The 59,921-nt window shown below is 52.4% G+C and overlaps 2 protein-coding genes across 2 annotated transcripts; one reads left to right on the top strand and one right to left on the bottom strand.

The window, feature by feature from the left end:
- Window positions 1-15,093: 15,093 nt before the first annotated feature.
- Window positions 15,094-17,488, bottom strand: POLE4 (DNA polymerase epsilon 4, accessory subunit). The gene is made up of 4 exons (XM_064174936.1): window positions 17,244-17,488; window positions 16,372-16,456; window positions 16,042-16,083; window positions 15,094-15,509 (listed from the first exon to the last, which is right to left on the bottom strand). The coding sequence occupies exons 1-4, from the start codon at window positions 17,457-17,459 to the stop codon at window positions 15,496-15,498; spliced, it is 357 nt and encodes a 118-aa protein (XP_064031006.1). The 5' UTR covers window positions 17,460-17,488; the 3' UTR covers window positions 15,094-15,495.
- Window positions 17,489-27,716: 10,228 nt separating this feature from the next.
- LOC135192031 (excitatory amino acid transporter 5-like) lies at window positions 27,717-44,105 on the top strand. Its single transcript, XM_064174833.1, has 11 exons — window positions 27,717-27,893; window positions 30,104-30,183; window positions 32,877-33,089; window positions 33,807-33,849; window positions 34,595-34,817; window positions 39,199-39,298; window positions 39,478-39,711; window positions 40,545-40,739; window positions 41,326-41,460; window positions 43,744-43,843; window positions 43,925-44,105. Exons 1-11 carry the CDS (start codon window positions 27,717-27,719, stop codon window positions 44,057-44,059), a joined length of 1,635 nt encoding a protein of 544 aa, XP_064030903.1. The 3' UTR covers window positions 44,060-44,105.
- The last annotated feature ends 15,816 nt before the right edge of the window (window positions 44,106-59,921 follow it).

Here is a 59,921-nt window from a genome sequence, read left to right as displayed (position 1 = left end):
CGCACTTCGATTGCAGAGGCTCATCCTCACGGTCAGATGGAACTTCTGATGGGCAGGTCTGTGCCCATTGCCCTTGTCTGAGCCACAGGGCTGCAAACACTCCTCTGCAGGACCTGTGCCTGGCAGCCACTCAGCAGCTGTCACCTGCACTGGCTACTGAGAGCCAGCATGCACGGAGCACAGAGCCAGCTCTTGCCTTTCCTCACCAGGACACAGAACAAGTCTTTTTCCAGCCCTGTTTCCCCAGTGTCCCTCTGCCAAGGTGCCAGCAGTGTGGCCTGGGTACTGAACCAAGCAGGCTTCTGGGTTCCTTCCTTTGTGCTGCCCACGCAGCAGCTGGAGCATGAAGGAGACAGGCAGGAAAGCTTGGTGTGTTCCTGCGGGCATCGGAGCCTCTGCCACAGCCTCCACACTGCCGAGGGTACAGCAGGGGAAGACATCCTGGAGAACAGTACCACAGTATCACCAAGGTTGGAAGGGGTTCGTCTGTCGTGGAGGGGTTCGTCTGGGTTCTGGGGGAGTGAAATATGAGGCCGAATTTTAAAAGGGTTTAAATAATTTAATATTATATACACAAGGAACTCCCCCTCCCCAAACTTATTTACAGCTACCCCACACAAGTTCTTTGTATGCAGTTTCGAGATTACATTTCAGAATGTCTATGTACAGCAAGTTGGGAATTTAGCAGAGGTTTGAAAGGATTTAGGAAGAGAGTCTGTGGCATGAAAGTGCCACTGGTAAGTTATTGAGAGTTTATGCTGACTTAGATCGAGTTTGCTCAGTTACTCACTGGCTGGGGTCAGTTTCGATGGTCCCAAATACCGTGGGTTTGAATAGATTAGCTCAGGGGCTATTGGGGCACGCTGTCTGGAGCTTCCACGGGCACAGTCAAGCTGGGAACGGCAGCTGGAGCGGCGGCTGGCCGGGAGTGCCTTGGTCAGTTCCCTGGGCTGGTGCCGTGGGCTGGAGTCATGCAGCGGCGGTGGTCCCCAAAAGTGGCTGGAAGCGGCTAGGAGCAGCAGGTGGGTGGTAGAGGGTGGCAGGAGAGGAGCGAGCTGCGAGATGCGAGAAGCGAGATAGCAGAGACACTGAATTGTCCCTTTTATGAGTTTTGATTCCGAGATTGATGGTCCTTGGCCACAATTCTGTCCAATAGGGGCTTGGCAACAGGCCCAAACATACCAAATAAGGTGAAGTCCGGGAGTCCTGTACCCCCAAATATGGAGAGGGCTCAGGTGGATTCCCCACCCTAGGTGTGTGAGCTTACACTACGTGTTTACTTCAACCTTCGAGGAGGCAACCTAGACTGGAAGGCACCAAGGCTATTGTGTCCCTTTGTCTTCCTTAACTTGTTTACCCCAAGTTTAGGCAGGGTAACACCCTTCGGGGGTGTCGTGGAAGGTAGCAGAGCCCTCTTGCAAAACCCTCATTTGTACATAGGGTTGTGGCTCACATAAAGGCCAGCCATCGAAAAGTCAAAACATTGCTTTCTATCTGCCTGCATGAGGACAGCTGCTGTCCCAGCAGCCGTACAGTCTCTGGGAAGATCTCTTCCCCCAGAGGGGCAAAAATGTAAACATAGGCTATTGTTTTGGAAAAAAGGCTCGGATTCTCAGGCATTGTGACCACCCAATGAACATCTGTTGGGGGCTGACCCCTGGGTGGTGCCACAGGTTGTTTTTGGTAAAAATTATCCAATGTATGAATTGATTACAACTTTGTACCAATCTGTAAAGTTCACCTAAGTCCGCCTGAGTTGGCTGAACACACCTCTTCTGGACACCATAAAAATACTGCATTTGCCTTAATCGGGCATCTCTCCCCTTTTGCACTTTGGCTTGTTACCCTGCTCGCTTGCACACACACGCATCGGCACTCGCTCGGCATTACCACCGCAGCGTCGAAGTTACAGCCGGCTCAGGACGGCACAGAACTTGGCAGCGCCCCGATCCTCGTCAGCCTCGAAGGCCAGCGTCCAGCTCGGCCCGGACCTGCTCAGGCTCGGACAACGCGCCTTAAATCCATAATACTGCAAGACTTCTCAGAACTGCATTCGGACAGTGAGTAACTAACAAAACTTAATCTAAAGACTGAATAATCTCTCAAGACTCCAATGAACTCTCTTAAAACGTAGACTCTCTTCATTTAGTCATTCTGCATTTTAATTCGCAACCGCGAACCAAGAACTTTCGTGGGGTAGTTATAAATAAGTTTGGGGAAGGAGATTTCTAGTGTTTTAGCAATAAATCATTTAAACTTTCATAAAGATCGGCCTCATATCATTCCCCAAAACTCCTCTCCGCAACACGGGGGACAACATGTCCAGGCATGAATAGGTTTGTAAACATAGTCACTTGAGGCCTGTGCAACCCTCCACCACAACCTCACAGATCATCAAGTCCAACCCTTTAGCACAGAGCTCAAGGCCAGACCATGGCACCAAGTGCCACGTCCAATCTTGCCTTGAACAGCTCCAGGGACGGCGACTCCACCACATCCCCGGGCAGCCCATTCCAGTGTCCAATGACTCTCTCAGTGAAGAACTTTCTCCTCACCTCAAGCCTAAATCTCCCCCGGCACAGCTTGAGGCTGTGTCCTCTTGTTCTGGTGCTGGCCACCTGAGAGAAGAGAGCAACCTCCTCCTGGCTACAACTACCCTTCAGGTAGTTGTAGACAGCAATAAGGTCTCCCCTGAGCCTCCTCCTCTCCAGGCTAAACAATCCCAGCTCCCTCAGCCTCTCCTCTTAGGGCTTGTGCTCGAGGCCTCTCACCAGCCTCGTTGCCCTTCTCTGGACACGCTCAAGCATCTCAATGTCCTTCTTAAATTGAGGGGCCCAGAACTGGACACAGTACTCAAGGTGTGGTCTAACCCGGATCCAGATGGGGTTTGGATTCTTTAGTGTCTGTGGTATCTTCATCAGCGGTCTGGATGAGGGATCCCCTGAGGGCACCCTCAGTCAACAGGCAGATGACACCGAGCTGGGAGGAAAAGTCTTCATCTGCTTAAGAGCAGGAAGGTTCTACAGAGGGACCAGGCCAGGCTGGATCCATGGGTGACACCAATGGGATGAGGTTCAACAAAGCCAAGGACTGAGTCCTGCCCTTGAGTCACAGCAACCCCAGAAAGGCTCCAGGCTGGGGCAGAGTAGCTGAAACTGTCCTGTAGAAAAGGACCTCGGGGTGCTTGGTGACAGCAGCTGAAGGTGAGCCAGGGCATGCCCAGGTGGGCAAGAAGGGCACCAGCAGCTTGGCTTGGATCAGCACTGGTGTGGGCAGCAGGAGCAGGGCAGAGATTGTGCCCCTGAACTGGACACTGGTGAGGGTTTTGGGCCCCTCTCTCCAAGAAAGACATTGAGGGCCTGGACCAGGTCCAGAGAAGGGCACCAAAGCTGGAGAATAGGGCTGGAGAGGATCAGCTGATGGAGCTGGGAGTGCAGTGTGGAGGAGGCTGAAGGAGACTGTGGTGGAGGGGCCGCAGCCCTAAAACTGAGGCTTCTCTATGCCTCTACATGCCTGGACATGTTTTTCTGCCAGGGACCTATGGCAGTAAACAGGTTGTGTAACACACACACGCCCAGCCCATGTACCTCTGGGGTCCGCCCAGGTGATCCCCTATTGGGAGGTCCAGGCAAACTGCTACTGCCTATTGGGGTAAGGTTTGGCCTACTGCCAGCCTGATTGGTCACTTTAGATGTCCAAATGAGCCACAAATCTCGGCTCAGAGTTTATAAAGAGGGGATCAAAGGAGCACTACATGGTCAGAGGTTCCGACTGATCAGAAGTTCAGAGCATTCAGAGCATTCAGAGTGTCCAGACTCAGAGAACCAAGCTCAGCTCTGATCCACATAGCAGCACATAGCTGCCCTGGCCTGCTTGCATGGCCTAGACATAGGATCAGGCCTTACTCACTTGCAAGCATTACTGAGGCTCAGACCTCTTGCATTGATCTCCAGGTGCAGTTAAGCTGTTTGCGAACCCTTTGAGAAGCAGAGGGCCTGCACGCCTGCACTTCATACATAGATGGGGAGCCGAGAGCCCCCTGCCTAAGCTCAAGAGCAGCCGTACATACTGGCTTGATGCCTTGCATTTATCTACGGAGATCAAGTCTCCCTGCAGCCCGGCAGACCCTGCTTGCCCAGCATGTGGTGCTTATCAGCTGTCTTGTTGTTGCGGAGGGCAGTAATAATTCGTGGCCGAGTCGAGAATTTATCAAAAATAGATATTTTTTATTTTTACAAAACCCGCCCCCACAACTATATATACAAAGATTAATTTCGTTTGATAAACAGGTTGAGTTGCATGAGAATTCTACAAGGATACCATTAATAATCTGACTATATATATTTGGAAGTCAGTTTTTGGAAAAGGACTCAGCTATTAATTAATAGCGGTTTCTTACTAAATTAAGCTAAGCCAAATAACTCACTCAGGCTGGCTCGTGCGGTCTGTCTTCCTCCTCCAGCGGCTGCAGGAGTCGTTAAGGGTCGTTAAGGGTCGTTAGGCAGACAAAGGTGTGTGCCTAACACCAAAACAAGTCCTTAGTCTCTCTGCAGTCCAGGCACAAGGGAGTGAACGAGCTCAGGCAGAGACATGCGTCCAGACACACGCAAAATCCAAAGCGGGAACCCCAAAGGCGGGAAGACCCCCAATATTTATAACCTTGCTAGACAAAGGGCAGAGTTACCACACCTTAGGCGCGAAAGCGCACGGCCAATCCCGGCCTGGCTCCTGCGCGGGAACTCACGGAGCAGTCCCCGCCCCCTTCACGGCTGCAGGGCAGGCGAGGGGGGGGGGGGGAAACCAGGCGACTTTTCCCCTTTCCCCCCGAAGTCCGGGCAGGAGAGGAATTTAGGGGTACAGGACTCCAGGACATCCCACCCCGGTGGTAATGAGCATCTTTGTCTAGAACTTGAGTGAGAGGTGATCTCCCTTCAATTTAGGAACCTATTAATATATATATATGGCTTAGCCTTTTCCAACATTAACAATAGGTAATACATTAATCGCCCCAACAATATTTAACAATACTTAACAAGGCTCAACAATAGCCCAAACAGTATTAATAAAGCTACACAGTCAATTTGAAGATTGCTCTGTTCCTGGTAGAGCAACCAAGTTCATGGCAGAGCCTTAGATGCTCTGAGTCCATGGCTGGAGGTCACAGTCCGTGGGTCTGGATGCCATCATCCACTGGCCACCCCGGTGATATGACTCCATCTCTCATGTAGCTGGCTCTCCCCTTCCCAGGTGCTGGTCAGGTGGTCAGGAACTGGTCCTCTGCCTCGGCCTTAACCTGTAAGGAGACAAAACCTGCCTCGGCCTATAAAGGCCAGGCTTGGCAATTAATAGTTGGGGACGATCCACCGTGCACTGATCCGGTGGCCTTTTCCATTTGCATCCAGGGCTTCCCAGGCATATAAGCCTCTGGGTTTACCCAGTGTCATTGGCACCACCCCTATAGGTTGGCCTTTTGTACTGGGGCAGGTGGTCAGTGACCACGTGGCTCACCTAGGCAGCAGGTCTTTATTCTGGGGGCTCCTGTAGCTCTCCCCGTGACTGCTGACCATTAAAAGCTGCCGAGCCACTATTACACTAATTCAGTGTTTTGCCTCCCGTATGGGAGACGAGAAAGGGTTAACCTTCCTGTCTGGGGACGAGCTGCAGTTCCCAGCGGGGGGGCTGCCGCTTCTGGGCGAGCCGCTCTGGGAGCCACCGCTGGGCGTGCCGCTGTCGCTGGCCCTGAGCTTCTCGCGGCTGCCTCTGGATTTTGCAGCCGATTTCTGAAGGCACCGCACTAGATCCTTCAGCTGCCAGTCTGCCAGCTGCCTTAAAACAGTTTTTGGTACCCCTAAAGTCAGGGCTTGTAGATACCAACTGTTCTTTCCTCTGGGTCTCCAGTCACTCTGTGGGTCTCTGCCCCTTCCCCTCGGGGAGAAGCCTGAAGGACCGGTCCCCCTTGGGGGGCAGTCCTGCACTGGCCGGACCTGCCTGCGCAGAGTCCTGGGATTTTCTGGGGGAGAAGCATGAGACTGTCTCTCCCCAGCCCCTTTTCCTTCAGGAGACCCAAACCCAAACTGCAGCCCGTGGGCATTCAAGTCAGTTAACAGTTCAGCCCAAGTCATTACGTGCTCTTTAGCACCATCGTTCTCTGCATTTTCTCCAAGCACACGTTCAATTTTCTCAACATTCTTCATTAGTTGGATTTGCAGAGTTGCTGGCAAACCCTTCATAATAGGGTGCAGTCTCTCCGGGTCCACAGGGGCATAAAATGGGCAATCATAATGTCCCTTATCATAGATAGCCTGGACACAGGCAAGTCTGCGGAGAGCAGTGATGAGCTCAGAGGAGCTGGTGACCCGTAGTTCCATCGTCTCCCCCCGGTAGGCTGGGCGGACACTGCTTGCCCAGTAGGCTATCCGAGCGGTGAGGCTGTGTGTCCCCTCGGGTTCACGTGTCAGGAACACATCGTCCCCCCAGTCTCCAGCAGCTTCCTGCGAGTCTAGAAGGACCCGGTCCCCGCCGGCTCGGGACACTCGATACACATAGTCAGCGACTGAGTCCCCAGGATCTCTCGCATATTTGACTTGTAAGTCACTGAGCTGTGCGTCTGTGAACTGTTTTTTGATCACGGTGGTCCCTGCAGCGCCTTTCCTGCCCTTCACGGACTCAGTCCTTATCACAGGCAGCACGTGCTTGTGCACCATGGCGCCCTCCTCACCGGAGCTCTCTTCGCCGCTGGCTACGGGGGAGTCCGGTCGGGACCTGCGCTTTCTGCGTGGCTTTGAGGCTTTCTGCCGTGCAGAGGCATGTGCAGAGGAATTCTCTGAGTCTCTGGCAGAGTCTTTTGTGCCTGGTTTCGGGGAACTCCTCTCCCCCGAAGAGCCCCTCGGGGCATTCTCTGCCTTTCTCCCCGATTCCCGCGAATCACTCCATTCAAATTCAGACACGGAGACCGAAGAGGTGGTGTCTGCAGGCGTTACAAGCCTTTCTTTCATCTGGGCAGTCAGTGCCGCGGTCAGGCTCTTTGTCTGCGCCAGCATGCTTTCCCAGATACTTTGGCTCTTAGCTTTTTCTGCTAATAAATCCTTTTCCAAGGCCTGAATTCTTTTTTCATAATTTTCAAATTCGGCCAGAGTCTGGGTCACGACTGACCCCAGAACAACAGAGAAATGCTCCATTGGAGACTCAGTAATCACAGGGTCTGAGCGCTCAGCTAATTTCTCCAGGATTTTCTCCGGATTTTTACAATTTTTCTGAGCCCAAATTAAATCAAGACCTGTGATTAGGCATCCCTTTTCTTGTAGAAATTCTATGATTGAACTACCCAGCATACACTGCGCCATAATGTTGCGGAGGGCAGTAATAATTCGTGGCCGAGTCGAGAATTTATCAAAAATAGATATTTTTTATTTTTACAAAACCCGCCCCCACAACTATATATACAAAGATTAATTTCGTTTGATAAACAGGTTGAGTTGCATGAGAATTCTACAAGGATACCATTAATAATCTGACTATATATATTTGGAAGTCAGTTTTTGGAAAAGGACTCAGCTATTAATTAATAGCGGTTTCTTACTAAATTAAGCTAAGCCAAATAACTCACTCAGGCTGGCTCGTGCAGTCTGTCTTCCTCCTCCAGCGGCTGCAGGAGTCGTTAAGGGTCGTTAGGCAGACAAAGGTGTGCCTAACACCAAAACAAGTCCTTAGTCTCTCTGCAGTCCAGGCACAAGGGAGTGAACGAACTCAGCAGAGACATGCGTCCAGACACACGCAAAATCCAAAGCGGGAACCCCAAAGGCGGGAAGACCCCCAATATTTATAACCTTGCTAGACAAAGGGCAGAGTTACCACACCTTAGGCACGAAAGCGCACGGCCAATCCCGGCCTGGCTCCTGCGTGGGAACTCACGGAGCAGTCCCCGCCCCCTTCACAGCTGCAGGGCAGGCGAGGGGGGGGGGGAAAACCAGACGGCTTTTCCCCTTTCCCCCCGAAGTCTGGGCAGGAGAGGAATTTAGGGGTACAGGACTCCAGGACACTTGTAAGCCTGGAAAATTCTAGGCCCAGCAGACCCCTTTCCAGATAGTCTGCTAACCTACAAACACAGCCTGCTAGCTGTGAGACCGTGTTAGAAGCTTCATGGACAGATCCTTCTTCTGCATCGGGAAATCCTGCCAGCTGATCATCCCTGGACACGGCATCCAGAAGAAGCTGCATCACCAAGGCAGAGACCACTTCACTCCAGGAGAGAAGGTTAGAGAAATCCTGTTTAACCCAGAGACTGGGAATCCTTATAAATTCCCCTGCAAGCCGGGACAGATTTCAGCTTCACCAAGACCCGAATACTGGGCACACGCTGTGACAATCCCGGGAGGGTGATTAATGATTGATACTTAAGAGCAACACATTTAAGCAAGCTTTAATTCCTTTGTAATATGTTACCTCTGTCTTCAGAACACACACAGTTTCAGCCCTTGCTGGGCAGACAGTATAGCTGTTAAGAGGCATTAAGCCTAAGGGAACCTTTCTCTCTGTCTATAGTTGTTGACAATTTGATATTTCCATTTAATAATCAATCCCTGTAAATATATCCCAAGCTGTTTTCATAATCTTGCACAACAAACCTGATTTCATAGTGGTTGGGGGTGGTACAAATTTGTAAATATTAATTTTAATAAATAATTTTATTAAAAAATTAATACTGCCTCAAATTAATTTCTCACCTCCCCCTAACAGAGGAGGAATAAGAGAAACCCCTCCACAACAGAGACCTCGATGCTCTCTACCTCACTGGCCTGAGAGGAGGTTACAGTGATGTAGGGGTTGGGCTCTGCTCCCTAGGATTAGGTGATGGAAGGAGAGGAGATGGCTTCAAGTTGCACCAGGAGAGGCTTAGACTGGACATGGGAACAATCTCTTCCCCAAAAGGGCTGTCAAGGCCTTGCTCAGGCTGCCCAGGGCAGTGGTGGATTGCCCATCCCCAGAGGGGCCTCAGATGTGGTGCTGAGGGCCACAGTTTGGTGGTGCCCTGGCAGTGCTGGGTGTAATGAAGGGACAATTAATTCTGAGGTGATATTTCTTCCAAAATTAATATTGTTTAATAATTCTGATATTCAGAACTCTCTCCATGCCCAGCCACTAACTTCTAATGATGATCAGTTCTTCACACGGTCATGGAAACACACAGAGGAGTAACCATGTCTGGGAATGAGTTGTGCAAATATACAGACATGACTGAACTGGAAGAGAGGATTCCTGTAGTCAGCACACCGCTTGTGGTCAGCACACCGCTTGCGGTCAGCACACCGCTTGCGGTCAGTACACCGCTTGTGGTCACCACACCGCTTGTGGTCACCACACCGCTTGTGGTCACCACACCGCTTGCCCACTTGATGGAGTCAAGGAGCTCCTTTCTGCTTAATGCAGAAGGCTATGGTGAGTTACAAGAGGTTTTAAGTATTTACTCACAAAACTATCTCCTGACTTGCAGGGCTGGCTACAGCTTCAGACAGTACCCAAATGCTTTCAGGGAATTCTGTTACTGTCTTGTCAGTTGCTGAGGCTTCTGATTCTTCCCAGGCTTCTGGGGAAAGGAGGCAGACCATCTCTGACCTGGTCCTCTGGATGATCTGTGTATCCAGGACTCCTCATCTTGGTAGGAGACTTTCAGGTGTAGGCAGGATGTCCTGCAGTGTGCTTAGCAAAGCATGGCAGGATGCACTAAGGCAGTAAGCAATGGCAGTAGGCACGAATACAATGACAGAGCAGACTGCATTACCTGCTCAACTCTTTTTATCAACACAGCCCAAGACTAATGGACCTTTGGACACAGAATAGCCAATCAGAACGGCAGTTAGCCAAGCCTGACCGTATCGGGTGAAGCCATAGGCTTGCTTTACACAAATTTGGGAAAAGCATAGGCCTTGCACAAGGCAGGTACAAGCTAAGTCTGTGTACCTTGTTCACCACAGGATGTAAGCAAATCTGGGCAGGCAGAGCCCTTAGACTCAGTGGCTCCAGGTTCTTTGTCCTCTCTCCCGCGCTTGCTTCTCCCCAAAACAGAAGGAGGGAGAGCTGAAAAACATGTCTGGGCAAACCAGGACATGGATACACTGTCCCGGGTTTGGGCTGATCCCTCCCCCGGGAAGAAAATTCACAACACAAATCCCCCTCCTTTTTTTGGAAGTCAGGGAAAGATGAAATTGTATTTTCTTATAGTATAACAATGTAAAGAGAAATAATAACTAGAGAAGGAAGGAAGGAAAAAAAAACCAATATAATAACCTTAAGGGAGATGGGGGAGGGGTCAAGCGGAGGCGAAGCAGCAGAAGCAGCAGTAGCCAAAACAGCAGCCGGGGAAGATAGGCGAAGCTGCAGCAGCAGAAGCCAGCAGGAGAAGGGGGAGAACAAACTGTGCTTCTAGACATTAAGTTCTTGATGCTCCAATGAAATTATATTAATTTATCTATTGTTGCCATTTATGTGGCCTATCCCTGGAATGTTCATCTCTCCCCTATGTCTGAGCTAGAGGATCAGCTCAAACGGCCACAATCCACCCCTTTAATATAATTTACCATTCTATGTAACTAGGGATAACTTCAGTATCGTAGATGGTCATTTTCCAGGCTTCAAGCATCTTTCATCAATTTTCGGTCATTCATCTTCCCATTTCCGTCTGTCTCAGGCGTTGGCTAGCTCAATTTTTTTTTTCAATGAGTGGAACAGAGCAGGACTCTTGGTACTCTCAGGGCTCATGCTCACGGATAGCGGGCTCTTCATGGCTTTTTTGGGCACCACAATCATCTGCAAAAGAACTCATAACAACATCTCTACATTCTTTCTGCCAATGCCAGATTCTTTTGTGGCACACGTTGTATTTCACCGTTTTTCTGCATAACCCAATATGTAGGACCAGGTCCTTCAGCAGAAACCACCCCTCGGACAGGTGTAGCCTCCCCCGAAGGGGAGAATACCCAAACAGACTTGCCCAACAAATTCTTTTCACGAATGACAGGAACCTGTCACTTTCTACCTTTTGTAAGACCTCTGAATGAGCTGGGCCAGCTCGGTTGGTGGAACCTCTACTATTCACTACCCAAGTGGCTTGGGCTAGATGTTTCTCCCAGTTCTTTAAGGTTCCTCCCCCCATTGCCTTTAAAGTTGTTTTCAGCAAGCCATTGTAGTGTTCAATTTTGCCTGAGGCGGGTGCATAGTAGGGGATGTGATAGATCCACTCAATGCCGTGCTCTTTGGCCCAAGATTTTATGAGATTGTTTTTAAAGTGGGTACCATTATCTGATTCAATTCTCTCTGGAGTGCCATGTCACCACAGGATTTGTCTTTCCAAGCCCAAAATGGTGTTACGTGCAGTGGCACGGGAAATTGGATAGGTTTCCAGCCATCCGGTGCTTGCTTCTACCATAGTCAGAACATGCTGTTTTCCAGTCCGAGAACGAGGTAGAGTGATGTAATCAATCTGCCACGCTTCACCGTATTTGTACTTTGCCCATCGCTTACCATACCACAAGGGCTTCAGACGCTTGGCTTGTTTAATAGCAGCACAAATATCACAGTCATGTATAACTTGTGTTAGAGCATCCATGGAGATGTTGATTGCTCTATCCCGTGCCCATTGGTAGGTAGCATCTCTGCCTTGATGTCCTGAGGAATCATGGGCCCACCGGGCTAAGAACAGTTCACCTCGGTGTTCCCAATCTAAATCCAAATCACAGTTCACATCAGTTTGAAACAGCTTGTCAGCCAAATCTGCCTGATGGTTGTGCTGATGTTCCTCAGTAGCTTTACTCTTGGGCATGTGAGTGTCTGTGTCGTACTCTTACAGGGGTTTTCTCTAGACGGGTAGCAATGTCCTGCCATAAGTCAGCAGCCCAAATTGGCTTTCCTTTCCGTTGCAAATTATTTCTTTTCCAGTCCTTTAGCCAACCCCATAAGACATTAGCCACCATCCACGAATCAGTATAAAGCATGGGCCAGTTCTCACGTTCAGCCACATCAAGAGCAAGTTGGATAGCTTTTACCTCTGCAAACTGGCTCGACTCACCTTCTTCAGCTCTTGCTTCAGCCACTGCTCGTATAGGGCTCCAAACTGCAGCTCTCCATTTTCTCGTTTCCAACAAGGCGACAGGAACCATCAGTAAATAGAGCACAGTTTCTTTCTTCTTCAGACAAATTACTGTAAGGAGGAGCTTCTTCAGCCCGACTCATTCGCTCCTCTGGAGGATTTATACAGTTTGTACCTTCTGGCCAGTTGGTGATCATCTCCACTACGCCAGGTCGTTCAAGGCTCCCCATGCGTGCTCGCTGTGTTATGAGAGCCATCCACTTAGACCAGGTAGCATCGGTTGCATGATGTGGTGATGACTATCAGGCCTACCACGACACTGGGTTAAGGGTGGGACAGGATGAGCTTGAAAAGCCTCTTCGAACCTAAACAATTCCATGATGCTCTGATTCCCTGGAACTGTGCACACAGGAGAGTCTCAGCTTTCACTTTGCATCAGAAGGTTCCTAGATGCCACAACCCATTAATAACAAAAGCAAAAGGACTCAAAACTTAAACAGCAATGAGAAGTCTTCCTGCTGACCTTCAGAACGGCCTTGAGGTTGTGAAGGCCACACCTCTGCTGTGAGGACAGGCTGGGACAGTTGGGGCTGTGCAGCCTGGAAAAGAGTAGGCTCCAGGGAGACCTCAGAGCTGCATTTCAGTACCTGAAGAGACCTACAGAAGAGCTGGGGAGGGATTTTTGATAAGGGCTTTGAGTGCCAGGATGAGGGATAACAGCTTTGAGCTGGGAGAGGGGAGAGTGAGAATGGAGAGGATGGAGAAATTCCTGACAGAGAGGGTGGGGACTGGCACAGGCTGCCCAGGGAGGCTGTGACTGCCTCCTGCCTGGAGATGTTCAAGACCAGGCTGGATGAGGCCGTGAGCATCCTGAGCTGGTGGAGGGGTCCCTGCCCATGGCAGGGGTTGGAGCTGGATGAGCTTTGAGGTCCCTTCCAACCAACCCATTCTATCAGTCTCTGAATCTTTCAGCCCAAGTGCTCATGTGAACTGTTCCAGCTAAGGAGTAACCATCACTGAGTGTTTCCTCCTCTCCTTCCAACCCAATCTAGGGATCTATCAAAACCTTTACAACTCCCAGTGGCAGGCTCACAACACCTGCAGGACAGAGATCACAGAATCACAAAATTGTCAAGGCTGGAAGGGACCTCAAGGATCATCCAGTTCCAACTCCTTGCTTGCTCTTTGGGCTGCAGGTGCACACTGCTGACTCAGGCTCAGCTTCTCCTCCACCAGCATCCCCAGGTGCCTCTGCCCAGGGCTGCTCTTAGCCAGGCACTGCCCAGCCTGTATCAGTGCTTGGTATTGCCCTGATCCAGGTGCAGGACCTTGCACTTGGTCTTGTTGAACCTCATGAGATTGGCTTGTGCCCAGCTCTGCAGCCTGTGCAGGTCCCTCAGGATGGACTGATAGGGGAGGGAGGAGGGGGGGGAGGAGAAAGAAAAAAAACAACCCAGCAAGTGTTGTAATAAAATGTCACATTTACTGCTACATTACTGCTCTAGGCAGGACAGCTCTCAAAATCTACCTGTAAAAAAGTTAAGGTTTATTTGAGAATCCCAAGTCATCAGGCCAGCTGTTTAGGGCTGTTTATTTTTTCCCCTGTTGCTGGAAGCTTTTTTTTTCTTTTGTTGACACTTGTATAAAATCATCTTTTAAAAAAGAAACCCATTCATTATCTCGAGGCACTCAGGAACACATCTACTTGGGGCTTTTTGTTGTTGTTGTGTTGGGGTTTTTAGTATCCCAGCAGCTGACTGATCTCAAAGGACAGCTCAGCCTCCCCCACCCCCAAGAACTTGCTTTTTCTTATTTATTTTTTGCTCTCCTGACAAAAAAGAGCTGAGCCTCAAAATGCTTCTATCTGCATCAAGCTCCTGCAAGGAAAGAGCCAGCCCTGAACTCATCACTGACTGGCGCCAGGAGCCTCACGCTTTGGAAAAAGCAAGCTGGGGCCAGGCCCTGTCCTGTATCTTATAACCCTAAATGCTCATCCTGTATCTGCTCCTCTTCACCAAATAAACCTAACCCTAACCTAACCCCAACCCACACCTAACCCTAACCCAACTCTAACCTAACCCTAACGTGAATCCTAACCCTAACGTAATCCTAATGGTAATCCTAACCCAACCCTAATGTGTATCCTAACCCTAATATAATCCTAATGTGACCCTCACCAACACCTAACCCTAATGCTAATCCTAACCCTCATGTAACCCCAGCCTAACCCTAACCCAACCCTAACCATGGCCGTTTGAGCTAGATTTATAGCTCAGACATAGAAAAATTTGCAATAGAGAAACGTAGAAGTGGAAGCTCTGAGTGGAAGCTCCAGGAACAGGCCACAGATTGGCAACAATGGATAAGTTAATACACTTCCACTGGAGCATCAGGAGCTTTATGTCTGGAAGCACAGCTTGGACCTTCCCCTTGCTGCTTCTGCTGCATCTGATGCTATCTTCCCCCACCACTGTTTTGGCTGCTGCTGCCTTTGCTGCTTTGACACAGCTTGAGCCCTTCCCCATCTTCCTTGAGGTTATTATTCCTGTAGTAGTTTGTCCCCCTTGTGTTATATTTAGACTGTAAGAAACACGACTTCACTTAGCTGACTTTTGAAAGAAATCCACGTTGCAGTGAGTTTACTCTAGTGGGGTGGGATCTGCTCCAGCCCAGAACACTAATCCTAACCTAACCCAAGCAGCCTGCCCAAGGCCACATCATCTCGAATGTCTCCAGGGACAGAGCCTCAACCACATCCTTGGGCAAACTGTTCCAATATTTCATGACCCTTTATACAGAACTTCCTCCTGATGTCCAACCTAAATCTCCCCTACTCGTTTCAAACCACTGCCCCCATGCTACTGCTACTGTATCACAGGTGGGCTCCACTGGGACAGATGCAAACAATGAGCAGGAGCAAAATGCTAGCGGAAGGCATCCACTGAAAACATCACAGGGCTACATCAAAACCAAACCACTCACCCCAGCAGCAGGAGGAACCAGGACAGCTCTTCAACAACACAAAATAAATTTACTCGTGTTTGGCCAAGAAGCAAACATACAAAGTGTCCACAAAAAACAGCTCACCATGCCTGGGCCCCGAGCTGAGCCTCTCTCCCTCCATGCACAGCTCCATGGTGCTGCAGAGTACCTGCACTGGTGGGGACTGCTCCTCTGAGCTGGCCAGAGCTGGGCAGCAGCAGGCACCAGAACCAGGGCACAGGCATGTGACATACAAAACAGTTATGAAAAAACGTGCCTTTTAAATAAAGAACTTGCAACAACTCCAACTTTATACAAAATAAGGCTGCAATTTCACTGTCTCCATCCTATGGACTGTTTTCAAACTCTCCACCTCTCCACCCTGCGTCCATCTCTGCCAGACTCTCCAGAGAGCTCCACCTCTGTCCATCTCAGTCCAAAGTACCTAAACAGAAAGAAAGAAACAAAGTATATCCTCAGGAGGCAGCGACACAAAACAAACTTGTGTTTACAAGCAGACAAAGGAGCCTGCAATAACTTTTTGAAGTTTACATAAATCACAAAGGAGGAAAAACAAATCCAGTTAAAAATGGTAGGGGTCTCTGGGTCATTGTAGCTGTCCCAAGATCCACCTAATTTGAGTTTAACCTCTAAGGGGCCTAACAAGTCACACTACTAATGATGGAGAGCTAGGGGGCTCTGCAAGTGACTGATTTCCTTCTCTCCCAAGAAGACTACACAAAATATTGAATCCAAGTGAAACCAAGGAGAATCATAGAATCACCAGGTTGGAAGAGACTTCCAAGCTCATCCAGTCCAACCTAGCACCCAGCCCTATCCAATCACTGGACCATGGCACTAAGTGCCTCATCCAGACTTTTCTTGAACACCTCCAGGGACGGTGACTCCATCACCTCCCTGGGCAGCCCATTCCAATGCCAATCACTATCTCTGTGAAGAACTTCCTCCTAACTCACCTTCCAAGAAAGCAAATTCATCAATAGCTTCAATGGCATTATCTGCAAAGCAAATTGAAGACAATTAACATAGGTAAAACAACTCCACATTTGCATCTGCTTCAAACAGTACACACTGTACATCCCAGCAGAGTGAGCACTTCCAAAGAAGCTTGCTTGGTGTGGAGGTGGCGAATGCAATGACCTGGCTAGTATTTGCAAGAAGTTTTCCTCTCCCATCTTTGGAGAAAGAAAGGAAAAGCACTCATGGTCGCTTCACCACACTGAGTGAGGGAAAGTCCTCCACCCTGGCAACCCTTTGCTAAGGACACACAGAACATGCTCTCATACCCAGGTCTTTCCTCTGTAGGGTTTTCCTCTTTCCTTGCTGAGCATACACGTAAGCATCTTTGGCTATAGTCTCAACGAACAACTCCTGCAACACAAAACCCACGGCAGTTACACACAACAAATGAGAGAGGGAAGAGAGAACACCCTGAAGCGAGGAAAGCACCTACAGGACCTCACGAAGAACCCAAAATCTCCCTTTCAACATTTCACCTTTCCAGTAAATAGCTCCGAAAAGAACAGATGAGGCTGCTGGGCAGCGATGCACAGGAGAAGGAGGAGAGCAGAGACAAAGCCAGGAGCGCACAGGACAGCGAGGCTTCCTCCAAGCGTGTCTAGGAGCCCAGCTACAGCTCAGCTGCTCGCAGGACACCTTCTGAAGGAGGAAAGGCGTCCCGCAGGCAGCGGACAGAGCACGGCTGCCCTCGTCTGGTACCATGCGGCTGGCAGCTGCCACCGCACCGAACACCTTCCCTCTGCAGCGGGCTGCCGGGGAGGGCTGCGGCAGGGTCTCCAGCCAAACGAGAGGCCTTGTGCTGTGTCCGGCTGCTCCCGCGGCCTCCCGGCGCCTCGGGGCAGGCGGACCGGCGAGGGCAGGGGTCCCGTCCTGCTGCCCCCAGGACAGGGGGCCCGGCTGCCCGCGGGGCGCTGCTGCACCGGACAAGGCGCCAGCTGGGAGAGGAAAGCCTCAAACCCTCCGAAAGGGAGAAAATCCTTTCAGAAGAAGCCAAGCGAGCGGCTCCACAGCTCGCCGAGCGCAGCGCTGGGGGCTGCTGTCCAGCCCCGGCCCGGCGGCAGCCCGGGGTGCGAGTGGCCTCCCAGCCGCCCCAGGACCGCGGGACCCCTCCCGCCCGGCGGCCGCAGCTGCCTCTCACCGTGGCCCGCGCCAGGACGAACACGGCCTCCTGGCTGGCCAGGCTGACGTCCGGGTCCGCCTTCACCAGCGCCTTCACCCGCGCTAGCGGCAGCCGGGCCAAGCGGGCCGGCCCCGGCCCCGGCCCCGCGCCCGCCGCCTCCTCGCCCGGCCCCACCGCCTCGCCGGCGGGCACGGCCACGGGCACCGCCACCGGCACAACCCCTGCCGCCGCCATCCCGCGCCCACGGCTGCGCCTGCGCGGGGCCGCCGCGGGGAGCGGATGGGAGAGCACGGAGGAGGCCCGGGAGGGACGGGGGGAGGCGAAGGGCCGGGGCCGGCCCGCGGAGCGGGCGTGGCGGCCGCGGCACACGGCAGCGTTCGGGCCCGAGCCCCGCGTCCTCTCGGCACGGCCCCGGCGCTCTCATCGCTCCCCGGCTCCAGCCTTGCGCCTTCCCGCCAAGCCCCAGGCGCGGCCCCGGCGCACTGCTCCCGCCGCAGCGCGGCCGCTCAGCTCCTGCTGCCCTTCGTGCCCGCGGGCTCAGCCCGCAGAGCTCTGCCCTCGCCGTGGCACTGCCGCCGCGAAGAAGGTGGCAGTGGGGACCCATCTCTCCGAGGGGGTGGCTGCCACGGCAGGCTGCCTGCCCTCTACCCCGACGCTGCCTTCCCTTGGGTCTGGTGTAGGACCTCCCAGCGTCCTCTCTCCAGCTCATCTCCAGCAGATGGGATCAAAGCCTTCAGCGCCCATCTTGGGCACCGATTATGCTCTGCAGGACGCCCTGGGGCCACCACCCTTGGCTAACAGTTTTCCTGTCCTAGCCTTCCCCGCAGGCACTGCTGCGCAGTGTCCTCCCAACGGGCTGCAGGGGCACAGCACCCCCGGGCAGGGGCATCGGCAGCCACCTGCAGCCGGCCAGAGCGGCCGTGCCACAGGGCTGGGCTCAGCTTCTCAGACCTCTGCAGCCTCTGAGGCAATCAGCCGCGGTGTTTCGACGCAGAGGTGGCCCAGCTCTGTGGCACCATGCAGAGTGCTTCCCCTGCGTCCTCAGCAGAGCAGCTGTTCCCCACTTTCGGACACTCTGGAAAACCGCAGTCCTCCTATGCTCCTGCAGAGCTTGGCCATGCAGGGCCATACTGGTTTTGCCATGCGACCCCTGCAGCCTTCCTCCACCCGCTGCGGGTCCCATGCAGCACTGAAGATCTGAGCTGCAGCCTCCAGGGGATGAGAGCGCAGCCCAGCCCCTGCTCCGCACCCCGGAGTCACTGCTTGGCTCTTCTCTGCATGGCAGTGTCTCATGGCCGCAGGGCTTCAAGCTTCCCAACAGCAGCACAGTCCAAACTAGCAGTGCACCAAGAGCTGCTCCTCCTCCTCTTCCTCCTCCTCCTTGTACTGTTTCACAGTCAGGCTGCAGCGACTTCCTGGCATTGCACACAGCTTCTCACCAACTGTTAGGAAAGAGCTTCTGGTTTCAGGGCAGGGGGACTTGGGAGAGGACTTTGCACAAGTCCTTCTGCGTGGATGTCTCCTGTGGACTTTAGAGAGGAGGTGAGCACGCAGGAAAGCACCTGCTGATGGAAAATGGTGAGTAAGAGCTGAGCCTGGGCTTCGGTGGACCTGGGGATGGGGCACAGGGAGCAGAGCCTCATCTGCTGCTTGGAAAGGCTTTGGCAGTGTCCTTGCAAAGGGATGGATCCTGATGAGATCCTCACTCCTGGAAAACAAAGTCCTCCTGTATATCTGAGCTGGTTTGAGCTTCAAAGGGCCCTGCTCAGTTCCTGGGCCTAGTGTGAGATTTGCTGGGTGGTGTTGGGCTGTATTCAAACATCTGTGAGCAGGAGGAGGAGGAGGCTGCTGTGCCCTGAGCCCAGGAGGGCATCCACTGGCACAAAAGGTGTTTTAGAACCTGGATCTGCCCACGGCAACAGTGCTGCTGGCTCCACAGCTACACATCAGGGCTCCATGCAAGTCCCAGCTCATGGAACAGCTCCCAAAGTGACAGCTACAAGCCTCTAAATCGTTTAGGTGCCAGAAGTCCCAGCAGCATGTTGGGAATCTGGGAAAAGCTGGGGGGGGCTTCAGTATTCTGGGTGCAAGCCCCAGTGCCTGGTGTGCAGGAAGCAGGAACCCACACGGCTCCACCGCAGGCTGCGCTCCCTCTGCGCCTGCAGGGAACTTCTGCTGCCTGCCTGGGCCAGAGGGGAGCTTGCACTTGTTTGCCTATGAGGGGACATTGAGACTGGACAGAAAGTCTTGGCAGTGAGGCTGTTGAGATGCTGGCACAGGTTGCCCAGGCAGGTTGTGGATTCCCCCTCTCTGGACGTGTTCAAGGCCGGGCTGGATGAGGGCATGAGCAACATGGGCTGGTGGAGGGTGTCCATGTCAGGGGGGTTGGGGCTGGGTGATCCAACCCAAAGCATCCTGTGGTTCTGTGTGCATTGAAGCAGTTATGTCTCAAAGCACTGCTCCAGTTTCTTTGCATTCCAGCAAAGAGGAAAATGATGCAAGCACAAACTCCAGGTGAAGTCCCAAAGTGAGGAGAACTTCAGAAGCAAAGCCAGAGCTTGCCATGGGCAAGCAAAGCAGAGGCAAAGGGACACTGTGGTCCAGGGACAAGGGGGTGGGAGCAAGGTCGGGGAGGGTAAGATGATCACTCCCTTCCCACAAGATCCATCTGAGAAGCTTAGGACAAATGTAACCACATCCCACCTGAGCATTTGGCACACCATGGCCCTGTCACTCTTCCAGAAGTCATTCAGCCTCCTGCTGGCAGCCTGTCTCTGGAGGCAGGGGCAGCTGTGTGCTGAGGCTGGCATGTCCTGGTTCACATGAGCATGGTGTGAGCAGCACAGGAAGTGCATTGGTCAGGAAAGTAGGGCAGAGCTGCTGCCTCTGGGTTCTTGTGTGCAGGCAGGTTGAGTTTCAGCAGTGGACCTCATGGGACCAGAGACCAGGGCAAGGCAGATTGTTCTCATCTGAGGCTTGAGCAATTTCTAGATCTCAGATTCTGGCCTTAGGAGTTTTGATACTGGTTTGGAGATTTGCTACCCTCTGTTTGGAAGGTCCCTGGTGGTGGATGAAGGGCGGATCAGATCAAAAGACTCCATGAAATTCCTCCTGGAAGCCCTCATGGTGGAGGTAGTTGTTCTCAGGTTGGTGCATCCCACTGTTACTTCTCAGTTTTGTCCCAGGACCACTTTGAGCAGAGACCACATTTCATGGAGGTTCAGTGCCAGGCCATGCTGAGGAAGGGCTGCATTCTCCGGGGGGGCTGTGACTTGGTTTCTTCCATGGTGCTTTAGCTGGAGCATTTCCTACTGCTTGCAGACACATCTGGAGGGAAAAGAGGCTGGGGTGAAGCATCTGCTGGCAAAGTTTGAAGGGAACAGGAAGGACCCACCCCAAGCGGCCAGCTGGCCCCAGAGCTGCTCCACAGCAGCCCCAGCAGAGCCGGGACAGACCCCCACAGCAGGCTGCAGTGCTGAGCTGCTTCCAGAGCCCCCCCGCATCAGGAGGCTGGACTTGAGCAGGGCTTCTCCAGCCCGCAGTAAAGATCAGAGTGTGGGGCAGCATTTGCCTCCTCATCCCGTCTCTGAGCCCCCAGCATGGATGGCGAGGCTGAAGAAGGGGATCGCTGAAGACGCTAGCTCCCAGCCAGCCCCTCCAAAGCCAGGAGGAGACTCGTTGGGCAAGGAGGCAGGGACCACCGCCGGCCCTGCCCAGAGAAACCTAGCCCAGCAGCCATGGACACTCAGCAGAAGCAGGGCTGCTCCGGCGGTTCCTGCCAAAGGAGCAGCTGCCACCGCCTCCCTGGATGCCCTGAGAAGTGCCCCCGGGACGGGGCACCTGCGTCTGCCTCCGAGGAAGCCTCTGCCAAATGCCAAGGTGCTGGGAGTGAGGCCAGCCAAGCCCAGACGTCCTCCTGTCGTGGATCTGGAGAAGTTCAGTGCAGCTGCAGGTCCTGGGCCGCCTGCCCCTCCTGCCACGGGGCCCCCGAGGAGCGCTCAGTTGGGTATGGCGAGACACCTGCAGGTCCCCCAGAGAAGGGGGGAGGAAAATCCTCCCAGTTAGAGTTTAGTAGCACTGGGGGGTGGGCAGCAGCTGGGGGAGTGGCAATGGAGACGTGAGGGTCGTAATGCCAAAGGGGCTTCTATAGGCATGGCACATGACAAGGAATGAGAGGGGACAGCAGCTGAAGGAACAGAGGAGACTTCATTGCTCTGTTTGTGACCGGGGATAGGTATCAGTCTCGGGGGGCTTCTGGGGAGTGGGGCAGGAGTGAAAACATGAGGGATACTGCTGAAGCCCTCAGCAAGGGGCTAGCCCAGGGCAGGACACTGGCTGGAGCACTTGGGCAAAGACAGAGACTCAGGCTTGTTAAGGTGGCAGGAGAGCAGAGCAAAGGGAGATCCTCTCAGTGCCCTCAGCTAAGGGAGGAGGTGGAGCTGGGCTCTTCCCAGAGGTGCCCAGGAGCAGGGTCGGGGGCGATAGCATGAGCAGCAGCAGAGGAAATCCCAGTTCCCTGCAGGAGCAGCAGTCCTGTGACTGGCACCAGGGAGATGGGCACCTCCATCCCTGGAGACGTTCAGCTGTCACCTGCATGGGGCCATAAACGACCTGCTCTGACTCTGAGGCCAGCAATGCTCTCAGCAGGAGGCTGGATGAGAGACTCCAGAGTCCCCTTCTAACCAGTCTACCCTTGTGTGGCCGTAAGAGCAGGCAAGCCTGACTGGTGGGAAGCAGAACTGTCCTCCAGCCAGTGGGCAAGAAGCATGTCCACAGCCTTTGGCCAAGGCCCTGAGGTTCTCTGAAGCTGGCAGCATGTTGCCTGCAGCACCATCTGCCTCCAGGACTGTAGGAGCCACCAAGAGTACCCAGGCAGAGCTGCCGCTGTTGCCACCAGAGTCATGGTGCTGGCTCGGTGTTGCCCTCCTTACCAGCTGTCTGTGGAGTGCAGGGCTTGGTTCCTCTTAGGTTGGTTCCAGATCTAGGCAGATGTGCTTTCAACAGCTGCCACTCTGCTGATCCACTCTGGGTGATGAAAACTGTTTCAAATACTGTTTCTTGCTCAGCTCCTCTTAAGCTCTTGTTCACCCTCTCAGTGCTGGGACTCCCAACGTGAGAAGGACATGAAGCTGTTGGGGCACATACAGAGTAGGACTACAAAAATGAGGGCTGGAGCAACCTCCCCTGTGGGGACAGGTTGAGAGAGTAGGCCTGGAGAAGGGAAGGCTTTGGGGAGGCTTTCTTGTGAGCTTTCAGTACTTAAAGGAGGCTCTAAGACAGATGGGTACAGACTTGTCCCTACAAGGGTCTGTTGTGACAGGATGAGGAGTGAAGGCTTTAAACTGAGGGAGGGGAGGTGTAGATTAGATGTAAGGGAAAAGTTCTTCACTACCAGGGTGGTGAGACATTGGGATGGCTTGCCCAGAGAAGCTGTGGGTGCCCCATCCCAAGAAGAGTTCAAGGCCAGTTTGGAGAGGCTCTGAGCAGCAGAGTCCAGTGGAAGGCCATGGCAGGGGACTGGGCACCTCAAACTGCAGCCCTGCCCTTCTCTGAGTCTTTTAGTTAATTTTTAGGGTAGTCTTAAGAGTTTTAGGCCCTGTTATATAATTACATGTTACATGGCACAGCTGCCATGGTTTGACCAGGCTGGTGATAGCTATGTGCCTGGTGATAAGAATAGGATGTTAGCAGGGATGGGATGCAGAGGGACAGCAGCACAAGAGGATGGCAGCAGGGATGGGATGCAGAGGGGCAGCAGCACAAGAGGATGGCAGCAGGGATGGGATGCAGAGGGGCAGCAGGTTCTGCCTGCTGATGCTCCTGGGCACGTTGATATCCAGGACTCTGGAGTTCAGAGTTGTCACCACATTCAAAATAACCATTTTGGCTTCTTCCCCTGTCCTCTCGTCACTGGCCCAGGGAGAGAGCCACAAAAAAGGAAAACACAAAGGAAAGCTTCCCGGGGAGCTGCGCTCTGGCGTGCTGAGAGGAGAGGAACTCCTCAGATGGGCCAGGGAGTAAAAGCTCCTGACTGGACCCAGATGTGCATTTTTACCTCCTCCCAGCCTGCACTACCTCTAGCCCAGGGCAGCTCTGGGCTCAGGCAGGGTGAGAGCTGAGGAGCAGAAGTGGACTAAGCCTTTGCTGTTCTCTTGTCACCAAAGGTTGTGTGAAGCCAGGCCTCGCTGCGCCGGCCCCGGCACGCCTGCCACCGCGGGCTGCTCCCGCCCTAACCGGGTAAGGACCAAGGCACCACTGCCATTCTGGGCAGCTTCCAGACCCCATGGGAAGAGCATCAGAGGAAACACCAAGAGGGACCTTGGATTCTGCTCCCTGCTTCTGCAGCCCAAGCTGGGACAGCACTGGTGCAGGCAGCTCCTCCAGTGCCATCCTTTGTGGGCTATACAACACCCTTCACCCATGCCCTGCCCCCTAGGCTGGTGTGCCATGCTGCTGAGCCTAGCAAGGAGCTGCTGGCACATGACATAGAGCTGCTGCTCCACTCTGCCCCAGACCTAAGGCCAACACACAAGCAGCTTAACTGCCTTCTGCCCACCCTCCTCCTGGCAGCCTTGACCCTATCTTTGGCCCCTGGTGCCATGGCTGCAGCAAGGCTCCCTGATGACTGTGTGCTTCCTGGCAGGGCTGATGAAGAGATTTATGATGATGTAGAGCCAGTGGGGCCACCCAGGACAGGCCGAGGCTTCCAGCTGCCCAGTGTGTTCCGACCATCAGCATCTCCCCACCCCACAGCAGGTGGGTACAGGAGGAGATGGGGTGCTGCTGGGAGGAGCACTGCAGCTCAGAGAGCCCCAGCAAGCCAGGGACAGCAGCGGAGCTCACCCTGAGCCCACTGCACCCAGGCATGGGAGAGCAATGGGTTTTTCTGCTCCCTAACAAAAGGGGGTATGGGAAACCTAGATGCTAACACACTCAGAGGACCAGCTTAGGATTTGGTCCCAGGGGGAGGAAGCTCTTGCTGCTGTTTCAGCCTTGAGTCCTGTTTCACTGGGTGTCAGCAGCACCTCTCTGGGTTTTGGTTTTCCAGGTGGAGATGCCGCTCGAGCCACTAAGAGGGCTGCTGTGCTGGCAGCTGCACAGAGGTAAGAGGGTTCCAACACAGCCAGGGGCTCCTTCTTGCTTTGGCAAAGCTGGGGTTTGATGGTCTCTGCTGGCCTTGGGATGAAATGTCCATGGTGAGGAGCGCAAGCAGCAGACCTGACACATGGCTGTGGAGTCCCACAGCTAGGGCAGGGAAATGTGATGGGGCAGCAGCTGGGGAGGGAAGAGAATGGGAGGGAGCAGAGCCTGGCATCACCTGTGACTCACCACGACTCTGCAGAGAAGCCCAAGCCTCTCAGAAGATAATGGCAACGACACCCAAGGAAAGCAAGAAGGAGGAGAAGGCAGACAGGGAGTTTCAGAAGAAATTCAAGGTGAGCAGCAGTCATGTATCCCTCTGAGCTCCCCTGCACCTCCCAGGAAGGCTGGAGTGTGATGGTAGAGAGAAGCTGTGCTCTGCAGAGACCAACTGCCTTGTTCCCCACTCAAACAGCCCCGGAGCAGAGCGGCCGCACAGAGAACCTGGCTGCAAGGGATCTGCTCTTTACAAGAAGGGAGAGCTGGAGGTGCTGCCCCGGGGCAGCGGCTGAGCTGCAGCACTGCCGTTTGTGTTTCAGTTCGAAGGAAGCATCAATGTCCTGACTCAGATGATGGTTGACCCCGCAGTGGTGGAGAAGAGGGGCGGAGGGAAGAACCTGCCAGTGAGGCGGGGAGAGATTCTCGATGTCATCCAGTTTACAAACGAGGAGCAGCTCCTCTGCCGAAACAGCCAGAGGAGGTGTAAGTCTGGGGGCTGAGCCTCTGCCTGCAGCAGGGGTCACAGCACACAGAGCTCTGGGAATTCTCCGTGTGCACACCCCCGGCAGGCAGCTGGAGACATCCCCTTTGCATGAGAGCCCTGCTGCACCCCGAGTCACAAATGCATCACTTCTCCTTGCACAAGCTTCCTGTTCTGCTTCCTGCAGAAGCGTTTCTGCTCTTAGCTGGGCTGGTCTCTGCCAGAAGCCTTCACTGCTCCTGGAGTCTTTTGGCCACCAGCCCAGCTCAGGCCTTGCCGTGGGCATGGACTCCACAGGTCGTTTGCTCTGAAGGATGCTCAGGTGAAAGGAGTGCAGCTCCCCCCGGCAGAGGTGGGGGTCAGGCTCTCCCAACTCTCACCCCAGCACATTCCTCTCGAGGGTCCAGCTCAGCTTCCTAAAGCCAGGCTCCTCCTTGCCCCTAGATTTCCTTGGGCTGGGAGATGCTGCTAAGCACTGCATGTTTTGGGCAGGGGCAGGTGCCAGGGTGAGGCCCTGGCTGTGCCCTGGCTCCCAGCACAGCCTGACACTGGCTTTCCCTGCTCTGTTGCAGATGGCTATGTGCCTCGGGCCGTGATGCTGCACCTGTGAGTACTCCTTCCTGCAGCCCCTTCCTTCCCACTCTGCAAGCTGTGGCAATTGCTCAGGGAGTGCCTGGCACTGAACCAGCCCTGGCAATTGAGTGCCAGCTCAAACCCATGCAACCACGGTAGTGGCCGTAAGCATAGTTCTAGGTAGGTAGGCTGGTAGTGGTATCTTCTGGTGCCAATAGAGACTCTGGCTCTTGGAGCAACGTCCTGGGGTGCTGTGAGCTGTGCCCAAACTGTGGTCCCTCACGTGGGGCCTGCCCAGACACTGCTCAGGTGTTGGCAGTGGCAGGATGTGACAGGCCAGCAGCTCCCTGCAGCTTGGGTCAGGGCCCCAAACTCTGCACAAGGCAGGAGGGGCAGAGCCGTGCTCACCCCTGAGCCTATCTCTGCAAGGAGAGTTTGAGGCTGAGAGGAGGCAGACAGTGAGGTGGGCACCAGAGTCCACGCTGGGAGATGTGGGGCAGAGGTGGCAGCAGGAGCTGGCCCTTGCCTTGCTGCCAGGAGTGGTGGGCACAAGGGGACCAGACAACTCATGGCACTGCCTCTCTTCTCTTGCAGGGACACTGACATCTACGATGATGTTGAGATTTAAGGTAGGTGCAGAGGGAGCCTACTGTGATGCCTACACCAGCAGCTCCTCTCCTGCCGCTTCCCATCTTCCCTCTCTGTGACAACCCTTCCCCCCTCCCCGAACATTTCTTCCTTTCAGTTCTCCACAGGTCCTTTTGTTTCTCTGTTCTCAATTATTTGGACTTCCCTGCACCCTCTCCCTCTGCCAAACCCAAGGACCCTTCAATGTCCTTTCAGATGTCCCTGATCTCTCAGATGCCTTAGGGGAATGCACTTTCTGGGCTCACTCCTGGCTTGCACACAGCTCTGAAGCTGGAGCTGGCTGGAAGCAGCCAAATTTTAGCGGTGCCAGTGAGCAACCATCTTCTGCAGTTCTGCCTGGCAAGTGGAATGATCCATGCTGAAGCCAAAGGCAGAGGACAGCAGCACCAGAGTCCTCTCCAAGGGCTGGGACATGGCAGCACTATCTTGCACGCTCCTGCTTTGGAAGGATCTGCTTCCTCCTGAGACAGCCACAAAAGCCACCGTGTCCCTGCTGGGAAAGCAGCGAGGCCACCAAGTGTGTTGCGAGGTGGCAGGGGATCAGAGGCATCCTCAGCTCAAGCCTTCTCTGTGGCTTTGTTTTCTCTGTGTAAAATCTGGCAATGGTTTGAGAGGTTTTTGTGGTCTCATTTGTGAGGGGAGTGTGTATTAAAATTTGGCCTGGAGAGGTTCTAGTGCTTTCCACTCCCAGAGCATCCTCAGCCTGAGAACAGCATCCCCCAGCACCACCCTTCAGCTGTCTTCTGCTGCAGTCAGACCCCAGCCCAAGCCAGAGTCCATCTGGACATAGAAACACTCTAAAATGTGCAGGATTAATTTCCCAGGTGTCCCAGCAGCATCCTGGGCCTCAGGGCAGATTCCCAGCAGAGCTGGTGGAGGGCTTGGGTCTGCTGGAGCAGACACTGCTGTGGGGACAGTTGGCACCACAGGTCAGTGTCCTGGGCTAATGGTGCGCAGATCCCCACAAGAGATTTTTGCCTGACTGGGGAAGAGACTTCCTCTGCCAGCTGTACCTTCACACAGCCCTGCCAGGTGTGGGGTGGGAAGGAGGACACTGACAGCCACGGGGGTCACGAACCCCAGCACAGCCTCCAGTGGCAGAAGCCAGATCCTTTTGTCTCAGGATCCATGATAGGGAAGGATGGGCCTGAATCACTGCTGCTGCCCCTGGGGGGAGGAGGGTTAACTGGGGAAGGTTTGGCACCAGTGCTGGCAGGATGCCAAGCCCAGATTAATGAGTTTTAAGACGTCACTTTCCATTACGGGAAAGACTCCTGAATAGCTCTGAAGCTTTTGGCCCCTGGGATTAGCTGCCAGGGCATGTTCAGCTCCAGCCAAGGGAAGGGGTCCAGCAGCTTGGCAGTGCCCAGGACAATGAGTGGGTCTGGGAGCTGCTCCAAGGGGCATCGCCTTGGCAGCTGAGGACGACCATGTGGGAGCGAGTCAGGAGAGCTTTGCGGCGCTCGCTGTCCAGCACCTCCCTGCGCCTCTGGAAGGGGCTGCGAGCTTTCTGGTGCAAGAATGGCCTCCTGACACTCTCCATGCTGTCGGTGGCCACCGGCTGCATCCTGGGGTTCCTGCTACGAGCGCTGGAGCTGACGGAACTGGTGAGCATGGCTGCGGTGGGGGAGAGGGTGATGGAGTGGGGTAGTTTGGGCAAGTAGCCCTGGGTGCCAGCAAGACATCACCAACATGGCCCTAGGTGGGCACAGCCCCAAAAGCAAAGGCTCCTGCCCCCCATCACCTCTCAGGGCAGGCTTCTCCCCATGGCTTTTCTCTTTTTCTGACCCAAAATCTGCCAACAAATGCCAAAGCTGCAGGACTAATTCTGCCTCCACAGGGAGTGGGGTCCTCTGGGATAGACCTTGTGGGGCTGTAGGCTCCAGCGGGGGTGGAATGGGACCAGGAAGAAGGAGGATCAGCTGCTGGGTGCTTGGTACCAGGCTCTCCCCAGCACAAACAGCAGCGCCGGGGGCCAAGCGATGAGCTCCTCCTGTCACTCTACCCAAAGGCTGTGCCGGGGCTCGGCCAAAACACATCTCACTCTCTGGACAAGGCTCAACAAACGAGTACGAGGCTCGCGGAGGGTCTGGGAGGCTTCCAGGGGTCACCTTCCTCTGAGGACCCTTGGAGACAAATGCACTGGAGCAGATGCACCTGCAAGGTGCTTTCACTGCTTGCTTTCTAGGAGCGCTGTGCCGCTACTGCCACCACGCCGAGCTCCACATGGCACTGACGCCTGCGGGCTCTTGGTTGTGGCTCAGCCCTGAGCTTCGCCCGGGGCGGCTGAGCACGGCAGGGGGAAGGCTGCTTCGGGAGAGCTCAGCTGGGGCTAGAGTAGCCCCATGTCACCCACTGGGATTTGTCCAAGTCTTGTCACTTCAATTACACCCCTCGGCATCACTGCCGGCCGCGGGATGATCTCGTTACTTAATGCAGCCTGGGGGTAAGCTCCCTGCCTGCGCACAGCCCCGGGGACCCGGCAGCCGCCGCGCCGGGCTTAGGCTGGTAGAGCCCGGGGGAGACAGCTCCAAACCTTCTCATGCACCGAGTTCATCCGTCCTCTGCCCTAGGCCTCTCCTGCCTTGTTGCCACAGCCCTGCACGTTGTCCTCGGGGTGCACTTCTCCTCAGACTTCTGACCCAAACCCCAGCCGAGGGGCTGCAGGAGCAGCTGATCGCTGCTTTCCTGCCCACAATGGGGAAGTGCCGCAAAGCTGAGACACCTACTGACAAGAGGCTCTGCTCAGATCAGCTGCTTCTGCTTGCACTGAGCTGGACTCATCATGGCTCTGCTCCTCCTGAGCTCCCCAGGGAAATTAGCCACGTTTAGGTGCCATGGGGTGGGGGTGGGAGTGGTGTGTGGATTAGCACAGAGACAGCAGCATGGGGCCTTAGTTTTGTTTGCCTTGGCATCCCTAAAACCTGGCAGTGATGGATACTTAGGAGTAACCAGAAGCACCTGCTTGGGACAGTCTGCAGTGGCAGAGTAAAAGACTGGGGGTCAGGGAGTGAGGGAAAGTGGAGGGAGGGGTGGGTGAAGGAAGGAGTGGAGGGAAGGAGGGAGGGAGAGAGACAGATGGAGGCATGTAAGGAACTCAGCAGCCAGGATGGTGAATGGAGAGATGAACTGAGAGGTAGTGGATGGATGGTGAGTGGAAGAAGGGCTGGATGGGTGCTGGGATGGAGGTGGCTGCTGGTCCTCACTCTCCCCTTGGTCACAGCTGTGAGACCTGAGCTTTGAGGATCTCTCTAGACACCCCTTCCCCCCCGCCATGTGAGAAGTGTAGGGGGTGGATGGATGCCATAGGATGGAAACCTCCATCCATGTATCACGAGGCTGCCTCACTGATGAGATGGACGCCTGGGCTGTCCCTGAGCTCTGCCTTGCTGTTTGCACCAAGCATTTCCACCATTTGCTGCTGGCACCAGCTGCACCCACAGTTTTGGGGCATATTTGTCCATCCAGGTGAGCCTCTGCTCCCAGTGAGGTACCAGGTGAGACCATGGAAACCATTCCCTAAAGGGTATTGTCCCCAGGGTTGGTTCTGGGAGGGGGCCAGCCTCTCTCTAGTTCACAGCCAGGTTTCCCATAGGGCCAGGATCTCCCATCCCAAATCCAGCTCTTGGTAAGGGACAGCCAGAGGAAGAGTCCCGGGTGCCATGAGTGCCTGGGCAGCCACGAGGTACAGCTGCTGCCTGGGAACTGAGCTCAGTGGCGGCCTCAGTGGGAAAAGGGCAAATTCCCCAGATTTAAGGCCTGAACTGTGGTCAGTGCCCAGCGCTCAGCTGATGCAGTGCCTCTGCTCCACGTGCAGGAGAAGCAGTACTTTTCCTTTCCTGGAGAACTCCTCATGAGGATGTTGAAGATGCTGATCCTGCCCTTGATCACCTCCAGGTATGATGACATCTTCTGTTTCTAAAGTACCACTTCTCCATCACATTGAGCTTGCTCCATGATCCCATCGAGGAGATCACCCCAGAACTGCCTGGAGTGCGAAAAACCCAAGCCCAAAGCAGTCAGCAACCAGGCAGCATCCCCTGGCTTGGTGTCCCTTACACACCAGGATTCCCCAGCAGCGGCCTGGGAATTATCCTCACCTGGATCTGGTGGACACCTGCACCCTGGTCAGACACCTGGGCTGGGCTGCTTCTCTTCTCTGTGGGCCCAGCCAGCTGGTGATGCCAGGACCATCTGTGGTTGGTTGATGCTGGGCAGCTGTTCACATTCAAAGCAGATGTTCCTACGTTGGAGGCCTTTGAGAAAACTCAGGTAGAAACCACAGGCAGGCCTCAGGGTGGTGTCTGTTTGCATATCCCCAGATCCAGAAACAAGAAACAGAGCTGCTGGAGTTACTCTCCAGTCTAAGCAGGGTCTTGAGAAGCTGGCTTGGATTTACACCTTTTAAACAACTGCTGGCAGATGCTCACTACAGACATCCAAACCTTCTGCTCCCTGGAGGATGGCACACGCTGGGTTTCAGTTTGCTCACTGTGCCATCAGCCCTAGGGTTGTTTCTGGAAGCAGTGTGGTCTCTGTCCTGGCTACACTTGGCCTGTTATCAGCCCTTGCAGAGCTGCTTTCTTTTCCTCTCTAGTATTTCAAACCCTTCCCAGATGTGGTCTGGGTTACTCTTTGCTCTTGGCGTGCTAGCAGCCCTCCCCGCAGCTCTGTGTGTGGGGGCACTCCAGGGCTGCAATCCTGGGCTGTGCAGGGCTCCTGGGATCTTTCCTGCATGTTGAACTGAAGTCTTTTTTTCTCATGCAGTGACTGTGTGGTGGTGATGGGAAACAGACCCTCCCTCTGTGCATCACCCAGGAGCACTCTAAGGGTGGATTGGTCCAAGTTGGGACATCAGCCCACGTCTCATGTTGGAAAGTGTCACCCACCTCAGCACTACTTTGGTGGCCACCCTTGAGCTTCTCTTTCCTCTCCTGGGATCTGTGGGCTGGCCACCACCTCAACCTTGTGTTTTCAAAGACAGCATCAAAGCTTGCAGCCTCTATCTCCATCACATCCCATCCAAGGACTGTCAAGCTGCTGCAGAACACCACTGGCAGGCTTGGCCAGGGCTCTGCAAGGTCCCTGGGGAGCTGGAGCAGTTCAAGAGCTCAGGGTGGGTCCCTGCACATGGGGCAAGCTGCAACCCCCTGATGCTCCCATTTGTCACAAGTGGCAGCAGCAGCTCTCAGCAGCTCCGGGGCTCTGAAGCCTTCTCTATTTTCAGTTGTTTTGTTAAGAAGTAGCTTCTGAGCTGCTGCTTGGGAGTGCTGACATGGAGGTGACATCCCGACCAGCGTGAGAGCAGAGTCCATCCACACCAGGGTGTTACAGACCTTGCTTCACCTTTCTTCACTGTTCACAGCAACAGCAGCAGCAGAACTGCTATGCTCTGAGCCTGCCTGGCTGGCACGAACCCTCCTGCAGCTGCTCCCTCAGCCCTGCCCACCTCTGGTGGGATGGGGAGAAGAAAACACAACAAAAAGATCGAGGGTCCAGGCAAGGGTGGGGAAGGCTCAGTCACTGGTTATGGCCCTGGGGAAGAGGCAGAGTCAGCTCAGGGAAAGGAAATCCTTTTTATTTAAACAAAACTGGCAGCAGTTTGCAGCCGAATTAGAGCAGGGCAGTGAGAAACAGGAACCACTCTTCTCCCACTTCTCCCCTGAGGCCCAGCTCTGCTCTCTGCCTCCACCCCTCCAATGGCGCAGGGAGCTGGGGAAAGGGGAGGTGCAGACAGTTCCAGTCCACTTCATGCTGCTTCTATTGCTGTTTCCTCCTCAGGAGGGAAACTCCTCACAGTCCTTCCCTGCTGCACTGTCACCTTCCCACAGGTGCTGCTCTCCTCCACCGCCTTCTCCAACTGGCCTGGGTCTCTTCTGCGGGCTGAGATCCTCCCAGCAATGCTTGAGCATGAACCTCCCTCAAGCCACAGTCTTCTTCTGGAGCAGCCTCTTGCTCTGCTGTGGGGTCCTCCAGGGGCTCTAGATGCAATTCTGCTCCACCACTGTTCTCTATGGGCTGCAGGGCCTCATCCTGCCATCCCACCAAAGGCTGAAGGGAATGGCTCCTTCCTCCTTGACTCTGCCAGGTTCCACTCCTCTCTTAAACAAAAGTGCCCCAACCCAAACAGGCTTTCCCCTGTGGTGCAACAGCAGCAGTAGGTCTGACTTGGAGCTGGGTGAGATTCCCAGAGCTTCTTACAGAAGTCACACCAGCAGCCCCCTCTCCCGTAACAAACCCCCCGACACAAACCCAGTGCAGCAGGGCCTGGTGATGAGAGGAAAGCCTCACGCCCAAAGGAGACCAGCAGCACTTCAAGTCACCAGCAAAGCACACCAAGAACATTTACTTGCATCCCTTGGAGAAAACATGGCTCAGAGATGTGTCTCCTGCCCTTCACAGCTCAGCCTAGGTTGCCACAAGCCCATCCTGAGTGTGAGATGCTGTGGGCACAGGCACAAGGATGCGCAAGAGCTCAGTGATGCCCTTAAATGCCCAAAAATACCCATGGAAACTTCTCCCACCTGGCAGCCTTTGCCTCTCAGGTGTGCTTCTGGCAGCAGACACTGACCACAGTCTTTCTGCTGCAGCCTCATGTCTGGGCTGGCCACCATGGACTCCAAGGCCTGCGGGAAGATGGGGCTGATCACCATCACCTACTACCTTTGGACAACCTTCATGGCAGTGACTGTTGGGATCATCCTAGTGGTCAGCATCCACCCTGGCGCAGCAGCCCAGAAGGATAACTATTCTGTGGGGAAAATGGTGCTGAGCTCTGCTGATGCACTACTGGATTTAATCAGGTACGCCACAGGATTTCAGGAGGAACCAAGTTCATGGTGGCCTTTGATGGACAGGATCTTCACACAAGGCGCTGAGGTCCTGGGAGGTGGTGAGGTCTCAAAGGAAATGGAGAACCTTTGGCCACACTGACCAGGCACCAGTACCTCAGACCCAGCAACCTGGGGTTCATTCCTCCCCACGCAGGTCCCTCTGGCCTCTCTGTCACCACTGCTGTGCTCTGCCCAGAGCACAGTGCAGCAGTGGGGAAGAGATTTAGATTCCCTGCAGGGCTCCCAGATTCTCCTCTGCAGCCCCAGCCATGGCAAGTGGAGCCCTGTAGCTCCCTGGGCTTTGCAGGGTTAAGTCCAGGGCTGCATTAAAGCAGTGGCTGGGAGTTAACTGTGGAGGAGGCACAGCAGGGACCCAGGGGCTGTGACAGAATCTGTTTCTTGAGGTGCTTGAGCAGCTGGACAAGGCCCTCAGCATCCTGCTCCAGCTTTGCAGGTGGTCCTGCTCTGAGCAGGGGGCTGCAGATGTCCAGCCCAGCCTCTAATTTCTGGGAGTCCAGTTCAGGTGTTCTGCTCTCTGCTCACCTTCCAGCCTGTTCTCACCCTTAGCTTGCACTGAGGATGTGGAGTTGCAGTGGTTCTCCTCTTGGCCTTGTGACCTCCAGAGGTGCTTCCCAGGTTGCTCCCTGTGCTCTCAGGATGCACATTAATCCCTTTGCTCTCTTACAGGAACATGTTCCCTTCTAACCTGATCGAAGCCTCGTTTCAGCAGGTGAGCTCATGTGGATGCACCACTGCAGGTGGCTGGAGTGGCTCTCAGCTCCACACTGATCTCCCTGTCTGGGAGCTCTTCTCCATGCCCAGCACGGGCATGAGACCCTTCCCCATGCCTCCTGTCTCACCTTGACTGCTCCTATGCTTTCTCCTCCCCCTCCCCGGGCAGGCACCCAAAGGCAGGAGGGAATTGGTGGTGGCACAGGGACAGCCCTGCCTGCCCTCTGCCCAGGGGCTGCTATACAGAAGCAGCACAAGGCCTCTTCCCTTGGGACCTTGCTCTGGTGCTGTGGCTTCAGTCCTTGAGGCTCCAGGAGCACAGAGGAGTGGGCAGCAGCACTGGGGAAGAAAGGTTGATGCAAAAGTTGGAGTGGATGAGAGACTGATGGGAGGCCAGGGAGGCTCGAGGGCATGGGGAAAGCATCTGTAAAGCCCCCAGGAGAAGATGTGGGGTGAAGTGGCCGCTCCACGGGAACCACACTATCCAGTGCTGCACTGGGGCCCTGCAGAGACCTGACTCACAAGTGCCATGGCTGCTCCCAGAGCAGCCTCACTCAGGGTTGGCTCTGCCGAGGTCTCCGTGCCTGTTTCTTGCTTCCTATTACAGCTTTCTACTGCCTGAAAAACAAACTTCTGAACCCCAGGACCACCTGGGCCCAGTGATGGCTTTGCTTCTGTGTTCAGAGCAAGGTGGAGGCTGTTGCCAGCAGGACAGTGACCTCCCTGCTTTGCTCTTGTTGCAGTACCGAACTGTCCTGGTCCCAGTGGTGAAATCTCCTGGCTTCCCAAAGATCCCAGGGAAATCTCTCAGCTTTATTTACTTTGCACCTGATGATGAAAACCCTGAGATCCAGCGGCCTGTGTTCCTCGAGCTGACACCGTCCCCGGAGATGACCTACAGGACCCTGCCTGGCACCAGCAACGAGATGAACGTCTTGGGCATCGTCATCTTCTCAGCAACCATAGGTACCTGCTCCAGACACAACAGGGCCTGACCCAGTTCATGGGCTTCAGTGGCAGCTATGGCTCAGGGTGCAGCTGCTGTGGCCTTGTGCTAAGCACTAAGGGATGCTGAGGGACAAGGTCATTTTAGCTCTAACTGCTCAAGTTCCTGGGGAACCAGGCACAGCAGGGAGCTCCTACCAACACAATACCATCCATAATGAAGGTGTCAGGCACCAAGAAGACTGTTTCCTCCCTGGGTTCTCCTTATGAACCTTCACAGCCCAAGCAGGGGTCCTGAGGGTTTCCAGATTGCCATGTAAACTGAAGGGTCTTCTCTGTGAAGTCTGCTGAAGCAAGCTGTAACTTTTGCAGAGGCCACCTGGGACACAGCTTGATAGAAAGGGTTCAGACCCTTCACTCTGGTTGTGCTCCTGAGCAGGCAGCAACTGAAAGCTGATTCAGACTTAGCACCTGTCACAAATGAATGGAAATTCCCAACAGGACTTTCTGGAGAGGGTGAGAAAGCCTGCAGTGCCCAGCTGGCAATCCCACCCGAGCAAGATGCTCAGTGGCAGATTCAGGAAGGAGCAAGGGTTGGATGGAGAAAGCATGCAAGGGATGGTGAGGAAGAAGACTGAAGAGGGAGAAAGTTAAGGGAAGGAGGAACTTGGAGCTGACTCAGTGTAAGACAGAAGGGCACTGGGCACAAGGCTGAGTGAGGAAGGGAGGAAAAGAGGAATCAGGAGGGAAAGGAGTAGGAGGCAATTACATGAGCATGGGGACAGGATTACATGGAGATTAAAAGGTGATGGCAAGGAGCTTGAACTTAGTGTATAAGGAACCAAAAAGCCAATTAGAGGATTTGAGAGGTGGAAGCAGTGCAGCCAGCACAGTGCTGGAGCAGACCAGGGTGCCGAGAGCAGGGGAGAAGGCAGTTTGAAAGGCTATAAAGTGAACACCTGGAGATGGCCACAGTGAGACTGGGCAGAGCCAGACCACTAAGGATCCTTACAGACAAGAGACGGCTGTGGGAGACTCCTGCCCAGTGACCAACTGTGTATGCACACTACAGATGCTCAAGAAGTAAGTTCTCCATGGGACAGCAATGTGGCCAAGGCCAGTGGTCTCCTGGGATGCTTTAAGAAGTGTGGCCAACAGGTCAAGGGAGGGTCTCCTCCCCCTCTACCTTGTCCTGGTGAGACCACATCTGGAATACTGTGCCCAGTTCTGGGCTCCCCAGTTCAAAAGGGACAGGGAGATAGTAGAGTATCCAACAATCTATTGTACTGATAGATAGTAAGCTGAAGATGAGCCAGCAGTGTGCCCAGGTGGCCAAGAGAGCCAATGGCATCCTGGCCTGCATCAGAAACAGTGTGGCCAGTAGGACAAGGGAGGTTATTCTTCCCCTGCACTCAGCACTGGTCAGGCCACACCTTGAGTACTGTGTCCAGTTCTGGGCCCCTCAATTCAAGAAGGATGTTGAGGTGCTGGAACATGTCCAGTGAAGGGCAACAAAGCTGGTGAGGGGCCTGGAGCACAAATCCTATGAGGAGAGGTTGAGGGAGCTGGGCCTGTTTAGCCTGGAGAGGAGGAGGCTCAGGGGTGATCTTATTACTGTCTACAACTACCTGAAGGGGCATTGTAGCCAGGTGGGGGTTGGGCTCTTCTCCCAGGCAACCAGCAATAGAACAAGGGGACACAGCCTCAAGTTGTGCCAGGGTAGGTATAGGCTGGATATTAGGAAGAAGTTCTTCACAGAGAGAGTGATTGGCACTGGAATGGGCTGCCCAGGGAGGTGGTGGAGGCACCGTCCCTGGGGGTCTTCAAGAAAAGACTGGATGAGGCACTCAGTGCCATGGTCTAGTTGATTGGTTAGGGCTGGGTGATAGGTTGGACTGGATGATCTTAGAGGTCTCTTCCAACCTGGTTGATTCTATAATTCTATGAAAGGCTGTGAGCCCTGGGGCTGGGCATTCTGAGGAGGAGCAGCCTGAGAGGGGATCTCATCAAGGTCTATAAATATCTCCAGGGTGGGTATCAAGGGGTGAGGCTGAGCCAGGCTCTTCACTGGTGTCCTGGGATAGAACAAAGGGCAGTGGCCACAAGCTGGAACCCAACCTCAACATGAGGAAAAGCTATTGTGAAGGTGGTGGAGCCCTGTAGCAGGCTGCCCAGAGAGGCTGTCTCCTCTGGAGACTTTCAAGCCCCAGCTGGATGTGTTCCTGTGTGACCTGCCCTGGGTGATTCTGCTCTGGCAAGAGTCTGGACTCAATGATCTCCAGAGCTCCCTTCCAACCCCCACCAGTCTATGATTCTATGATCTAAAGCTCTTGCCCACAGGACATGTGCCCTGCTCCAGGCCAGCCAGAAGCTGCTTTTCTCTTCTGTGATTACAGCCCACCACTGCCAGCGTGGGAGTGAGGATCAGCACTGAGTTAGAACACAGCAGATTCCTGGGGCCAGTCCAGCTGCACTCACCAGGTTGTGCATGAGATGGCCTAGAGCTCCAGGAAGCTGCAGACTAGTACCAGGATTGGGCAGCTTGGAGAAGGGTACTCAAACAGCTGCAGGCAGCTTTTCCGGCTCACAGAGATTGAGACAACAGGGTCTGCTTGGCAGAAAAGGGACAGGGGAGGCCAGCAGGTAACAGCTTGCTGGGGGAAACAGGGATCAGCTCCTTCCTCTAGCAAGGCAGGTGAGGCCAGGTAAAATGTGGGAAAAGGTTTTGTGCCCAATACTAAAATTAGGCAGTTCATGGACCTGAGAGCACAGTGCCCCTGCAGTGCCCGTTGGCTACCTGGTGTGGCTTTGCTGTGGGTGCAGCCCACACAGCTCCCACAGCTCTGGAGAGCTCTTTGCGGGCACTGAGCATCTGCAGTCGTCTCTGTTGCTTTTGAAATCCACAGATTTCACTTTGGCCACAACAACCCCAAGCAGCACTACATGCTGGGGCCAGAGTGGCTGAGAGCAGCCAGGCAGAGAGGGACCTGGGGATGCTGGTAGAGAGTAGCTGAAGATGAGGCAGCAGTGTGCCCAGGTGGGCAGCAGAGCCAATGGCATCCTGGGCTGGCTCAGGAGCAGTGTGGGCAGCAGGACAAGGGAGGTTCTTCTGCCCCCGTGCTCAGCACTGCTCAGGCCACCCCTTGAGTGCTGTGTCCAGTTCTGGGCTCCTCAATTCAAGAGAGATGTTGAGGTGCTGGAAGGTGCCCAGAGCAGGGCAGCAAGGCTGGGGAGGGGCCTGGAGCACAAACCCTGTGAGGAGAGGCTGAGGGAGCTGGGGGGGGTGCAGCCTGCAAAAGAGGAGGCTGAGGGCAGAGCTCATTGCTGCCTGCAGCTGCCTGCAGGGAGGCTGTAGCCAGGTGGGGTTGGGCTCTGGTGCCAGGCAGGCAGCAGCAGCAGAAGGGGACCCAGGCTGAAGCTGTGGCAGGGCAGGTCTGGGCTGGCTGTTAGGAGGAAGTTGTTGGCAGAGAGAGTGATTGGCATTGGAATGGGCTGCCTAGGGAGGTGGTGGAGGCACCATGCCTGGAAGTGTTCAAGAAAAGCCTGGCTGAGGCACTGAATGCCATGGTCTGGTTGACTGCATAGGGCTGGGTGCTAGGTCAGACTGGAGGAGCTTGGAGGTCTCTTCCAACCTGCTTGATTCTACGATTCTATGATTAAAGCCACTGGAAGTGAGCTGTCCATTTGCTAGGGCTACCTTTGCTAAGGCAGTTGTCTATAGCACCCGAGGGGATGGATTTATTTCAGACCAGCTGCTATGGTCACCAAATACCAGGAGAATATCAATGGAGCTGAGATTTAAATATGGCAGGCCTGGCCTCATTTCTGATATTACTGGCAAAGCTGACTCTCTTCTGAGCAAGCCAAGAGATCCAACTACCTGTCAGGGGTCTTCAGAAGTCCTCAGTCCGGAAGACTAAAAAGACGTGAGAGGAATGAGACAAGATCCTGACTGTTCTTCTTTTCCAAGCGACATCAGACACTTGTACAGTGCTTCAGGAATCACTTTAGCCAATGGGATGACACAAAGGGCGTGCAGGGAGCTGAAACTAGATGGGCAAATAGTGAAAGATCTGTTTGGGGGTTGCTTAATGGGTATCTGGAAATCCTCCACACCAGTGAAAGCAGCAGGATTTAGCACTGGCCAAGAGCAGAAAGCATCTCACCAAATGCCCTTCCTTCAGATCAGACTAGAATTAGGATACCGTAACAGCAAAATAAAAACCAGAATGAAGGGGGCAGGCTTACATCACCCATAGCAGCATGAGGAAATCTGTACTGAGCTGGACCTGCTCTGAGTTTGCCCAGTGAAAGCCATTCTGTGACCACCAGAGCTTCAAGACACTGGGCGCAGCACCCAGTGCTCCCCTTGAGTAAGACAAACCAATGTGCTTGGTTGCAGGACTTCTGCTGGGGAAAATGGGCGAGCGAGGAACCCCTCTGGTGAACGTCTGCCAGTGCCTGAACGAGGCAGTCATGAAAATTGTCTCGATGGCAGTTTGGTAAATCTCCCTTTGATTGATTCTGTGATTTGCTTACCTGCTAAGGACAACACTGGGCACAAGTTATCCAGTACCCATTGCAAGCATTGAGTTATTTTCATGCATCATTGTCGTGACTCCTGTGGTGCCTCAGTGCTTGCTGCAGCAGCATAAATGACTTTAATGCTTGCTCTCGACAGGTACTTCCCATTTGGCATTGTGTTTCTCATTGCTGGAAAGATTCTGGAGATGGAAGACCCATCAGTCATAGGGCAGAAGCTGGGACTCTACGCCATCACAGTAGTGTCAGGGCTGGCCATCCATGGGCTCTTCCTCTTGCCTCTGCTTTTTGTGCTCATCACCAGGAAAAATCCCTTTGCTTTCATTCAGGGGATACTGCAAGCCCTGCTGATCGCCTTAGCCACATCTTCCAGGTATGAAAACATAGCTCAGAGGTGCTGACAGAGCTGAGGGAGATGTGGCTGTGTGCAGGGCCAGGCACACCGTGGGAGCACAGGTACCATTCAGACAAGCTCCAGCATGGTTTGACGTTTTCCACTTCCACTTTTACTTGTTAACAGGACACTTGGTAGTGCCCTGGTCCTCAGCAGGATGAGCCTCAGTTCCGTCTTCAGATCCCACCAGTTCATGTTGCTCTTCTGCTTGCTCCTTCCTGGGGTTTTCCCAGAGAAAGCAGCAGTATCTGCTTAGCTGCTGCTGGCAGCTTGCACTCACAGACCTCAGAACAGGGCTGCTATAGGTGCTTTATGAACCTGCATGGGTTAGGATCCCAAGTTTTAACTGAAAACATCAAAAGCTCTTCTGAACACTTTATTGAAACCCTTAAATCAACCCTGTGTACGCCAAGCTCCTCCAGGGAGCAGTGATGCCTGCTTTGGAAGATTTTATCATTTTAGGCTATTACTTTAGGAGCCACTGCCCCTCCTGGAGAATACACAGAGCAAAACGTTTGCTCAGAAGGTATCTGACCAGGCAAAATGTTTTTTTCTAGCCTCCTTCATGTTGCTTCTTCACATAACTCCAGTAAAATCATCTGAGATTGTGCCTCTCTCCCCTAGCACCACAGCTGCAGTCTCTGCCGCCCCATCCCTGAACAACTGCAGGTCAGGTTGGACAAGACTCTGTGCAACCTGCCCTAGCTGAAGATGTTCTTGGTCACTGCAGCGGGGTTGGGTCAGACAGCCTTTAAAGGTTCCCTCCAGCCCAAAGCAGCCTACAATGCTTCTCTTGATTTCTTGTTCTGCAGCTCAGCAACCTTGCCCATCACTCTGAAATGTCTCCTGGAAAACAACGGCATAGACAGACGCGTGGCACGCTTTGTGCTCCCTGTTGGTGCCACCATCAACATGGATGGCACTGCGCTATATGAGGCGGTCGCTGCCATTTTCATTGCCCAGGTCAATGAATATGACTTGGATTTGGGACAAATCATAACCATAAGGTAAAGGCTTCTTTGCAGCAGCTGAATTCTTTCTTAATTTGTGTTTACAGTTATTTTAACAGCCTTTCACACTTTGGTGACAACCTCTCACACTGTGGTGGTGGTGAACTTTGCTGTAAGTGGAGGAGCAGGGAAAGGAGCAGTGGAGCCAGCCCCGAGCTGCGTGCAGGGACCCCTCAGGCTCTGCACCCACGAAATGTGCTGCACAAAGACACTGTCCCTAGGTGAAAGCCAGACTGTGACACCATGGCCAGCACAGGTCAACACCTGCAGTGCAGGCCAGTGCCCTTAGAGGGATTTGTGCAGGTGTGATTTACTCCTCCTCAAGAAATGAACAGCTTCACAAACAGGGAAACAAAGCACCTGTCTTCATAAAAGTAACTGTATTTAGCAATTTTCTGCAAGAGCTGCCCACCCTGGGATGCAGAGTGGTGTTTGAGAGTTACCTGCTGCAAGCCCTCGGCCATGGTGCACACAGGGAGGGGCTCAAGATAGCATCGGGAAGCAGGAAGGTGGAGGAAGCCAGATCCAGTGCAATCTTTCTGCACAGGAATAAACCTCCTTTGACCCTTGCTTTCTTCTGCAGCATAACAGCAACAGCAGCAAGCATTGGTGCAGCTGGGATCCCCCAGTCTGGGCTGGTTACCATGGTCATCGTGCTGACCTCTGTGGGGCTGCCGACCGACGACATCACCCTCATCATCGCCGTTGACTGGGCTCTGTAAGTGCTCTCCAGAGCTGAGGGTTCAGGCAGGGCCAAGTGGCAGTCCATGGCGATGCATTTGAAGCAGCACTCACAGAGGCAAACAGAGGGTAAGGGATCCCAGAACAAGGCCAGGAGCTAAGTGCAAGGCTCTTCCTTTTCCACTTGTTTTCTTGAAACAGGCCAGGGCAGCCGCAGGGAATCAGCCTTCTCGAAGTGTCTGACTGGAAGCACTGCTGTTCTGAGGAGCCCATCACTGCCTAGTGCCTCAGAGGGGAGACCTCATTGCTCTCTACAGCTTCCTGAAGGGAGGTTGGAGTGAGGAGGGGGCAGCCTCTGCTCCTCCATGTCAAGTGACAGGCCCAGAGGAAATGGTTCCAAACTGCACTAGGGAAGGTTCAGGCTGAATCCCAGGAAATATTTCACTGAAAGAGTTCTCAAACATTGGAACAGGCTGCCCAGAGCAGTGCTGGAGTCGCTGTCCCTGGGGGGTCTTCAAGCAGCCTGTGGAGCTGGTGTTTCAGGAACTGGTTTAGTGTTGACCTGCAGTGCTGTGTCAAGGGTTGGACTGGATGAGCTTGGAGGGCTCTTCCAACCAGATGCATTCCATGATTCTGTGGTTCAGGACTGCATGTGGCAGAAGAGGGTATCACATCCACCCCACTCCCCCACAGAAGGCCTTCAGTTTGAAATGCCAAATACTGCCCAAATTCCTATCTCACTGAAACCAGCTTTGTTGGAGGTCTCAACATACAAACTCTACCATTCTGATCCACACTCACTTCTAGGAGAACAAAAAGATGCTGCTTTCTCTGTAGTGAGAGGCAGGAAGGGAGGAAAGCTGGTGCAGTCATGAATCATCACTGTGGAAAGCTACTGATAAGGTACTCCCTAGAAATACCTCAAGCCCTAATCCTCTCCAAGCTGTCCACTCTGTGAACAAAGGAGGACAGAAGTTGTGGCTGGCACAGTGTTTGTTTTAGTGAAATACTACCCCGGAAGAGGAAGAAGGCAGGTAAGACAGGGTGAAAGGTATCTGCCTTCACACAGAGATATGAAAATCAGCCAGAATTATAGTAACAAGAGAGCAACAAGAGTTGGAAACAAGCAAGTGTTCAGGGAGAAAAGCACAAACCTTCAGAGGAAGAAAAAAAAATGTAGTCAGAGAAAGCAATAATAAATCACGAAGCAGAAGTGGTGATTTGCAGCATGTGCTCATCCAGTTTGCTGTTTCTGAAGCGTGGATGTTCTCACAATTAAAAAGGAGAAAGAAATAAATACATACAGATATCACATCAAATCAGTACCAAGGTAAAGTGCACACTAAAGCAGAGCAGAAAGTTAGTTGGTTTGTGAACAGACACAACAAAAACTCTCTTGCATTTGATAAGCAACTGATCTCTCAAACCCATCTGGCACCAGAGCTAGAGGCTCACTGCAGCTTCTGAAAGCGAGGATGACATTGTCAAAGGACTGCATCCAACACCAAGGAAGTCTGTCTTCCAGCAATACCATCTTCATCTCAATGGATGAAGAACAGATTGATCTTGCTTGATTCCATTGATCTTGCTTGATTCCACTTGTCACAGGCAAAGAGAAATCTCACACAGCCTGGATGTGGACTGTGGCATTTGAAAGTGCTAAAGATAAAACCAATTAGCTAGGTGAAGAACACAGGGAGGAGATGGTGACCTCCACTACTTGGCACATGGGCTGCCGATTTGTCTTTCACAGCCACCCTGCTCAGAGAGGAACCAGCACAGAGTATCTTGGTTGCTTTGCTCTTTCTTTCACACAAAATGAAGTTTAACTCCTCAAGCCACAGCTGTAAAGTAAGAACACAACTCCAGTGCAGTCTTTGACCACCACAGGGTGCCAAGCACAATCCCCAGCTGCAGTGTGCTTGGCACCTCCTACTGCTGCGAGAGGTCCTTGGACAAACCAGGGGTTCTGTGGCTGGACAAAGGATATATACCCAAGAAGCATCTTGAGCAGGTTTATGACTCACTGAGGCAGCTCACCGACAAACCTGGCAAAAATGGTGACTTTGGGCAGTAGGTCTATGCACTGAAAAGACAAACAAAAGCAGCTCCATAGCCTTGTGGTGCTGGGCTCACACAGACTCTGCATGTTCTACTTTCTCCCGAGTCTGAAAGAGCACTGCTGCACTTAACCTGCCACTGCCAGAAACAGCAGCAGAGACATTAGGGATGGAGGCTGACACATTCTGAAGCCTCAGAAAGTCCCCATGCACACTGTCTGTGGCCACCAACTGCATCCTCATGGCTCTCTCTTGTCTAGGGATCGATTTCGGACGATGACCAATGTCCTTGGAGATGCTCTGGCTGCTGGCATCATAGCCCATGTCTGTGAGAAGGACTTTGCCCCAAAGCCCCCCAAAGTGAGTACAGCTTGTCTGGGAGAGCAGGGGCACAGACACCTGTGGTCACCCCAAATCAAAATGCACCTCTCCTTTTTGCAGCAAGATCCAGTAAGCACCACAGACAACTGCCCTGCAGGCAGCTCGCAGCTGCACCCCAAGGACAGCGTGATCGAGATTATCGAGGAGACTCTGCTTGATCGAACTGGAGTTCATTACAACATCTGCCAGGTGTAGCTCGTTCTCTTCCTGCTCCCAGGAACAGGGATCTTGGTGCTAACCACTGACACAGTGAATGTCAGCTATAGATGCTCTGCAAGATGAAGGCCTTAGCTGGCACAGAAAGTGGGAAAATCCTCTGTCCTTCGAGGACTGAGGACCCTTCCAAAAAGAACCCAACAGCACAGCTCTGTTTTTCAGAGAGAAGAGAGCCAACTCCTCCTTGCAGCTGGCTAGATCTGGGAGCTTGCTGCCCCAAAGGTCTAAAACAGCAGGGATTGGAAGGTTTTATGCCTCACCTGTTTTCAAGCTCTGCTCTTTTTGAAGGTTAGGTGGTGAACAGGTATGAGAAAATTGGAACTGGATTGGGTGAGAAAGCAGCAGATGGGACCAAAATCTGACACCATAGCTCTGCAGCCCTTTTGTCCCAACCACTGCACTCTAGAAAGGTTTTATTCAACAGAGATTTTTTTTTAAGTCATTACTTTTTTTCACTACTAGGTTCTCATTTGAAAACTCAGATTATGTGACTTTTTGTTTAGAGCTCAAAATCCAAGTTGGCTGTGACTGGATTTGCCAGCCCTTGCACAGCAGGACAGCTGCCTGCAGTGCTCCATGCCCAGCACCGACAGCAGGATTTATTTAAGCAGTGGTGCAGGGCCAGCTGCACAGGAGAGTTTGTGAGCTGATCTATCTGAAACTGACCAGGCCCAGTTGCAACCACACTGATCTTCCCAGCTCAGGATCTGTCCCTAATTCAAATTCCAATTACAGCCTTAAAATCCAGGCTTCCCAGAGCAGCCTTCTCCACAAAAGCCTTTTATGCCAACTTGCATTGCTAAATTAATGTCTCTCTCAAAATGCCATCTCACCTCCCTTCTCCCTCTTGCTTTGTCTCTACTGCCACAGCGCCCAGACTCACGGGAGCAACTCCAGCTCCCACTAACATCACTTAACCATTCTCCAACTGCACAAAAAAAAAACATTTCCTGTGCATAACCCTTCCTGCTGAAGTTAGGGACTTTAAAGTATTTTCTAATTTAAAAGAAACATTAATTCCACTTCTGCCAAATGAAAAGCAGAAGTTACTGAATCCCACAAACCAGTCTGGCACAGAAACTAGCAGTCTTCTCCCTGATAGCTTCAAAAAGCTTCAAACAACCAGGATCCACCTCAAGGTAAGCTTGAGGTACTGCTGTAACCTTTGGTCTTTCCTGCCCTCTCCCCTCAGCCGATCAGCCTGTCAATACCTCTCTAGGCATTACTGCTCGACTGCTCTTCACCAGGAGCAGGTCTGTCATTTGCAAAAAGAAAGCAATCCCACTCAAGGCCAGAGAGCTCTGCAGCATCCCAGTCCTCCTCTCCACCTCATCACACAGCACAGTTTAGCAGCACTGTTAAGTGACCATAGGCTGCTGTTCTTTCAGACCTAAAGTGAGTTCTGGCACCACATCCCACACAGGTAGATGCTGGTGAATGCTGAGGAGGCTCCAAGCAGTTCTCAGTAATGGGACAGGGACCCCTAGCTCCTGCACAGGCGTCTGTCCACACCAGTTACCTACAGCCCCCAAATTAGGGATGGCAAAATGGATGCTTCTAAAGCACACTGTTCCAAAGTAGTCATTTAAATGAGGCAAGGTTCAACAGGGCAGTTTATCCACCCTGCTCAGATACCTGCTTTACAGGGCAGTAACTGATGCCTAGAAATGACCATCTCCCTCACTGGTGGCCCATGGAAAGGTCCAGTTGACCAAAAGGTAGCCAAGATGAACCCCACTTTCCACAGGGATATCTCTGGACATTACGACACAGAATCCTGACCCTGCAACAGAAGACCAGGCTGAATGTCCCCAACAAAGGTGGGGATGCAGGACAAGTCTCTGTGCAATTCCTCATGTCACAGGCCTTAGCCTTCTGCAGAGCACTCAGACATCCCCCTACCTCCAAGTGCTGCAGTCCTACAAATGCTCAGGACAATGCATCCTCAAGCTCCCTGCAACTGGTAGAACAAACTGTTACTGACAGAACTGAGCATCATAGCTCAGGAACAAACCCACAGATGGTGCAGCACGCAACTGTGCAGCTTTGTCTCAGGAGCTGTGAGTGCTGTGGCTTATCAAGTGTTGGTAACATCACCTGGTACCTGGTGAGAGCTGTTTTGATTTGTGACATCAGCAGCAAGGATGCTGGGAAGTGTCCTGCCACAGACACACCTTCTGACAGAGGGTTAAGCACTCTGAGCGCTCGGTCTCAGAACTGGGCTGTAATTGCTTTGCTTCTCTGACAGGATAAAAAAGGGGGAAATAAATAAAAACTGAAATGCTTCTGAAAGTCTGTTTGTAGTCCAGCAAAAAGCAAAGCCACCATTAGTCACGTGAAAGAGCCAAAGGTAAGGACCTTTCCTCTTCTCCAGTGCTGCAACCAAGCACAGAGGCAGCAGGTTGGTATCTTTTAAGAGGAGAAAGCAAGAGTGGAAGAAGCAGATTTACCAAATGCCCAAGTGAAGCGGCTGGTAAGGTATCCACTGCCTCAGCTGATGTCGCTGGGATGGTGACATCCCAACCCCACCTACACTTCCAAGGGAGAGCATTTGCACCCATTTTTATCTGTTGCCCAACAGAGAATGACAGCCTTGATGGACAAACTGGAAAGCAGGCAGGCACCCACCTAACGCCAGAAGATCAGCCCAACTTTATGGCTGGGTAGAGAGAATGAAAACCTAGCAGTGCTTGAGGGACAAAAAAAATTCCAGGAGAGATCTCTACAAGTCAAAGAAGTAGCACAAAGTTCCTGGACAGCATGTGAAGGAGTTTTAGTCAGTCCTGATTATATTCAGGAGCACCATGACTAGAGGGGGGCAGTGATGTGCACTCCACAGCAGGCAAACCAAAGCATCTTGCTTAGCAAACTGAAAACTACCAATTCCTCTCTAAAAAAGGTCAGGTAAGATTCAACCCTACTGACTGACACACTGCACCTCCAGGGCATTTTAGACTTTTCCAGATGCCTGGAAGAAAAAAACAAAACAAAAAAGGTGTCTCTCTCCATTCTAGTGATCAAAGTGTGAAGCCTTCCCTGTTCCATGTCCATGCAACTGAGGGGCTCCAATTCCATGCAGCTGGAGATGTACAGGCACACACTAAACACACTCTGAGATCAGCTGCACCAGGCTCCACACCTAGAATTTCTTCCATGAAAGTCCTTTGTTTTCCTCCCCAGTGCAAACTGCTCAGTGGACATTGGGACACAGGTCCCCCAGATCAGGGCTTGGATCTATAATCCCCTAATAAATTCAGCAAGCAACTGGGATAAGGAACCTGGTTGGTAAGACTCCACTAAGTAAAAAAACCATCAGACAGCTGCTCCCAGGAAGTAAAATCCCTGTGAAAAATATTCACTAGTTTTGTGGCTATTAAACAAAAGCTGAAGCAGCCCTTGGCTTTGTGGCACCTCCCAAATTCTGGCAGAAAATCCACCTGATTTGCTTTGCCTTGGTGAATCCGAGGATGTGACTCACCACAAACACGAAGCCTGCATCAGGCTGATCCCTCAGCTCCAAGAGAAGCTTCACTCAAGGGACATCATCTTGTGACAGGCCAGGCTCAAGCTACCCGGAGCTTAAAAGGGCAGCTTCATTCTCATGCTATCAGATGTTTTCCAAAGCATTATTCCTACATGTCAGAAGCTACAGAAGTGATGAGTTTTGATCGACGACTTCCACTTCCATGTTAAGTTCACCTCTCTTCAGTGTGTAAATGGGGGCGGCACAGCAGCATCTGAGAGGCACAGGCAGCAGAGAGCGCTGTGGCCCTGCCTTCTCTCACACCAAGATGCACCTTGGGTTGGGGTTACTGAAACTTGAAAGAGCAGAACTCCTCAATGCTGTAGTGCCTGTCAGACTAAAATCAAAACAACAGATGTGAAAGCAACCCCCAGACTCCGTATCTGAAATGCAAAAACGTAGGTTTCAAAGTTACCCTGAGCAAGGGTTCTAGAAGAACTCTCTGAACATGCCACTCCACAAGGTTTGAAAAGCTTTATTTCATCTATGAAACACCAGGTTCTTCTGCCCAATCAGCTTCCCAGAGCACCTCTAAGCAGTACACGTCTTAGCTACCTCCTCCTTATCCCTTCTTTACTTAAATCATCAGCAGAATCCCAAAGGCTCCTTTAAGCAGCAAATGCCTCCCTAGGAGAATGTGTGCTGGGAGTCACCTGGTTTTGTCTCCTCTCTTCTGATTCCTGAAGGAATTTATTACCTGAAGGAATTTCTGGGTTTCTCTGATAACTGAATCCATCACTTCTCTCTTGACTGCAGGCAGCTGCTTCACAGTACCATGCAGCAGGTATCTTGCAGCGTATCTTAGTAGCTCCTACAGAAGATGCAGCAGTAGGAGAGTGAAGCCACAACAGGGTCTGGCAGTGCCAGTGCTTGGAGCATCCTTTGCAAACTGCATCACAAGAGTTCACATCTACTTCATAAACACTTTATGCAATGGTCAAACACACCTGGAACTCTGCTGCGCACACAGATTTCTGTTTGGTTAGATCATCACCATGAGAGCAGGGCAGGCCTAGGAGAACACACCAGAGATGTCTGATGAACTCAGCAGCTTGGGGCTGGACAAGCCTGGGCACTGTGCAGGACCTCACTGGCACTCTCCTTGTGCAAACGTGCCAGGCCTCCAGCACAAGGAGGGAGCTGTAAAGTGCCTGGATAAGATGCTTCAAAACTCATGCCAGCAGTCAGCCAGTCTGGTGCAAGTGCAGATGTGCTGACATCTGGCTGTGCAGCACACACTTACCTTTGCCCTCCAGATGGTACAGGTCTCAATTCAACCATACAGATGTCCTGTAGTCAGCAGTGAGACTTAAGCACCTTCATGAGCAGTGAGCCTCATGCATTTCAGGAGCGCATGAGCTGTCTTCTGGAGTTTCTTACTGGTGGACTGGTGTTAAGGTTTTTAATTGCTCAAGTCTATAGGATGGGTCCCACTCCACCTCACATGCCTGAGCAGAGATTTTTACAAGGTTAACCCTTAGGCTCTTCAGAGCAGATTTTGGCTTTGATCTTTGAGACAAACTACCCAGGCTACAGTTTGACACAGACAGGAAAGAATGTAGCTGAAACATTATACCCAACCCAAAACTTGCTGCTTCACTTACCAGGACCATCTCACCTCAGGGATCCTCTGCTCACTGTCCTTCCCTGAGCAGAACCACAACAAAATGGATCTTCGGTCATTCTCCTCCTGGTTTCCCCTTTCAATATTCCTGATGTCTTCAATCATCTGCAAAGCATTACCTTAGCCATGTTCTGGATGAGGACAGCAGCAGCATGACCCCCACCTTCAGAGCACTGCCTCAGCTTTAGACATCTTAACTCCATTTTGCTGTCTGCTCTCCAAATGCCAAACTTCTAACAGATAAATGCTCAACAAAGACAGACATGAACCTGTTGGGGTGGGGCCAGAGTGCCATAAAAATGATCCAAGGGCAGAAACCCCTCTGCTGGGAGGCCAAGCTGCGCATTGGGCTTGTCCAGCCTGGAGAGGGCTCCCGAGAGACCCTCTGGTGGCCTCTCAGTACTTCAAAGCACCCATCAGAAAGCTGGAGACAGACTTTTTGCAGTCTGTTGGGGCAGGACTAGGGGTGATGGGCTGGAAGCAAAACAGGGAGAGCCAGCCTAGACAGAAGGAAATTCTTTATGGTGACAGTGGCAAAACCCTTGTCCAGGTTGCCCAGAGCGGGGAGATGCCCCATTCCTGGAACCATTCAAGGTCAGGCTGTTTGGGGCTCTGAGCAACCTGCTCTAGTTGGGATGACACTGCTGGCTGGGGGGTTGGACTGAATAAGCTTTAAAGGTCCAATCCACCCAAACCTGTCTGATAGCCCTGGCCAGGCTGCATTTCTCACAGTTCCTCTCCTAATGCCAACAAAAGCCCAATCCTGACCTGTGTTAGTTTCTCCTGCTCACTCCCTGGCGATTCCTCCAGAGAGGATACCTGCAGCCAGTCATCTATTGGTTACCTGCTCTTCAAGATGCTTTCTTCCAACCTGAGCACCAACCTGCATTTTCTACACATGAAGTCTGAAGCAGGACATAAAAAGCTGATCCTCATCCTTTGCTCACTTGTTTGCAACTAATCAGAAAAGCAGAAATCTCTGCACTCATTCACACCCTCACTTTTGCACCTAGGTAGCAAAAACAAGCAGCTGAGTCCTGCTTTTAGGGCCAAACACCACAATCTCTTCCAGCACCTGTACTGCAGCATTTTCAGCTTCCCAGTTCTTGCCTCAACAGTGCCAGATGAAACAGAATAAAATGCAGCCCCCCATTAAAAGGCAGATGCAAAGGTCCAGAGAAAGACACGAGAACTCTGGAAATAAACAGACACAAACCAGTCAGGGATCCTCCTCCTTCCTCTAGCTCCTCCTCAAAGCAAACACAGCTCCTCACTCACATCCCAACAGAAGAGCTGCTGTTCTGGGATATTCTCATTTCTTGCCTCCCAATACATCAGTACAAGGCTGGGCTGCTGATTCTCTTTTTAGCACACCCACACATGAACATCATCAGATGTAGTGTAAGATCACCATGACTGAGCTGCAGCTCACTGCTCTCCATCCCAGGAGACAGTGAAGTTGTTGGAGTAAATGAAGTTGCATTTGCTGCCCCTGCCTGCAGAATGCCTGGGCTGAGGCAGGACGCTCATGGGTTAGGGCTTAGCAGCCCGGGGATAGCAACCTGCAACAGGCTTCCCTTCTTCAACTGTTTGCTATTTCAGTCACCTGCTGTTATGTGAAGTAAAACCTTAACTGCAAAGCACTATGGAGAAACTAACAACCAATCCCAGACCAACTGTGGAAGGTAGAGGGCAAAAATCAATTATAATATCCAATGAGTCAGGAGAGGAGAAAAACACCAGAAGAAGCAAGAAGTCTGTCCTGTGCTATGTCAGGAAACCCTGGTGGGAAAAGTGAAGTTACAATAGTAAGAGCCTGGAATACTGTGTCCAGTTTTGGGCTGCCCAGTTCATGTGAGACAGATCTGCTGGAGAGTGTTCAACAGAGGTGATGAGGATGATGAAGGGACTGGAACACACCTGATGAGTAAAGGCTGAGAGGCCTGCGACTAATTAGTCTGGAGAAAAGAAGGCTGAGAGGGGACTGGACTAATGCCTGTAAGTATCTGAGAGGTGGGGAGCAAGAAGGTGGCCTGGATCCCTTCTAACCCCAACCACTCTGTGATAGCTTCAGTAGTCGAACTCACTGGTGTAGGAAGAGCACTGCTCTCCTGTGCTCCAAAGCTCAGAATCAAACCTGAAGCACATCTTCAGTTAAACCTTTGCACAGCAATTAGATGTCAGTGACTCAAGCACAGAACCTCCTCATTGGCTGGACAGAAGTTTTTTCAGAACAGAATTCAAAGTGACACAAAGCAAAAAAAAAATCCCAAACCCAGCCAGGCCCTGCAGCAGCCTCTCCGTGCCGCACGCTGGCAAGCTCTGCTTCTCCCAGCTCACAAGAACCTTTGCCTACCTTAGATTCTTCCTTCATCTGCATGGGTTCCTGTTTCAGTACAAATGCTGAACACTACCACAGTCCTTATATCTTCTGCTCTACAGCCCTGGCTTTCCAAACTACAGCAGCAGCTTCTGGAGACTGAGAAAGGAAGCTAACGGAGATGGGAACGAAGTGCATCCAGGCAGCCTGAGTTCACAGAGCTCTGCCAGATTCTGACCATCTCTTCAAGAAACAGAGCAACCCAAAGAGCAAACCTTGGCTCTGGCTGAAGGTCTACAGTCTTTGGAGAGTTTCTATCCACGCTTGCTAGGGTGACAGTGTGTCTGGCTCAGTGTGCTAGTTTGAAGCAGGCTAGAATGTTTTGGTGAGAGAAAGTAGATAACTGGCTATGAAAGGAAAAAAATGGTTGTGTCTCCTCTCACAGTCTCGCTGAGAGCTATGGGAACAAGACAGTAAACATTAGATAACATTCGCCATTTTGTCTTCACTCTGCTTCTGCCTTCAGACTGGACTGCATCTCCTTAACCTCACTGCCACTAACCTTGCTCCTTAACCTCTTGGCTGCACCTCTTTTCCTTTCCTGAGAACTGGGGTATGGTTGAGAGAGGTAGGGGGAGGTGCAGGGGTGGTTGAGAGCCCCTCCTGGGGACTCAGGTTTCTGGGAGGGGAGTTGTGCTTCTGTATTATTTTTGCTTTGTATATTTCTGTATAGAACTGTATATATTGTACATATCTGCTTGTATATTGTGCTGCTGTAAATAAATAGCTTCATTTATATTCCCAGAGCCCGTCTGAGTTAGCTGGGTGTTTCTAAAAAGTGTGTGGGGGGGGGGGGGGCGGGATAGAAGCCAAACCACCACACTCAGTACTTACACTTGTGTAGGAAAGACTTCTAATCTAAAAATTGAGCAAAGGTGTCTGGAATGCCCCAAGAGCTTGACTGACAACTGCCACTCCCCACCCTCACACAGAGAGATGAACTGCAGTAGTCTTTAGACTGAAATAATCCAACAGCAACCCTCTGGGTCACAGAAAGAGGGCAAAAGTCCACTGCTGCCAACCTAACAGCCACACGACTCCAGCTACTCTGAACCAGGCTGGAGCAAGCAGCGGCAGCATCCAAATACCCAAATTGAACCCAGGTGTGGGAGCCTCTACTGACAGCTGCGGAAAAAGCAGAGGAAGAGCTCCTGTAAGCAAGTCTTGGGCTCCATGAGCCAGCGCTTGAAGCTCCCTGGCAGCACACACAGGAAGAAGCTCTTTCAGCCAAGTCAGTCTCTGTGCTCCTCACCAGACAGAGCCACCAGCCTGCACCCCAGTGAGGAAGATGCTGCTTGAACCCAGTGTTAGAAAGTTCATTCTGAGATTAATTCAGTGATGGGTGCCACAGCTGCCTGTCTGGCTCTGAGCAGCAAACTGCTGTGCCCAGGATTCACAGAACGGTATGGGGTGAAGGAGCCCAGATGATGATCAGATCATCCAGTACCAGCCCCTTGCCAAGGCAGGAACACCTTCCACTAGACCAGACTGCTCACAGCCTCATCCAACCTGGACTTTAACACTGCTAAGGAGTAGACATTTATGAACTCCAGAAAACCTCTTGCAGTGCCTCCCCACCCTCACCTGAGAGACTCAAACTGTTTGAAGCTGAAAATTCTGGTGGTTCAACAGAAGGCTTCTGCATTTCACTGCATCCACAACATCCTCACTTCTACTCTAGCCAGGGATCATCCCCATCTAGGAAAACACCAAACTGCTCAAATGTTTCATTGTCAGAACAAGCAAAGCAGGCTGCTTCAGCTCAAAACAGCTTGGCGCAGACCCTGGCCTTCCTATTTCCTGTTAGGCAAGAGGAGATCAGTGGCACTGTCATGCACTGCATCTGGAACTGCACATCCAAAGGGTCACTACAACTTGTTTGGAAGAAATTGCTACATTACTGCCTGCCAATCCTGAGCCTCTCCCCTCCCACACCCCCTGTGCAACACAGTTCTGACCACCCACATCACTGACACTGCCAAGTTCTCCTCAACAGCTCTTCACTCCATTTTCATAACAGAAACTGTGACAAGGTTGACAGCAGATGGCCAAGTCCTGTCCTGGAACCATTTACTCACTCCTAGCCTGGCACCTCCCATGCCCACAGATACAGACCAGTGCCAAATGTAGTGGCGTCAATGGTCCCCTCATGTTACGATCCCGAGCTTCAGTCCTGTGCTACAGGACACTACGAAATGCAACTAAGCCCATCTGAGCCATCACAAGGACAAGAGGCAATGGATACAAGCTGGAACCCAGGAGGTTCCACTTTAACATGAAGAGAGAGTTTTTTCATGTGAGGGTGCTGGAGGCCCAGAGCAGGCTGCCCAGAGAGGTTGTGGAGTCTCCTTCTCTACAGACTTTCAAGACCCACCTGGATGTGTTCCTGTGTGCCCTGCCCTGGGTGACCCTGCTCTGGCAGAGGGATTGGACCCTTCCAACCCCTCCCATTCCATGACTCTGTGTTGGACCCAGTTCCATGTGCTATCCACAGCTGTGTCCTCCTCATCGAGCTGGTTTACCTGAACATTTCCTCCACTTTCCTCAAGCCACCCAGTTGACAGCAATCACTTGAAGCACAATAAGAGTGCATCTTGTGACAGCAGTGACACTTCCAGCAGTGGCAAGTTCAGGTGTTCGATCCCACCCTTTAACTGTTCCCTCAGCAGCACTGGCAGCCATATCCCTCTGTGACCACAGGGAACACAGGCAAGAACTGCTCCGGGTTTGAACAGCCTCTGCCGATATCTGCCATTAGGTCCCTCCAATAGCTTTACAAGCACAAAGATGGAGATCCAGCACCTGAAGGAATACCCAGCACTCACTTTTAGGGACTTCTTTTTGTCTGCAGTGACATGTGACTATTACTGCTGCTCTGGGTTTTTTTAGGACCCACCTAAAATCCTCTCATAATACAAAAACCCCTCACACTTCTGAAGCCACATCAGCCTTTTGCCACCCTGTTCAGCTTTCCCCGAGATGAGTGATGAGAGCATGAAGCAGAGTTCTGTAAGGAATTCCTCATGCAGTGAAGAGGAGGAGCTGGACAGGCCCCAGCTGGCAGTACAGCTCCAGCACTCGCCAGCAGCTGAGCTGCTCCCACCCCAGCACCTGTGCTACAGAGAGCCAAAACATTCCTGGGCAAACCCCTTTCATCCTCGCTCACAGCAGCGTCACAACTCCCTTCCTCCTTTGGATGGTGCAACTAAAAGCTTGCTTAGGGTTAGATGCTGACCTTCTTCACTGGGCAAAGTGGTGGAATGGCTCAGATTTCCTGCCCCAACAGCTCCCCAGCCTAGCTACACATGGAACACAGCCACCAGCACTCCACAGACACCTTCCCTGTGTTGTTCTTAACACCCAGCAGCCATGAGACTGTCACAGAGTTGTTCCTGCGTGGACACAATCCTGTGTGATGTGGTACAGGTGACCCTGCTCTGGCAGGGGGCTGGACTGGATGATCTTTCAGGGTCCCTTCCAGCCCCTAACATTCTTTGATCCTTTGGAGGAGTCTCATAAGTTGTCAGACTGCCTCAACCTCACCAAGCCAAACACAAGCCTGTCCTTCCCCCTTTCTGCTCTTCCCTGTGAAGCCAGTTTGCAGGACTCCCTCAGCTAAACCCAGAATGTGCACTAACAAAGGCGATGGGAATCTGGTTCTGTGCAGTGAGTACTGGAGCTGCTCTAAGGGCAGCATTTGTGATGTGAAGGTGCAGAGGGCATGTTCAGGGCAAATATTCCTTCACCAAGGCCTCTGGCAGTCCAAGAGCACACAAGGCTCACACCTGCCCAGCTGAGCATGCTGAACACCGAGACAAGAGAAAGTACAAAGCCTTAAAACGAGACTCCCACCTTGTGCTGCCTTTGAGAACTGCTGTGCGTAACACAAGCTGCAAATCAGGGCAGCCAGAAGGCTCCCAGGGAACCGCTACAGCACTGGAGACTGCTGCCAGGAATCTAACAACTGCTGCACATCTGTGAGCTGGCTGAGTGTTCGAACGAGCCACAGCCTCGCCATGCCTCATTCAGAAAGCTGCACTTAAAACACACTCAGGTCTTGCCCAAGTGTCTTTTATCTAAGCTGGCAGAAGCAGCCAGGACCTCTCCTGGAATCCAGTGACAGGGGTGGGGGAGCGGGGCCCGGCGGTGCAGCGCAGGCAGCGGTGCAGTGCCACGGCAAGCGCAGTCAGCTACTGCCAGCTCACTAGAACCAGAGTCCTTCTCCAGGCTGAATTGGCTTCCTTCCTCCATTCCTGCAGTAAGAAAGGATTAAAATATTAAGACCCACAAAACATGGCAAAAACAAAAAGGGGGAGTAACCCCACGAGTGTGACTTCAACCACAGTGAAAGGCATTTCAGGAGTCTGTGACTCCCGGAGCAGTGCTGCTGTGCAGCCCAGGAGCAGGACCCAGGTACAGCACATGGACGGAGCCTCTCGCCAGGGATCCAGCAGAAACTCCAGAAAACTCTGGCTGGCAAACGTTTACCTGGTAGGAGAGGAACTTCCTTAGGCTGCCACAGCTATCACACCTCTGTCCTAGAAGATCTACACCACCTTGGGCTGTTAAGGCCACGTCTCTTTGTAAGAATGTCTTCTGCACGGTGCAGGGCGGCAGCCTGACAGAAGCGTGCACGCGCGGGGATGATACAGACCATGAGGGCGTCCTCAGCCAGGTACGGAGCCTCCATCCACTGCGGTGCAGAGTGTGCACGCTGGGCTCTAAGCAGGGCCTCTTGAAAGCCAAGAAGCAGAAGGAACAATCTGGGCCAGAAAGGCGAAGCAGGACACACGGCAACAAAGATGTCCACCCCGTGTCAGTTTGGTTAAACTGAGACCAAACCCACTTGTGCCATAACTCCAGAGGAGCACAGAAGCTTACTTACCACAGCTGCTTGCAGGCTCCAATACAGCCTCAAGGTCCTGAGGGTGAAGCCTGCTGCTTCCACCACACCTCAGTTGCAGCTTGCTGAAGCCTATGAGGAGGAGGCAGCTCAGCACTGTTGATACTGACTGAACACTGCTCCCAAGCCAAGCAGTTTCTGCTCTGCTTCAGTGTCTTTGTAGCATGCACAAACTGGACTTGGGGACAGTATCTTCTCCAACATAATCAAGCAGAATTTCAGTTAAATTAAGTCCAACAACTCCACTGATAGCTACTCAAAGAGTACAGGAAGCCCTAAACTAATTTGTATTCATCTCTGAAGTTCTTTGCAAGTTCTAGTTTAAGCTGAGAACACTCTCTGGAGGAAGTGCTCCAGATCCAGCTCTGCAGCTGCCAACCCCTTCTAAAATGCTTTACCTCCAGTTCAAATAAGTGAAAGCTGATTTTAAACCATGCCAGATTTCACCTACATTAATTGTGCTGCAAAGAGAAAGCATATGCCAAGGAGACTGTGGCCTTCAAGTATCTGAAGTGGGCCACAAAAAAGCTGGGGAGGGACTTTTTAGGCTCTCAGGGTGTGCCAGGACTGAGGGGAATGGAGCAAAGCTGGAGGTGGGGAGAGTCAGCCTGGACGTGAGGAGGAAGTTCTTCACCATGAGAGTGGTGAAACCCTGGAGTGGGTTGCCCAGGGAGGTGGTTAAGGCTCCATCCCTGGAGGTGTTTAAGGCCAGGCTGGATGAAGCTCTTGCCAGTTTGATCTAGGGTAGGGTGTCCCTGCCCACGGCAGGGGGTTGGAACTGGATGATCCTTGTGGTCCCTTCCAACCCTGACTGATTCTATAAACAACAGGCAGCTTAAGGAAGAGAAAGAGAGCTTTGAACAAATGAAGCAAGAGGAAAGCAGGTACCAGAGGTACAGGGCAGGCTCCAACACTGACTGTGCCGGGCAAGCGGAGGGTGAAGGAGTGGTGAGATGGTGACCAAGCTTCAGGTGCTCTCCTGAAGAGCTTCTCTTCCTGCCACTGCTGGAGGCAAAATCCTGAGCTGCACACACCACTAACATAACCCAGGGACATTTCTTACACTGATGTTCTTCCAGGTCAGGCTGTTGGGGTTTTTAATGACAGAAGGTAGAGAAAGAAATACAAAGCCAGGATGAAAATTTGCCCCCTTCTTTCCTGACAGGGAAATCAGGGCAGCTCAACTTGTACGTTTTTTTTTTGTCCCCTCTCCAGTATTCTGGAAATGAAAGGGGAGAATTTTAACAGCAGAGGAGTCCAACAGTTCCCATGGCAGAACAAGTAGGGGAAGTCTAAAGCTAGGGAGTGCTGGAAAATCCAACAGTGGTCAGAACAAGCCTGTGGAGTCACACAGGATTGGCACCTGGGGGGGAGGAGGAATGCAGATCTTTGCCCAGCTCCATGCAAAGGAGAAAGGTTGCAGGTTCTGTACTGGTGATTAAAAGCATTCCTAATCACAAGAGCTGCTGCACACTCAATGCTGGTAGTGGATTGGTAGCAACAGGAAGTGCTCATCCCTGCTCTTTACCAGTTCACTACAAAGAATCACCTGCATCTGAGAGGCTTGACAGGGCACAGGGCACTAGTTGGTGACCCTTGTTACAGTAGAGGGGGTTGGACTTGATGACCTCTGGAGGTCCCTTCCAACCCAAACCACTCTACAATGCTGTAGGTTGGTGACCAGTGCTGGACTTAGCTTCCATAGCAAGACAAACAGCTGCAGATCAGTTTGCCACTGCAGAGATGCCTGAGCTGATGCAGCATCGCCACCGCTCTCTGGGATCAGTGAGACTCTGCTCTTCTTTTACAGCCCTTTTCACAAGCATTAAGATAAAACAAAACTCTGAGCCAGTGCCTCCAAGGCAGGATCACTATCCCAGCTCTGAAAGATGGGGAACTGGTGCCTGAAGAACACAGCAAGGAGCCTGCTGAATCTCAGCAGGAAACAAAGCTTTAAAAACTTCTGCTGGTGAAAACCAGAAAGCTTTGAAACAGCCTGGGCAGAGCCAGCAGCAGCAAGCAGGCAGGCCCCTCCTGACTGTAGGGACAAGGCTGCAGGAGCATTTCTCACAAAGCTCACTCCCAGGACATCCCCATGGCCAGGGTGCCCTGTACCTGCCTCACCACCACAGCTGTACCAATGTAGCTGGGGCAGCCTCCTGAGCTGGCAGCTCAGGGCTTGCTGGTTCAAGAGTTCCAACATACACCTGGAGCCAAAGCTGGGCTCTGGGTTTGGTTTAATCAGGATGAACAACAGCAGGTGGAGAGAACAGGTTTTCCCCTGATAAATAAAAGGAAATTATGCACTCCCTTTAATTCCATCCTTCTAATAAGGCTACAGGTAACAAATTCTTTAGTGGAGCCAATTCATGAACACAGCTCAGATTCCTCTGAAACAAAACCTCAGATTCCAAACTGCACAATAACAATCCAACTCCTGCAGGGAAAAGAAGACAAAACAGCAACAATTAAGCAAAAGCCTCAAATTCTACATGGGAGTATCTCAGCTTTCATCATGGATCACTTCAACACACAACAGGTATGCTCCAAACAAGTACTCAACAAACCCAGTTGTGGACACAGGGCAGAAGTTCAAAGCTCCTCTGCACCACTGACAGAGCCCTTCACGGAGAGGTGAGGGACACTGGCACCTGGCACTGGTGCACTGAACTGTGAACACAGCAGCAGAGAACAATGCTCAGCCTTTCCAGCCACAGGATTCTACACAGCTGGATGCATTCAACCCAGCTCAGAACCATCTCGATATGAAAATTCCCAATTTTTCCAGGTCACTCAAAAAAAAAAAAAAAGGGTGGTGGAAAATTTCCAAGCACTTGGAGTGAAGCAGAACCAAAGTCTGACCTGGGGACAGCTTCGCAGGGGCTTCTAAAAGAAGCCAATTTACAGAAGTGGTCTTAAAAATAACACAATGGGATTCAAACTTCATTTTAGACATTTGGAAAGCAGTGTCATACTTTATTTAAAATAAACCCATGTAAAAACAAAGTTTAAATGAAAATGGTACCTGAAAAATAAATTATTTGAGATATAAAACAAATCAATAACTTAAAAACACACTAAATATACAAAATATTGAACCATATACTGTACAGTATGGAAAAAACAATTGAGAAACCCTCCTGTCCCACAAACAGATTAATTGATCAACCAAAGGTTACACAGGAAATGGAAAGCAAAGGGAGGAGAGGACCAGAAGTACAGGCTTATTCCAAGTTACTGCTCAAATAAAGGCTTAGCCCAACTCAGGTTTCAAATGTCAAAAGTAATTTTCTTCTCAATGACCAAGCAAAAAAGTTCAGCTCCAAAGTGTTTCAAACTAAGGACCAATGGGATGAGAATTGAGGCTCTAAAAGGTGAGCACAGCAGCAATCGTTCAAAGGTTTCAGGCGG

This window comes from Pogoniulus pusillus, chromosome 41, assembly GCF_015220805.1.
Source record: "Pogoniulus pusillus isolate bPogPus1 chromosome 41, bPogPus1.pri, whole genome shotgun sequence".
Lineage (NCBI taxonomy): Eukaryota > Metazoa > Chordata > Aves > Piciformes > Lybiidae > Pogoniulus > Pogoniulus pusillus.
The sequence above is the reverse complement of the archived record's forward strand: the minus strand, read 5'-3'. Positions and strand labels throughout refer to the sequence as shown.

What these genes read in the sequence shown, in the direction of transcription:
- LOC135192031 (XM_064174833.1), top strand. Translation starts at nt 27,717, where the DNA reads ATGTGGGAGCGAGTCAGGAGAGCTTTGCGGCGCTCGCTGTCCAGCACC. An exon ending in GCCTTAGCCACATCTTCCAG is followed by an intron (nt 39,712 to 40,544) that starts GTATGAAAACAT and finishes CTTGTTCTGCAG; the next exon opens with CTCAGCAACCTTGCCCATCA. An exon ending in ATCGCCGTTGACTGGGCTCT is followed by an intron (nt 41,461 to 43,743) that starts GTAAGTGCTCTC and finishes TCTCTTGTCTAG; the next exon opens with GGATCGATTTCGGACGATGA.
- POLE4 (XM_064174936.1), bottom strand. Translation starts at nt 17,459, where the DNA reads ATGGCGGCGGCAGGGGTTGTGCCGGTGGCGGTGCCCGTGGCCGTGCCC. An exon ending in TCGTCCTGGCGCGGGCCACG is followed by an intron (nt 16,457 to 17,243) that starts GTGAGAGGCAGC and finishes TTTGTGTTGCAG; the next exon opens with GAGTTGTTCGTTGAGACTAT. An exon ending in CCTACAGAGGAAAGACCTGG is followed by an intron (nt 16,084 to 16,371) that starts GTATGAGAGCAT and finishes TTTGCTTTGCAG; the next exon opens with ATAATGCCATTGAAGCTATT.